The sequence below is a fragment of the Lynx canadensis genome, chromosome X, assembly GCF_007474595.2.
Source record: "Lynx canadensis isolate LIC74 chromosome X, mLynCan4.pri.v2, whole genome shotgun sequence".
NCBI lineage: Eukaryota > Metazoa > Chordata > Mammalia > Carnivora > Felidae > Lynx > Lynx canadensis.
Window position 1 is genome coordinate 13,922,133 of NC_044321.2, and position 72,089 is coordinate 13,994,221.

A 72,089-nucleotide genomic window follows, 5' to 3' on the forward strand; every position below is an offset into this window, starting at 1 on the left:
AGGTAAGGATGCTCTTACATGGTGGCAGGGGGTGGGGCCAGGGAGGAATATACATGAAACCCAGATGATATGCTTGGGCACCTCATGGTACTCCCTTGTCCAGAGGAGACTGCGAATAGATGAGTGCGTCAACCTCAGTCTGGAAGGGAATAGTTACCAGGGCTTAGACTCCTCAGGAATAAGGGTTTAGGTCATATCACTGGGCAAGCCACGGAGCCAGCAGAGATAGGAGCTGCAGGTGAAGAGAATTTAGAGAGGACAGAGGAAGAGGAAGAAAACAAGGACCATTTGCAGTCCCAAGTCCCACTGCAGAAACAGGGGCTGTAGTTCATCACATTAGTGCTCCCTCAAGAGGGAAGACCCACTAGAACCCTTGACTAACTGCTCCCTGAACCTGTATGGAGAAGTGAATTTGTGTCAACCATGGAGGGAAAGTCCTTGACTACTTAGAACCATTTCTCCATAAACCCTGCCCAAGTCCCTTCAATCAGGATTACAGAGATTTAACTCTGACCTGAGGTCTTAATGGTCAAGCACATGGAGAACCTGCCTTCCATCCATCTCCACTACTACCACCATAGAAATGAAGTTTTTTTTTTTTAATTTTTTTTAACGTTTATTTATTTTTGAGACAGAGAGAGACAGAGCATGAACAGGGGAGGGACAGAGAGAGAGGGAGACACAGAATCCGAAGCAGGCTCCAGGCTCCGAGCCGTCAGCCCAGAGCCCGACGCGGGGCTTGAACTCACGGGCCGTGAGATCATGACCTGAGTCGAAGTCGGACGCCTAACCGACCAAGCCACCCAGGCGCCCCTAGAAATGAAGTTTTGACCTCCTAGTTTGCTTTGCCTCAGTCTCCTTAATATCATCCAGAGGCAGAGCATTGCTCTTGTGCCATTTACTTCAGCTCTCTTGTCTTTCTTTTCCAATGATTCTCTTCAACACTGACTCAGAGTTTCTGCATATTTTATCCTAAATTATTCTGATTGTGGAAAACATATATGGAGGTAAAGCTGCCTACATAGCCTTCAGAGTCAGGTGAGCTAAGTATTTAGTAGGCATCACTGTTTAGATAGATTCATATGGAACAGCAAGGGACTAGGGAGGGTCATACATATTTCCTAAAGCCTCAGTGGACATATACTTTCTCACACTATTCACAGGTTCACAATATCACAGCTAGGATCCACCTTTACTCCAGTTTATCTTTAGGTTTCAATGTAACAGCCACCCAGAGGCACTTGAAACCATGTGGCCGCTGCCACGTGCAGTTCATCTTGCATATGTGGCAGTGATATATGAGCTAAAGCCCAGGTTCTCCAGCCCACCCTCTCCACAGCCATTTGTGACTCCTGCCACCTGCTTCCAGACAGAAACTGTATCTATGCGTATAAGTGTATTTTTATCAAGGAAGGGGATATTTACTTGGATCACCCTCTATGGAAGTGAAGCGGTTTCTCATGGTATTGCTGCATTTCGAGGTCTGAATGCTAAGGCTAATTCTCCCTAGTACAGAGCAAGCACCTCTGATTGCCTCCTAAAAACTAGAGAAAAGGCAGTGGCTGTCCAAATTCGACGCAACTTACCTACACGTGAGTGAAGACGTATTTGGTAGCTTTAGTGTTGGATATCAGGGAGCACTCAGCAGGAAGTCACGTTACGGGATATGACGCTAGAGTCTGAAAAGAGGAAAAAGACAAAACGGTAATGAAATATGGAGAGAGGTTCAAAACGCGGGCAGTCCCAACAACCGAACACGCATTCTTTTTCAAATGCACAAGAACATTTACCAAAATTTCCCACATACTGGTTCGTCAAAGTTTCAACAAATTTCAAAGGGTGAAAATCATTCAGAGTGTGATCTCTGACTACAGTGATCTTAAGCGAGAAGTCAGTAACAAAAGGATTAGAAAGTTCACAACTGATTGAATATTAAGTAATACAATTCTAAATAATCCATGAGTCAAAGAAGAAATCACAATGGAAATGATAAAACATTTGAATTAATGATAAAGACACTGTATATCAAACTTGATGGGTGTAGCTAGAGCAGTGGATAGAGTGGAAACTATAGCTTTAAATACATGTAGTAGGAAAGACAGGCTGCAAATCAGTGATCTATATTTCCATTTCAAAGAGTTAAAGAAAAACAACAAATCAAATCCAGAGAAAGTAGAAGGAAGGAAAATACTAGAGCTCAGGACAAAAATCTGAGAATAAAACAGAGCATAATCAACGAAGCCAAAAGTTGGTTCTTTGACAAGATTCATGTAATTGATACGCTAGAGGATGTCACTCAGCTTTCCAAGCCCCGGGGGCCAGAGAAGAACATCTAAGTTTAGGTAATGCTAAGCTCACAAAAGGGAGTTGAATGGATAGTGAATAGGGCCCAAGCTAACCTATCAGTGCATGTTAGCTGCCAACTTGTGTAGTCAGAGTGTGGTCCACAAGTGGTCGGCCAAGCTCTATGCACTGAGGTGTGAATAGGAGATCAGCAGCCAGCAGGGAATCAGCTCCTGAGCTGAACAACCATCTCACAGTAGAAGCAGAATCTGTGAGGGTGTCTGTAGCAGACTCTTCCCTCATCTATGCTCGGGAAGTGTTTTACAGCCAGCATCAGAGGAAAACGCTCTTATTAATTCCAGGAGTAGTAGTCAGGTTTGTGTTGGTATTCTCTGTGTCTGGAACGGGTACAATTGCTGTACTTTCACCTCCCTTGCCAGGACTCAAAGACTGGAGTAAAAACTCCACAGCAACAGTCAACGTGTGCACCTCCCAACCAGCAGCTGTCCAAGCATGTACCAAGAGAAGATCATGAGCTACCCATGCTCAGACCACACAATGACAGTGTAATCATGTCCTGAGGTTTCAAACAGACACAATAAGAAGCCAAATACTCTTGGAGGTCATGGTGTAAATCAAAGAATGGGGCTTAAAGAAGGTAACTCCCCTTCCTGTGTTCATATCTACGTATCAGTAAGGATGCACTGGACTGCAAGTAACAGAAAATCGGTCTCAAGCTGATTTTAAAAATGAGAAAATATATTAGTCCAATTACAAGCGTCCAGAGGCGGGATGGACTCCAAGCACATGATGTCGCATCTCCAGCTCGATTTGGCTCTGTCCCCCCCTGTGAAATGGCCAGAACAACTCCAGGCGCAACATGCAGACACAACAAAGGGCAAACCAAGAGGGGATTCTCTCTCTATGTCGCCTTTGTAGTCCCCCTGGCAGAATTTCTTCCTACGTTTCATCAGCCCAGACTGGGCCCTATATCCTTTTTGAAATTAATTACTGATATGGGATTGCCGTGATTGGTTCAGGCCAATTTAAAACACATTTTATTGGGGTGCCTGGGTGGCTTAGTCGGTTAAACATCCGACTCTTGATTTCAGTTCAGCTCATGATCTCACAGTTGGTGGGACTGAGCCCCACGTCGGAATTAGCCATGACAGCACAGAGCCTGCTTGGGATTCTCTCTCTGCCCCTTCCCTGCTCATGTGTGCATGTGTGCTTGCTTGCTCGCTTGCTCGCTTGCTCTCTCTCCCTCTCTCAAAATAAACTTAAAAAAACATTTTATTGAAGTATAAGATACCTAAAAACGTGTATTTCTTTTTACAAACTCATTATTGAGTTATTGAGGATCCACATATCTAACTAGATATGTGTTCTATCTAACGAGAAGTAGATAAGGGCTTTTAACCTTGTTTGTACCATGGGCTCCCTTGGCAGTGTGGGCTCCTTGGCCTAAGGACCCCTTCTAGGACTATTTTTAAATGTATAAAATAACATGTGTAGGATTACCAAGGAGTCCAGTTACTTGGATATGACATCATTATAATTTTAATGCATTCATTCAGGTTAATTAAGATTAATCTGGTCATTCAATAAATTTATGACATAGTATGTGTGCTTCTTTATTAATAAATAACACAATCTAGTGGCAGGTATAATTACTACAATAATTCCGAATTGCTGACTAGCATAAAGGATTCAAATGATAACAAAATCATAGGTCCTGCTAATACACTACTGTGGTTTCTTACCTACATTTATTATTGAAGGAAAAGCTACATTTCAGTTAAAAGTCAGTGGCAATAAAGAGGTGTTTGTTTTTTTTTTCCATGCAGTCATAGTCTCCTTAAATTCTATCTAAGGACCAATTAAGTGTCAGTAGATCCAAGGTTAAGAACACCTGAACTATAGACTCATCAGTTGAAGTGGTCTGGATGTTGGATGGTTGAACACCATGATCCACACCAGTACATGAAAGAAACTGGAGCTCTGGGTTTTGCAGATTCATTTTTCATTCATTCAGCAATTATTTATCACATAGGCATTATGTGTTGGGCACCATGCTATGTACAGGTATGCAGTGGCAAATTAAGAGACATAATGTCTCCCATCGTATAGTTTTTAGGCCAGTGGACAGGAGAGAGAATAAAGAAGTAAAGAGAGATGAAGATTCAGAGAGAGGGCAAGTCGGCCATTTGAGCTGGAATCCAGAGGTCTGGTTCAAACCAAAGGATGGGCAAGTCTCCAGTTGAGTTTTTTTAAACAAGTAATTGCTAAGAATTTCTCCTGAGCAATACAGACTTTCCAGTGGGGATACTATGGACCCCTGGTGAACCCACCCCTGGAGTAGTCCCGATTGTCTTCAGTGTGGTGGCTCATCCCATCTAATATCGTCCAATAAAGATCCCTATGACTTGCCTTGCCGTGTTAGTGTTCTCCACCAAAGCTTTCTGCCAAAGCCAGAGGTTCATCTTTCAGTGAATACATAAGAATACATTATGTCTCCAACCTGCACCTTACGGTATCAGTGACGGCATTTCAGGAGACACCACACTGCCCCCAAAACACAAAGCTTCATTTTTTCCTTTTTCTTTCATTATAAAATATTTCTTGAGCACCTGCTGGATAATAAGCATGATGCTGGGAGCAAGGGCCACAGAGACTAATAAGACATGGCCCTACTGCCAAACAAACAACACTCTAGTGGAGGGAGACAGGCATATAAACCAGTAAATGCCAGTTGGCGCTTCAGCTGCTAGAGCAAAAGTCTCTGAGAGTTGCAGGGGGATACAAAGCCTGAATGGGGCAGTTCTACCAGGTCTGGAGTGAGGAGCAGGGCAGGCAGGAAGAGTTTCATTTAAGAAGTCAATTCTTAAGCTTTTTGTTGGAAGAGGGGTAAGTAGAATGTTGCCAGATGATCAAGGAAGAAGGGACTTTCTCGGCTAGGCATTCAACGGCTACCATGACCTGGATCTACCCACAGGAGCCATGAATTCCCAGTCGAAGCCCCAAGGAGGTGGTCCTAAAATTAGAAGCAACCAACATTTAACCTTGCTTTCCTTACTTTTCTTCAATGGTGTTTGGAAACGTGTGGTAGAAAGACGTTCAGATAGGGAAAAGACATGAAATCAGAACTAGGCAAGCAAGCAAGAATCAGAAACAGCTTGATAGAGAAAGGAAAGGAAAGGAAGTTAGTATTTCCATGTTACGTAAGGGAGTATCTTTTTAGGTCCTCAAATCGTCATGAGTGAATCAAGTTTTACATCTCCTTATACTGGGTCATGTGGTTCTAAACCTTGGCTGCAAAGCAGAATCACCTAGAGTTTTTAAAATGATCAATTTCTAGGATACATCCCAAACAATTAAATCAGTACCTTTAGGGGTGGGACACACGCACCTGTCATTTTTAAAGCTCCCCAAGATGCAGCCCAAGTTGAGAACTAGTGCCTTATGATCAAGGGTCAGTCAAAAAAGCCTGTAGAGGGGCAGAGAGTAAATATTTGGGGCTTTGCAGGCCAGACCATCTGTCATGACCACTCAACTCTGCCAATGCAGTGGGAAAGTAGCCACAGACAATACATAAATGAACGGTGCAGCCGTGTGCCAAGAAAACTTGATTTATGGACACTGAAATTTTGAATTTCATATCCTTTTTAGGTGTCATGAAATATTTGTCTTTTGACTTTTTTGCATCCATTTAAAAATGTAAAAACCATTCTTAGCTTTACTGGCCGTACAAAAACAGTAGGCTGGTGGATTTGGCTCACCAGAATAGCTGGCCGTTTCCTGCTATCAGCAACAGGAGATACCAGAACAAGGAGAGCAAAATGGGAAGCTTCCATCACCCCCTTGGTGAAATGTCAATTTGAAAATAAAGCACCTTCCCACAGGCTGAGCATTTCTGTCTTCATCCCAATTGTGTCTCTGAAAATTCAAGCTTAATACTACACACACACTGCTAAAATTACATCTCGCTGCTCTCTAAAAACATACAGGTGGACAAAATATACAAAAACAAGTTTTCAAAATATGACTCTGTAATCCTATGCGATATCCACTTTCAAATTGCCAATATTGCAACCCGCCCTGCAATTTCATCAAACTGGCAGAAACAATTGGATGGGGCTGGAAAGCGATGGCTTGCCAAATGTCTCTTGAGCCAGCGGGGGCCGGAAACAGCCTTGCTGACGAGGCTTCAGCTGGGTGAATGCGCACACGGCTATAACCAACCTGTTCTCAACCAAGTAATTACCTTCTCCTGGGGAGAGAGTGGTATTAAAAAACTGCAGAAAGATTGCACACTCTGTTAGGGGAGGAAGAAGGGGACAGAGAAAGAGAATGGGAGAGAAAGAAGAGAGGGCTACAGAGGAAATAAATTCCTGCAAGATAAAAAAGAAGAGGGATGTGGAGAGAATCACTAAAATCCCATCTGGGAAAAATCGTCCAGGAGATGGGAAAGGAAACTAAAGGGCTGGCAGGTGAACAAGCCTGGCTTTTAATGGCTTAATAATAGGGATGTTTGGCAACCAATGAGGTGAATGCACAAGTGACATAAACCAGCAGGGGGTCTTGCAGGGGACCCAGCACATACTAATTGAAGGACATTTCATACAGGGTAATGGCAGAAAGATAGGGCTGCGGCTGAATCCACTTCCCTTCATTCACAAAGGATGAGCTGGCAGAATTTAATAGCTTGGCACTGTCATTTGACTGAAGCAGCAGATGGAAAAAGTCTTCTTTTTAATGTGGGAACCAGTTGAGGGAAGGAAGCAAGAAAGGAAGGAAGGAAATGAGGAAGGGAGAGAGGGAAAAGAGAAAGAGGGAAGCAAACAAATGAAGTGTTAATGAGAGACCCCATGGTTGTGATTCAGGGAGCTGTTATCTGCCATTCATTACAAAATACCCTCTCGATGCAGCTGATCACTAGGTCCCCTTCTCAAACTTTGATATGCAAACAAATCACCCCAGGAGCTCTTTAAAAGGCAGACTTTGACTCAGTAGGGCTGGGATGGGGCCTGAGATTGTGAGATTTCCAGCAAACTTCTGGTAATGTTGCCGCATTCCAAGGAGCACACTTTGAGAAGTAAGGCTCAAGGTACAGTAGCCTCTGGTCACAGGTGGCTGTTGAGCACTTCAATATGCCTCATCCAGGGCGCCTGGCTCAGTTGATGAAGCGTGCAACTCTTGATATTAGGGTTGTGGTTCCAGCCCTGTGTTGGGTGTAGCGATTACTTAAAGATAAAATCTTTGGGGTGCCTGGGTGGCTCAGTCGGTTAAGCGCTGACTTCGGCTGAGGTCATGATCTCATGGTTCGTGGGTTCCAGCTCCGCATCGGCCTCTGTGCTGACAGCTCAGAGCCTGGAGCTTGTTTGGATTCTGTGTCTCCCTCTCTCTCTCTGCCCCTTCCCTGCTCGCTTGCGCTTTTGTTCTCGCTCTCTCCCTCTCTCTCTCAAAAATAAACATTAAAAAAATTAAAGATAAAATCTTTAATAAAAAATATGCCTGATCCAAGTTAAGCTGTGTAGATTCCAAAGACCAAGTAAAAAGATTCTAAAATACGTCATCAGTAATTCTTACGCTGATCACATTTTGAAATGATACTGTTTTGGATATACTGGATTAAATAAAATGTGTAATTATAATTAATTTCACCTGCTTCTTTTTCACTTTGGTAAATGTGGTTTCTTGAAAATTTAAAAACCACGCCCGGGGCTCACCCTATATTTCTACCGGACAGCACGGCTTTAGGCTCTTTCTATTCACTCTCTCCTCCGGTTTACGTGATAAAAACTGTTTTTGAGCAGTTTGCATGGTTAAGGTACAAGCGATTTACAATACACCTCATCTCTTTTTCTCTTTTCTTTTCTCCTTCCTATCTGCTCGCAGATCCTGTTCCCTCAGTTCTCACCAGGAAAATATAAGGAAATCTCAGGCACCTTAAGAAAGGGTGCCCGTGAGCTCATTGCCCCACACTAACTCACTCCTCATGCAAGCATTTACTTCAGCAAAGCCCCTGGCTCATTCACTGAACCAACACTGGCAAGGATAAGACACAGATGCTGCACTCAAGTTCACAGTCTAGAGGAGCAGAAAGGCAGGTAAATACAGACATATACTGCAGTTTCTGGGGGCTATAATAGAAGTATATACAAGAGGCACGGTCGAGAACATGATCTAAGCTAGTTCCATTGGCCAGAACTTTCTTCTTTTCTGGATATTAGCTATGTGACCTTAGGCAACTCCCCTGAGCTCTTGCATCTGTTTAATGGGAGTAATACTAGTGACCTACCTCCACATGTTGGTTTGAAAGTTAAATGAGTTCATAATTATAAAGTACTTAGGTCAGTGTTTGACACATGGTAAGCTCCATATACACGTTAACTAAATAAATAGGCTTGAGTGACCATTGTCAATCAGTTGACGTACGTTTTGAGACATAAATAATCTATAATTATGATCCCATCCCATCCCAACGGCCTTCTGAAATTCAGTACTAAGATGCTGCAAAGGACCCAAATGGACAGATAACTTGCAGGTGATTCATACGACTGAATACTATCAACAACAAAAAAGGAAATACATTACTGCTACTCACGACACTGTAGATAAGCCTCACAGACCTAACTTGAGCAAAAGAAGCCAGACACAAGAGTACATGCTGTGTGCTTCCATTTATATAAAGTTTAAAAATATGCAAAACTAACCTATGGTAACAGATTATGTTTATTTTGAGAATGCTGGTAAAGACTGGGAAGAGCAACAAAGCAAAAGGAAGAAGCATTTAAGAAGCATTTTGCTGGGTGCTAGTTGCATGGCTGTGCTCACTTTGTTAAAAGTTAGTGTGCTATACACCTGAAAGTTTTAGGCTTTACCTTATGCATATTATCTTACCATTTAAGCAAAAGGAAGAAGCTGCAGAAGAGTCTTCTAAAGAGTTTCATTTGGAAAATCCAGCCATGAACCTCTGGGTACAAATATATCAAACCTACTTAACAGTGAGAGGTGAATCCAAACACTTTTATAAAATTATGCCATTCACTTTCCTTCTGCTCCAATTCTTTTGATCTCTGACCCAGAATTAAGTCCTTCCTAGTGTAGGAGAAATGGGTAAGTTGGGTAAGAAGATTAGAGAAGAGATAGGAAAATCAGAAGACGGCAGAGACCCGGAAGGGCCCCAGGAGCCCCCAGAAGTGGTGAAGAGCAGCCTCCATGGGTCAGAGAATAGAGCATCCGGAGAACAACTGGCCAAGCGGTTCACTTCAGGACTCCTTGTGAAGCTGAGCCTTCTTTGTCCTTAAGGTTTTCCTAAACACTCTCCTACTGAGAGCTTTACCTGAAAGTTTTCTCCAGTTCCCTGTGGGACTTTGCAAATTCTTTCCTCATTGCATTTTTAAGAAGCACTAGAAGTGTTACAAGAGGATGGGGCTGGCTACATCACATGGTGTCTTGTATTTAAATAGTCTTACACAGAAGAGCTCAGAGATTATCCAAAGGGCAAAGCAGAACCCAGAACTGAGAACAGCCTTGTTCACAGCTGCAGGAAGATCATCTAATGCCCAGGAGGAATATGTGCAGAGAAAAGAGTGTTTGTGATTTTTTTTTTTTTTTGAGAGAGAGAGAGAGCACAAGCAGGGGAGAGGGATCAGGAGAGGGAGAGAGAGGGCGAGAGAGGGAGGGAGAGAGAGAGGAAGAGAGACAGGGAGAGAGGGAGAGGGGGAGGGAGAGGGAGAGAGAGGGAGGAAGGGAGGGAGAGAGGGAGAGAGGGAGGGAGGGAGGGAGAGAGAAGGAGAGAGAGAGGGAGAGAGAGAGGGAAAGAGGGGGAGAGGAAAGAGAGGGGGGAGGGGGAGAGAGGGGGGAGGGGGAGAGAGGGGGGAGGGGGAGAGAGAGAGAGGGAGGGAGGGAGGGAGGGAGAGGGGGAGAGAGGGAGAGAGAGAATCTTAAGCAGGCTCCACACAGAGCCCGAAGAGGGGCTTGATCTCACAACAGTGAGGTCATGACCTGAGCTGAAATCACAAGCTAAATGCTCAACCGACTGAGCCACCCAGGTGCCCCTCCTGTCTGGTAGTTCTTTTTTTTTTTTTTTTTTTTTTTTAATGTTTGTTTGTTTAGAGAGGGAGGGAGGGAATCCCAAATAGCTCTGCGGTGTTAGCAAACTGTGAGATCATGACCTGAGTCAAAATCAAGAGTCAAACCCTTAACCGACTGAGCCAGCCAGGCACCCCCTGTCTGATAGTGCTTAACTGGAATCTGGAACCCGCCACCCTTGGTGCAGCATACAACATGAGCATAAATGGGCATATGTGTGGTTTTACTGAGGAGAGGATCGAGAGTTTTCATCAGATTCTGAGAGGAACCCATAACCCACAAAAGGTTCAAACTACTTACTAAGTTCATCTACCCGACATTCTATCTGTGGCCCAGAGAGAGGCCATCTGAATTGTCACATTTAACTTTATTTACATGTCCCTAGAAGAAAAATTAGGTCAATGAAAATGTTTTTCTACTCCAAAATCCTAGAATAATTCCAATGTAAGGAACTTAGTCACTTTCAAATAGAATCCTGCTCCATTTACAGGTGAGAAATCCAAGTCGTACTGAGGTTACTATGACCTATTCGGCATCCCAGAGAGAAACAGAGCTGCAGTTGACCGGTTGTCTTGGCTCAGAATTGAATTTCCCCCCACAGAAATACTTTGGTGACAAAAACCCCCACCAGCTCATTTCATGGGCTGGCCCTGGTCACAGTTGTTAAATGCTCCACACTGGAGCCCTTTAAGTGTGGTTGCTAAGGGCAGCCAGGACCAAGGGGATTCAAACATTCTATCCCTTTCATTGCTATAAGCTTTGGAGTGATCATAATTAGCTCCACATCTCATGTGTATCATAGGGAAAAACGGGAAAATAAAGCTGATTTTTCTACCAACCCAATTTATCATCTTCCTGGGAAGCTGTTTTACCATTTTCTTTGTGCTCCTTCCTCTGCTGTGATAAATCTTTAAGAACTCCTCTCTCAGTGCCATCCATGTGTGTCCCCAATTATGAGTATAAGAGGCACAGAAATACCAAACGCAAATATATGAAATGGAAGTTATATATAATCTGTACAAACTAAACAGTTTCGAAAGACAGATTGCTCTTTCTAGGGTGGGGGTGGTCGGGGGTGGTGAGTGACACTGATGCCAAACACGAGTTAATATATTTACCCATGAGAACCTGCCTGGCTCTGGTATTAGGTTCTGATTAAACAAGGTTTTTTTTGTGGGTTTTAAGTAAGTTGAGAGGCAAACTTGGATGTCCTGGCTCACAGCTCTAAGACTTGCCTGCTGCTGGAATGATTTTCTCATTTCTACTGGGTTTTTGATTAATGTCATACCTGAATTGGCAGCAGATCTGGACCATTTTATTTCTGCGGGAAGGAAGGGGGGACAAGATGAAAAGGAGAACAGACTTGTATAACTGGGGCCACATTAGCCTGGCTGCAATTTAAGATTCAAAGGTCACTCAGACTTTTTGTGAAATATAATGCCACAAAAAAATGTATTTTTCCCAGCAGTGATTGACAATCACATTTTTATTACCAGAGGAGGAAGGTTTTAGCTGTGGTTGCTGATTGTAGGACATAAAAATAACAAATCTAAGTATAGTCTTTATTCCGTATTAATTTTTATTTTTACTTTTTGGTTGTATCACTTTTCACCCTAAAGCCTCATCTTACCCCTACCCCTTTTCCTACCCAAAGGCCAGAACACACAGCTTTCTTAATCAGCTTCAGGCTTACAGTGATGTCTTTGGGTCATGAAACACACGGCCAGTGCAAAGCCGGGGAACCCAGCCCAAAGGAAGAGCCAAGGGCCCACTCACAGGGAGACGTCTCGGGGAGGCTGGGTGGGTGACCTTTCCACCTGAGGCGGAGAACACACAACATGACTAAACTGAAAGGGGGTCACTCTCGAGTGGGTAGGCCAGAGGAGGGACACTTAGTGCTGAGAAATCAACTGTCTTCTTGAAGCTTCCAGGCCCCGTGGGGAAGACCGCTTCTTCTCCCCACTGCCTCTCTCACCCACCACTCCGTCCACCTGCACTTTTCTCATTTAGGGCTTAGGCTAGTCCATTTCCAGCAGATTTAGATAAATAGAAAGGGCTGAGAAGAGGGAGGGAGGGAAGAGAACAGTGAGGGAGTCAGTGAAGAAAAATACACTTAACAGCAGTGCCTCCTTATCCACGGTTTCACTGCCCAGGGTTTCGGTTACCCACAGTCAACTGCAATCAGAAAGCAGCTAACCCTCCTTCTGACCTATGCTCAGAAGGTCAGCAGTAGCCTAACGCTGTGTCACAGTATCTATGCCATTCACCTTTCTTCTTGTCATCACGTAGGCATTTTATCATGTCACACCATCACAAGAAGGGTGAGTGCAGATATTTTGAGAGAGAGAGAGAGAGAGGCCACATTCACATAACTTTTGTTTCAGTAACTGTCATCATTGTTCTATTTTATTAGTTATTACTGTTAATCTCTTACTGGGTCTAATTTATAAATCGAACTCATCACGGGTATGTATGGCTAGAAAAACCCATAGTATACATACGTTTCGGTGCTACCCATGGTTTCAGGTACCCACTGGGGGTCTTGGAACATATCCTCTGCAGATAAGGGGGGCTACTGTCAATTTTTCTCTGGGAAAAGGAATCGTATATTTTGGAATCCCCCAAAGAGCAGTATAGGTAGCTAGATCCAGGCTACTATCATTTCCCTCCTCCAAGTTGGCCAGGGAGGCAATTTTAGGCTATTTCCACATAAACATTTGCCTTAACTCATAGGAGTTTTTATAAAGGCATATTCTATTAAAGGCGGCAGAAACTCCAAATACGTTAATTAAATTACTTAATCACTGAAACTAATACCAACAGCAGCCAAGCCGGATTCCCAGAGGATCTACTAGCTTCCTCAAAATGAGGGGCGGTTTACGCTGTACTACCAGGTATGGAAGGAAGCAATTGGTGACTGAGCCCACGAGCCTCAGAGTGCACAGTAGAATCATGTCACGGTAAGATATGGTGAGCCTTCTCATCCTGTCGATCTTCCCCTTTGGGTATACTTGTTTCTCAGGGCCTGAACACCCATAAGCAGCTTTTAAAAATACCCAAGTGCGGGACAAAATCAACTCTGAATCTTGCAAATGCCTCCTTGCATCTCCCTTAAATACTGTTCCTGTCTGACCACTTCGAGTCCACAAGTGTTTGATCCAAAGGCTATTTGCTGGATGCCTCTCCAAAGGGCTGTTCTTCTCTCCCGGACTGTTTCCAGAGCCCTGAAGCGAGCTCTTGGGAATCCTGAGCCTGTCGCCAGCAGACCTAGCACACTAAATGTTTCTGGAGCCCATTAGTGCTGCATGAGGTGGACTGGCGGGACGTGCAAATGCAGGTTCCGCAGGTCCAGATCCAGGAAGTAAACACGCCCAACATTAGTGTAGCAAGTGTGTCCTGGCCTCTGCAGAAGACCTCTTCCTTCAGGAAGCCTCCACACATGCATGGAACAAAGGTTTTCTTTCCCTGCTTCTCAGCCCAGCGGTACAGGCTTTAGTTGTGACCAAACCCTGACCTCTAATGATGGCCATTAGGTCTCCCCACCCCCTGCCCTGGTTTTTGAGCACCAAAAGGCAAAGTGGGAACAAAAGACATTTTTCTTTCTATTTTTAATGCAGTGTATATTAGCAATAAATTAACACTCCCCTTCCAGCACCTTTTAAGCACCAGCAGGGGCCAATTCTTTTTACTATATCGTCTTCCAAAGAGCAGCCAATGGATCATGCTGTCACAGAACACAGCCCAGTAAAATAGCCCTTGCAGGGGGCCTTCTCCCAGCCCCACAGAGCACATCTTCTGGAAGTTGCTTTACAGTGGGGAAGCCAGAAGTCAGTGGCCGTGATGTGTGGTGTGATCCTAGGGTAATGGGGAATGGACGTCACTGCTCCCCCTTGTTTGGGAAAGAGCGAGGACGTGAGATGAACACAAATGACGGTGACTGGCACGAGAAAATTGCTACCTTTGTCTGGATTTGTTGGTATTTAGAAGGAAGGCAAAAGAAGAGATATGACAGACTACTTGGAAAAACCCGAATTAACTCTTCATTTGCTACATCGTTTAGCTGAAGTCATGCTCCAGGCCCTATCAGGTAGCAGACATTCCTTGGGTCTCACATCCATTTTGAATACTGGAAATCAAAATAAAAACTGCCCTATCTTTTTCTCATACGTCTGAACACTTAGGCCAGTTCGAATAAGAGCATTTCCATGTTGGCATCAACTTTGCTGATGGAAGAGATGAAAGTCTTCTCCCCAAATATCTGCAATTAAACCATGAGAGAAATGGAAATGTGATGAGATTTCAAAGTCAGATGTCTTGAGAATTTCCTAAACTAGCAGAATAATTCCACATTAACGACCAAGAATACCCTAGGGGTTCCAGACCTGTCCAGACCATTTTGATGCCAATTCAGTTCATTATTTGGACAGGTCTGGAACCCTTAGAATAGTCTTGATCATTATTATGGACTTAACCTGTCTCTTCAGGGAGTGCTCAAGGCGTCAGATTTTGAAATCTCACCAATTTTCCATCATTCTCATGTTGAGAAACACATGCATTATGAAGCCAGACCCCTGGATTTAAATTCCAACTCCACCAATTACTAAGCTGTGTGACTTTGAGAAAGTGAACTGACCTCTCTGCTTCTTGTTATCTTCATTTGTAAAATGGGGATATTAATAGCAACTACCTAATAGGGTTGTTAGTAAGATTAAATGAATTAATAAGGTGCATAAAGCAGTGCCGTCTCACAATAAGTGCCATAAGAAGTTGTGAGGCAAATAAATAGAAATCCAAGTTTATATGGTGTCTCAGAAGCTGTTTTTCACCAACTACTTGAATTTCAAAATCAGCTTCTACCCCTTCCCCAAGCACTTGCAGGGTACTCTCAGACCACAACTTCAGGAAGTTGAACCCCACATGAGCAAGAGTGTACTTGTCACAGCAGCTCCCATGCCCGAGGTGTGTGCAAAAACTCAGATGCTTTGGTGAAAAGGACCAAGTGACAGCCTGAGCAGAAACCAACTCTACTCCACAACGAAATTCGCAACTGTTGGACTTGGGGCTTATGTCTGTTTCTCTGCTAAACTGTGGGACTAATAATGGCCTTGACCTTCTTAGATAAGGGGCACCTATCCCAGATGGATTTTTGGTCCTGGGTTAGCTGTCCTGAGGAAAAACCCATGAGAGGCAGTGAATTGAAGCATGGAGAATTTCTGAAAGGCAGGACAGAAGACACTGAGGACAAATATATTGCTGCCTCCCCAAAGGTACTGGAAGTGATAAGGGTGTGTTTGGCCTGGAGGCATTTGCCCCTCTTGCCTTTGTTGTGAAAAAGTAGGAAGACACTCATGGCTTACCCCTTGGAAACTTTCAGGAAGTGAAACATGGTCTCATTTTTATCTCCAAATTTACCGAGAAAATTGTAGATCACAATTCCCACTGCCTCCCTCCCTGGCTCTAGTTAGGTAGCTTTTTAGTCTGTGGTGGGGAGGAGTTTTTCTTTTTATTAATATTTCTTTTTTAAATAATGAATGCACATGATCCAACTTTTTTAAAGTATAAAAGGCTATACTTTTCCTTCCACTTCTGTCCCCAGCCATACAGTTTCTTTCCCTGTAGGCAATTAATATTACCCATTCCTTATGTTTCCTTTCAGGGAGATTTTCTTTATATACAAACAATACAAACGCGCGCACACACACACACACACACACACACTCGTAAGCACGTTCCCTCTGAAAGTGTTTTGCCAACTTACACAATACAAATTCCACTCTACATTTTTTCTACACTTCACAATATGTCTTGGAGGGTTGTTCCCATTCATGCAAGAGTTTCTTAATCCTTTTTCCATGGCCATATAGAATTCTACTATATAGAGGTAGTACAGTTTACCTCTATTCTCTCTGGAAGATCCTTTAAGTTGTTTCAAATATTTTGCTACTATCAACAGTGCTACAGTGAATAACCCTGTCCACACACCACTTTGCACAAATGTGGAAGAGTGTGTCTGTAGAAGGGCAATCGTTGGTTCAAAGGGGATCCCCATTTCTAATTTTGATAGATCTCGTCAAGTTGCCTGGTGAAAGAGTTTTACCAATTTTATGCTTCCACCATCTATGAAAGGGCCTATTTCTGAGGTGGGGGGTTTGACGTGAAAAACTACACACTCAAGGTATCCAAGATGCTGCCCTCTGCTCAGGGATGAAATTCAGCAAACCCCGTTTTCAGATTCTTGGTGTGAAGGGCAGATAAAATTCAGATGATCTCAGATTATCCACTTACATCTTAATGGGAGTGCTGGAGACCAGGGGTGCCTGACGGGGTGGTGGGTAGAAAATGTCTTCTTTCCAACCAGACACAAGAAGAGGTGTGCCAACTGGATGGTTCTATAGGACTCCACAACTGATCCTTGAAAAGATTCTCCCAGCAGCTGGAGGTCAAGTCAAACCCTCTTTTTCAGATTCAGATCCAAACAATCCAGCTTTTTTAAAAATTTTTTTAATATTTATTTATTTTTGAGAGAGAGAGACAGCGTGAGCAGGGGTAGGGCAGAAAGAGAGGGATACACCAAATCCAAAGCAGGCTCCAAGCTCCAAGCTTTCAGCACAGAGCCTGACACGGGGCTTGAACCCAAGAACCATGAGATCACGACCTGAGCTGAAGTTGGACACTCAACTCACTGAGCCACCCAGCTTTTAAACCTCCAAAAGCTGGTGCCTCCAAACCATCCAGCTTTTAATGGGGCCAAGGCAGAAAGTTCTTGCTTGTGACCAGGCATCTTTGTTTTAGAGCAGCCATGACTGGTCATCATGTAGCCCAATCACAGTCCCATTACCTCATTTGAAGTGGGTTCACCAGACTAGCTCTTCCTTCAACAGTCATCTCAAACAGCAAGCCACTGTGATTTCTGGACAGAAACTTCTCCCAGAACCACTGCAAGGAATACATGTCCCTTGTGTTTCAAGTATGTAACTTTCATCTTTCTGAGAAAGGTGGCTAAGGGCAAGGACTGCAGAGCCAGACTTTCTGGGTTTGAATCCTGGCTCTGCTACTTGCCAGCTGTGTGATATTGGGCAAGCTGCTTCACCTGTGTAGGCTGCCAGATTAAATACAGGATGCCCAGTTAAATTTGAATTTCAGATAAATGACAAATAACTTTTTAGCATAAGTATGTTCCAAATGTTGCATGGGACATATTAAATAAACAACTGAAAATATTTGTTGTTTGTCTGAAATTCAAATTTAACTGGGCATCCTGTAGTTTTACTTGCTAAATCTTGCAACCCTACTCTGTTCCTTAGTCTCCTCACCTATAACCACCTCATAGGGTTGTTACAAGGATTAAATGAAAGAGTGTTTTAAAGTGTAATAGAACAGTCCCCGAACATCATAAATGCTACCTAAGATTTCTTTAAAATAAAGACATGTCATCTTGATTCAACATACATGAGGACTCTATTATTTCCATTTTTTTCACCAAGATGAGGAGGGTGGGAATTATTAAATATATGGTGAGTGTTAAGGAGACTGGGGGTTAAAAAAACAATTTGACAAAGGATGTTCTGGAACAGGTAGAAGATCTGGAGTTCACTGATGCTTTGGTCCAAGAACAGAGGCCTTGTTGTTCTGTATGATTAGGGGCAAGGATGAAACAATGCTCTGTGGGGCAGCAGGCCAAACTGGGGATTGAGCATCAGGGGCAATGACAGCAGTGGGGAGGGGCAAAGGGACCCTGGCGGATGGTGTGAGACCTTCGGGGGAGCAGCTCATTTCACATCAAACATCAGGCCGGCACAAAAGAGCAGCAATGGCAGGAATGGGGCTGCCAAGGGCCGTGTCCATGACCATGAGGAAGGGAGAGGAAGGGCATTTGCAGGGAGAGAAGCCAGAGCTAGAATCCTCTAGGAGAGGTGGACAGGGTGTTCTCAAGAGGCAAACTCCTAGCCTCAGGAAGCCTTGTGCAGACTTTAAAGTTTTGCACCGTTCAGGCAGAGCTCAGAATTTGGCTCACCTTCCTCTGACGGGGAAGCACAATGAAAAGTGCGGACAATGTTATTTACACAGGCCACTGAGGAAGGCCTGGATGGCAGAAGCCTGAGGAAGAGGCACACAGGTGCCCTCAGAGGTGAAGGTTTCTTTTTTTAAAAAAAATTTTTTTAATGTTTATTCATTTTTGAGAGACAGAGACAGAACACGAGCAGATGAGGGGCAGAGAGAGAGGGAGACACAGAATGTGAAGCAGGCTCCAGGCTCTGAACTGTCAGCACAGAGTCTGGTGTGGGGCTTGAACCCACGAACTGTGAGATCATGACCTGAGCCAAAGTCAGACGCTTAATGGACTGAGCCACCCAGGCACCCTAGAGGTGAGGGTTTCTAATCTGGGTCCACAGATCCCCAAAGGGTCTGTGAACTTCACTGGGGAAAAAAGCACAACTTTATCTTCACTCACCTCTAGACAACATTGAGTGTTTCCTTCAGTTAGGAATATAGGTCACACATCTCAGTAGTATTAACCACACCTAGGATTTTGTCACTAATAGAAATCACAGATTTTTTTCACATCACATTACACTTGTTGTAGATATTCTAAAGTATCGTTTCTTATGCTCATCACCATTTAGAAATGATAGTAGTTATTGCTGCTAGGTCTTCTTATTTGAAGCATTAACAATGATGCAGGGATAATACATCACAAATTTGTTTTTTTTTAACACTTTGACAAGTGTATTCAATATACAGTAAAACCTTGGATTGCGAGTAACTTATTCTGTGAGTATTCCACAAGACAAGCAAACATTTCTAATAAATTTTAACTTGATAAGCGAATGATGTCTCACAATGCAAGCAGGACATGACACTGAACGTCACATAATTACAACAGAGCCAATGGTTCTCTCTCTCTCTCTCTCTCTCTCTCTCTCTCTCTCACTGCAAGATTGTGGGTGATCATCTCCCATGCTCAGGTGCTCAGTCTCAGGCCACGGTGTTTGGCAGAAATCAGTGATTTTTCAGAACACTGGAAGGTGCCCACAACTGGCACTGGTGTATTTTCTGTCCCTTCAAAGCACCTATGGACAGTCCTTTGCTTTTCCAGACAAGAGTAAGCTTAGGAATGCTCTGCTTCATTCTAGGTCAGGCTGCCTGCAGATACAGACCCTTTCCTCTGCTGCCTTCCTGTCAATTACATTAACTACAGTCTATGACAAGAGTTGATTAATACTGTACTGTAGTCAACATCCGTGTGAGCATATACAATGGCCCCCATGCAGAAAAAGATTTCATTGAGCCAAAAGATAGCAGTGATTCCATTAGTGATAGTGAAAGTCGTCCTACACAATAACCCTCCTCTCTCTTGTCTCCCTCACACCAGCCACGAAGGTTTTCAAAGGTAAGTGCAGGTTAATTTATTTTTTTTTTCTATTTTGTATTTTCTTTATTATTTTGTATTATATTACAATATTGTAATCATTTTTATATGAATATTTTTTGGGGTTGTAGAATGAATCCTCTGAGTTTCCATTATTTCTTAGGGGGAAATTTGCTTTGATATACAAATATTTTGGATTACAAGCATGTTTTGCGAACGAATTATGCTTGCGGACCGAGGTTTTACTGCGATTAGTTTCCTTTGTAAGCTTTTGCACTGTTTAATGTATTTTATTAAGTTTATTTTTATTAATTTATTGTGAGAGAACCAGCGGGGGAGCGGCAGAGAGAGAGGGGGACAGAGGATCGAAAGCAGGCTCTGTGCTGACACCAGAGAGACAGATGTGGGACTTGAACTCACGAACTGTGAGATCACGACCTGAGCTGAAGCCAATGCTTAACCGATTGAGCCACCCAGGCGCCCCTGTTTAATGCATTTTAAAACATCTTCCTGAGAAGGCATTTACAGTCTTCCCCAGGCTGCCATAGGGGTCTCTATCCCAAAACAAGGTTAGATACTCCTGACTTAGGGCAACCTTTGTCAGTCGTATGGGGCACAGCCAAAAATCTCAGGAGGCCTCAAATTGATTTTCAGGAGTGTAGGCTCTTAGGTATGGCTTTTGTTTTCTTTTGTTTGTTTAGGCTAATATCATAAAAGTGTCTGCATTTCGAGCATACCTAAGGGGGAAAACACCTGTGTGGTGGGTGTGAGAGCTGGGGTTAAGGTCTCTATCTTGAATGGCTATGTTAATACGGGAGAAATGTCACACAGTGCATATTGCCCACCCCCAAAAGAGAATGAATGAAGGAGACTATTTTATTTTGCATCTTATTTAAAAGTAAATTATACCATTATCCAGGAAACACCCTTTCACCTCTAAGCATGGAGAGAAAAGGAACCTCTGTCTCTTTGTCTATGTGTCAAACTCCATCCTGTCAGCTTGTTTAGCTACAAATGGGACAGAGGGAGCCTGGGTGGCTCAGTCAGTTAAGCGTCTAGCTCTTGGCTCATGTCATGATCCCAGAGTTTGTGAGTTTGAGCCACGTGTTGGGCTCTGAGCTGACAGTGTGCACCCTGCTTGGGATGCTCTCTCTTTCCCTCTCTCTCCGCCACTCCCCTGCTTTCTGTCTCTCTCTCTCAAAATAAACAAACAGGCTTTAAAAAGTAAAAACAAAGGCAAATGGGACAGGTAGTTAGTTGAAGGGCTTCAGGGTAAAAAGTGGGTTTGACGTCAGAGTAAGTAACAGAGAAGGACTGGCAGGGCTCCTGAAAGAGAGAGAGGATTCTGACCAAGAAGGCTTCTTCAGCAGCCCTGGTCACAGTGGGGAGCTCCGCCTTTTTGTCTCCCCATGGTGGGTGAGCTCGGCAGACAGGAGACCTCAGAGTATTTAGGGGGTTGCTGCAGCCAGCCAGGAGAGTGAGGATGAGAGATGACCGGTAGAGAAATGGCAGCAAAGTAACTAGAATTCTTCTGCCTTTTGGGCCAGTGGAATTGGGTTGAAGAAGGACAGACAGATATAAATGAAGGAGGTTCCAAAGCTCTCTCCTAATCCTGCTGCCAATCAGACATCCATGTTACATATACACTGCATTAAGTCTCAAGTGACACAGTTACAATAACGTTACAGGCCTGGTTAGAACTCCAGGAGCACCTGGGTGGCTCAGTCAGTTAAGCGTCTGACTCTTGGTTTTGGCTCAGGTCATGATCTCATGGTCTGAGAGACTGAGCCCCGCATCGGGCTCTGCGCTGACAGCACGGAGCCTGCTTGGGATTCTCTACCTGTCTCTAGGTAAATAAATGAACATTAAAAAAAAAAAAAAACTCTAGGAATCACGAAATTTTGAGTTAAGACTACTGAACTAGAAGACTGTCCTAAGCTCCCTTGCATTTGTGGCCTGGGCAAGAATTTCAACCAAGGTGCAGCTTGTGAATTGTAGTCCAGGCCTGGACCGGCAGGCTGTTTCCTCTGGCTCACCCGTTTCCTAGCCACCGTCTGCACCGAGGCGGTGAGCGTGTGTTAAGAGTGGAGTATGTTCATTGGAAAAAAATCTCCTTTCCTTCAGTGGTGTTACAGGTTGAATGGTGTCCTTCTGAAAGATATGTTGAAGCCCTAACCTCAGGTAGCTCAGAATGTGACCTGATTTGGAAAGAGTCACTGCAGATATAATTGGAAGGTAAGATGAGGCCACACTACAGTAGAGTGGACTCTAATCCAGTATGGCTGGTGCCCTTACTAGAAGAGGAAATCTGGGCATAGGCAGAGGGAAGGCAGCCATATGAAGCTGGAGGCAGAAGCTGGAGTTATGTTGCCACAAGCCAAGGAACACATGGGGCTACCAGAAGTTGAAAGAGGTGAGGAAAGACCCTCTAAGCCACCCAGTTGGTGGTACTTTGTGACTGCAGCCCAAGCCAAAGAATACAGTTGGCTTTAACCTTTTCCTTGGCTTACTTGCCACCTGCCTCCATTTCCAATGACCCCCAAACATCAGAGATGCAGAGCCTAAGGATAAGAATCCCAGAGAGCAAGCTTGACCTATTAAAGCATAAGCAGCATGAGAGGGGAAAATACAATGCCTACCACCCTGATGCCAAATTTAGCCAAAACAAGACCAATCCGCCTTTCTGGTAAAATTGCCCAGGGACCAAAGCAACATCCCTGCATGTCACACTGACTGCACAATCAGAACCAAGGGTTCCATGCAGCCAATCTCTCCTTCTGTCCCCCACAGGCCCTGACTAAGTCAGCTCAACATTTTAAGGGAGGACTTGATCCTTCAGGGCTTAGCAGCCCAGCCTTGCATTTGAGGCCCAGAAGCCAGAGTGGGGGAAGGGGAACCAGGAGGCCAGAAGTTGGCCTCTAGAGCTCCTGTTTTCTCTCACACTGGCCACAAGGCCACTGCAGTGTAAAGATTAAAACTAAGATTGTTGCACTTGGTGGATTAAATACTACAAAAATTTTAAACAATCCAACTGGACCTTGTAATTGTGTGGCAAAGGCTGCAAAATGTAAAGTGGGGAGTCTTGGCTCAAATGAAAGGCTCTCTCTGAATAACAATTTATTTTAATTTGAGATTTCTCATACTGTCCATATGGCAGGTCTTCATGGGAAAGCAACTGTCTCACAGTTGATGGGGACATCTGAAGTATGCTTTTTTGGCATTCGGAGGATTTTTTTTGTGTGGTGTTTTTTTTTTGTTTTGTTTTTTTTTTTGTGTGTGTGTGTTTTTGTTTTGTTTTTTGTTTTTATTGTTGTTGTTGTTTTCATTTAAATCAGTGCCTTCGTTGAAGGGAGTTTGAAAACATTTCCCTAATGTTTCCAGCTTTTTCACTCCTGGAAATTTATCATCAACCCTGGGAAGTGACAAACTGAAACCCATTTCCCAACCAAATTACTCCTCTTTTGGGCCAACACCAGTTTGTGGAGTTCTGTGGGCATTCCTCTGCAAATGGAACATCCTATTTGCATGCACTTTTTTTTTTTTAATTTTTTTTTTTAACGTTTATTTATTTTTGGGACAGAGAGAGACAGCGCATGAACGGGGGAGGGGCAGAGAGAGAGGGAGACACAGAATCGGAAACAGTCTCCAGGCTCTGAGCCATCAGCCCAGAGCCTGACGCGGGGCTCGAACTCACGGACCGCGAGATCGTGACCTGGCTGAAGTCGGACGCTTAACCGACTGCGCCACCCAGGCGCCCCATGCATGCACTTTTTAAAAACAACAAGCTAGAAAGCATGTGGAGAATGTTATGACCGGAAGTAGGACAGTCTCACCAAGTATCGCGGGCTCATGTCGTGGAGTGGCTCCTAGAATAATCAAAAATCTATTCCTGGGAGAGACACAAGATCCCCGGCCAGCTCCGGGTAGGACCCTGGTACCGCCACAGATATGGTGATAGTTTTTACTGTTACGGGGCTTCCCAGCCGCATGTGGGGTTCCAGGGCTGTGATGTGGGAAAGGGAGCTCGTTTGTTCTCTCTTCAACTTGTTCCTCTGAGGCGCCTCTTCAGCTGTTCCCGCAAGGGAGAGAAAAGAAAGCCGGCAGAACCTCAGCTTCCCCCACACATACAGCTGTACAGGGAGAAGGGGAGCTAGGTGAGGGATCCTGAAGTCACTAAACATTCTGAAGAAACCAAGCCACACCTTTCTACAGAAACCTCACTACGCAAATGGCACATCCTCAGGGAGAGTTCTTCTGACCAAAGCCTCAAAAATAGCACCCCCACCATCCTCAGTCTCCTAAACCTGCTTTGCATTTTCTCCACAGCACTGCATGCATCTACTCGCAGCTCCGTGTTCAGGGATCTCATGCTCAGACCCGTGGTCTGAGTCTTTACACCATGGAAAGCGGCAAATGTATATCTGGGCTCTCCCCACCCCCCAAAGCCAGCAGTTAACCCCTTCTTAGCACAGCACTCCTTCTCACTATCTGCTATTACGTTAGGTATGCATTTTTACAGTCTGTAAGGTATATGCAGGTATGATGTATAGCATGCATAGATAATATACTACCTTATATCACTAGTTTATCAATGATCTATCCTTCTCTCCACCAGAACGTCAGCCTCCACACCCCGTTTGGTTTGCTGCCACTTCGCCATACCTAAAACAGTACCCATACTTAGAGGATACTCTGTAAGTATTTGGTGAGTGGATGAATGATGAATGAAATCTTCAGAGACTCCCTTTATCTACCTGTTCTAGCATTAACTTCTCTGTGGGCTTCCAAATTGCCCTCCATTTTGCTTCCACTCTCTACCCCATGTCTTTCTGCCTTTTACCACCGTCTTTGTGACCGCCCTCATACCAGCTAAAAAAATCCAACTTTATTTACTAGTGATTCCCGGTTTTTTGTTTAAGCAGCAACTCCGGGCATCTGAGACATTTTTCGAAACTCTTCCCTTTCACATCTTCCCCAGAAAAGTATTTCCTATGTGTTTAGCCAAGGTTAGGTACTTAAGAGGCACCCAGAACAAGTTTATTTATTAAAAACCCTCTCTTTTATAATCTAGTTGAGTGGCTAAGACTAGCTTGGCTTGAAAAATTATGATCAAGACAATTATTCAACTGCTAAATTGGGGGAGTAGAAACCATAAAACATCAGAGCAAAATGAGTTGGAGTTCAAGAAAACATCAGAGAGAGGAGCAGTGGGCCTTGAGCTGGTCCTGACTGATAAGTAGAGTTTAACTAGATCAGGGTTTCTGACCCCAGCACGACTGACAGGTTGGGTGGATACTTCTTTGTCTTGGAGGCCAACCTGTGCACTACATGATGTCTAGCAGCAGCCCTGGCCTCCACCCCACTAGATGCCAGTAGTACCCCCTCCCTAGCTGTCACAACCAAAAATGTCCTCGGGTATTGCCAAATGTCTCCTGGGGGGCAAAATCCCCAGTTGGGAACCAGTGAGCCAGATGGAAGAGAAAGATGACAGCAGAAATTAGAGCAATGTGAAAAGACTTGCTCACTTAATTCAGAATCCTGACTTTATCCGCAAATGCACCTAGTCACAAACTTGACTTCTTTTGGCATGTTAGTTAACTTTGGATGCACGCTTTATACATGTTCTCTTTTTCTAAATTTTTTTTCATTGTTTATTTATGTTTGAGACAGAGAGAGACAGAACGCAAGCAGGGAAGGGACAGAGAGAGGGAGAGACAGAACCAGAAGCAGGCTCCAGGCTCTGAGCTGTCAGCACAGAGCCTGACGCGGCACTTGAACTCATGAACTGCAAGATCATGACCTGAGTTGAAGTTGGACACTTAACTGACTGAGCCACCCAGACGCCCCTATACATGTTCTCTTAAACCTATACCCTGCATCAAATTTGGGTTGAACTACTGACGTGCTTTCCAACTGCTTTTGTTGTGGAACCCTTTATTCCAACAAAATCTTAGCCAGAAGCACAAACAATACTAAGGACATAAGCAGTATGGTTTTTGTTGACTCTTGAATCAAGAACCATCCCCTCCCCACATGCACCCCAGTCCTGTCCAATGGCCCAATTGCACGACAGTTCCCAGGGTGTCTTACTACACTGTGAACGTGCTGAAGGCAAAAGTGGCATGGAGCCCTACAATAACAGCTATCATACTGTGATATAAGCAAAGCAGCAGTGGATTAGAAGTTGCAAAATCTGAGACTTTTTATTAACTGGAACTTTTTACTAAGTGCCTGTGAGAATGCATGTCATTTGACCTCTCTGAACTTGTGATTCTTCATCATAATCTCTAAGTCCCCTTTCAACTTCAAAATGTTATGAATACATAGCACGACTGTGTCACATAATCCGTGAGCCCAGAATAATGATGTTGGTGATTATAGAGAAGCTGATTATTTATAGCATCCCCCCAAATTCCCCTCTAGAGTCAAGGGGGAGTGAAGAAGTGAACTTGACCTCTAAAATCCTCTATGAATAGCACTTTGGCCCTTGTTTGATTTATTCATGCTTGAAATTCACTAGTGCTCAGTCTGGCTGGCCTTTATTCAAAGGATCATGCTAAATGAGGTCACAAATGGAGGTGCGAATGGCTATTTTAAAAATTAAGAGTGAAAGTGACAAATCTGGGACACTTGCTGCCAAATCTGTAAAGTTTAGAATAAGACTTTAAAAAAAGGAAATGGAATAGATTCTGTTATGGACAAGCATGTGCCCAGAATGAAAATCTAAACATTGTAAAAACAAGAGACATATAAGCTGTAGAGCCTGGAATCATGTCTTTCTTACCTCAGTGGTACCACTAGCCTGCCCTTAGGATGAAAGAGTCTCACACTAAGAGCAGACACAACATTCCCATCCCCCACCTTGGAATGACTTTATGGTTTTCCATAAAAAGCTTGTGCTGGGCATGATAGGTGGGAATTTGTGCCTTTACTTTCTGTTTTGCTCCTTCTTTATAAGATAATTGGAACCTCCCTGCAACCATCCAATACCACAGAGAAACAGCACAAAACCACAGCTACCAAACAATGATGTTGAAATCCACAGCTATGAGTCTATCAAAATATGATGCTGTGTTTACAGATTCCCGATTTGGAGGAGTCATTCTGCTCTTCTATTTCAGACGCAAATGAGATGTTATGCTAGTCACAGATAAATGATGATTTTTAATTGCAATGGAAAAAATGTTTTTCAAATATCCAATAACCCGATTCTTAGAACATGACAGACACATGAACTATTTGGTGGTTGAAAAATACCACACCAGTGTGTGTGTGTGTGTGTGTGTGTGTGTGTGTGTGTGTGCGCGCGCGCGTGCGCGCTGAGGGAGACCTCTCTGGTCAATAAAGATCAATTCAAAGTTATCCACAGCTATTCAGTAGTGATAACTGGCAGGGGAATAAAAGGTTTGTCTCATGGAGTTGGCTCTTTCCAGGTATAATTTCTCCTTGTACTATGAACTGCTGAAGCCTTAATATTGTTGCTAATTTGTTACATTTTTATTTATTCATTTTGAATAATATGGACATAGTGAAAAGCAAACTATGCAGTTTACATACAGTGAAAATTAAGTCAACCTCCCAGCTTAGTCTCTCAGTCCTTCTGTTACATTTCTTAAAGAGATTTATTCCACACACATGCGTGTTCATATACACACACGTGTATGTTGCAGACATATGTCGTTTTAGGTACGTTATTTTATATATATGCATGTACACATATACCTATAAAAACTCCCTTGTTGGGGTACCCGGGTGGCTCATTCAGTTGAGCGTCCGACTTTGGCTCAGGTCATGATCTCACAGTTTGTGGGTTTGAGCCCACGTCAGGCTTTGTGCTGAAAGCACGGAGCCTGCTTCAGATTCTGTGTCTCCCTCTCTCTCTGCCCCTCCCCTGCTCACACACACTCTCTCTCTCTCAAAAACAAACATTTAAAAAATATTTAAAAGCTCCCTTGCAACATAAATGGGAACATATCCATACTCCCTGCACGTTTTCCCTTCTACTTAACAATATGTGATGGATTAAAGATGCTTGTGAATCTTTGCCATTCTTCCCATTGAGAGTTGCAGTTTTTTCCAGATTCTCCCTTTGAATCTGGGCCTGCATGTGACTTGTTTTGACCAGTAAAATGTGGCAGAAGTGAATCTGTAACTTCCAAAGCTGAATCTTATGAGCTTTGCAGCTTCTAACTTAACACACTTGGAACACTCCCCTTTGGAACCCATGCTATAAGAATCCCAAGCCATATAAAGAGGCTATCTGAGGTGTTCTAGACACTAATCCCAACCAGTAGCATTAGCTAACCAGGTAAGCAAGTCATTTTGGATGTTCCAGTCCCAGCTGAGCCCTCAGATGACTGCACTCCCAGCTGACACTAAATTGGGCAGAAGAATAGCCCCGCTGAGCCCAGTCAATCCTCAGAATCACAAGAAATAAGGAATGGTGGTTGTTTTAAGCCCCTACGTTTTGGGGTGATGATTCTTTTTCAGTAGAGTATATAAAACTAAAACTATAAAGCAGATTTATATAGCTATATAAACTATATAGCTAACATATATTCATATGCTTACTATGTGTCAAGCACTGTTCTAAGTGCCCTTCTGTATATTGGCTCCTTTAATTCCCACTAACTCGAACTCAAAACATTTTTTTAAAAGATTTCATTTTGGGGGCGCCCGGGTGGCTCAGTCAGTTGAGTATCCGACTCTTGGTTCCAGCTCAGGTCATGGTCTTACAGTTCATGGGTTCGAGCCCCGCATCGGGCTCTGAGCTGTCAGTGGGGAGCCTGCTTGGATTCTCTCTCTCTCCCTCTCTGCCCCTCCCCTGCTCGCTCTTTCAAAATAAATAAATAAACTTTAAAACTTTTTAAAAGATATTTTATTTTTAAGTAATTTCTACAGCCAGTGTGGGGCTTGAACCTGCAACCCTGAGATCAAGAGTCTCATGCTCTACCAACTGAGCCAGCCAGGTGCCCCTAAACATTTTTTATAGAGGTATACCATCCCCATTTTACAGATAAAGAACTGAACTATACAGAAGTTACGTGACTTGTCCAGTACCCCAAGTGAGTAACCTATAGTACTGGGATTTAAACTCAGGTCTTTCACCTCAGATACTTTGAAATTAAGCACTATCCTAGACAACAACCTCATTGGTTACTTTAGTCCTCTCCTGATGGACATTCCAGTCATTTCTAATCTTTTGCTTGTGAAAATAAGGTTACAATGTCTTTGTGTGTACTTTGAAGTCTATGTGTAAGAAGAAAACATTCTTTTTATTCTTACTGGTGTAATTATTATTTTTATTTATTGAGGTATAATTGACATACCTTAGTTTCAGGGGTACAATGTCAAGACTCGACATTCGTATACATTGTGCAATGGTCACTACAGTAAGTCTAGTTACCGTCTGTCACCAAAGTTAATACAAATTGACTATATTCCCCATGCTGTACATAACATACAACCCCATGACTTCTGTATTGTAGAGCTGGGAGTCTGTACTTCTCAATCCCCTTCACCCATTTCACCCCCCTTCTGGCAACCACCAATCTATTCTATCTGTGAGTCTGGGTTTTGTTTTGTTTTTTAGATTCCACATGTAAGTAAAATCATTTAATCATGTGTGCAAAAAGAAGCCATTATTTTTATTTTTATTTTATTTATTTATTTATTTTTTTCAACGTTTATTTATTTTTGGGACAGAGAGAGACAGAGCATGAACAGGGGAGGGGCAGAGAGAGAGGGAGACACAGAATCGGAAACAGGCTCCAGGCTCTGAGCTGTCAGCACAGAGCCCGATGCGGGGCTCGAACTCACGGACCGCGAGATCGTGACCTGGCTGAAGTCGGACGCTTAACCGACTGTGCCACCCAGGCGCCCCAAGAAGCCATTATTTTTAATCAAATGGAAGGATGACTAGATTCAGTTTATTTTGCTGCTTAAGTAAGCGTCAAAGAAATACGCTGGGTAGACAATGTCAGGTGCATCCACTCCAGTCAGAATAGAGTTCCAGCCCATCTGGCCCTTGGCAGTTGGTGCCAGAAACCTTACCAGGAGACATGAGGATCTGGAGACCCCAAAGAGATTGTTTTTCTTGTTTTCATTTGGGCTCCAAGTCAAGCAAGTAATAAACTAACTTTCTTCAGAGTATGCTGTACCATAATGTATATTTTTATAGGAGTTCTCAGATACCTGAAAAGGGTATTTGGAAAGTAACCTATGAACCTTGACCTGTGGTCCATACAAGAAACCTGCTGCCATAATCACTGCCACTTCTAAGGAACCAATGACCATATGTATTAGGCACAGGTGTACATTCCACAGCTGTATATCTCCTTGGACTTCACTCCAATAATAAGCACATTTGGAAAGAGGGTGGACAGACAGAAGCTCTTTTCACAACTGCTTGGATGTCTCTTCCACCTCTGACGTTAGACTTCCAGCCCCACAAAGCTGGAGACTGAAAGCAAGTCACTTGCTATCACCTCAGCAGTCTCCAAGGCCTACCTTCTGAGTTGCCAGGACAGCCAAATGACCAGACCCTGCTGGCTGTGTGGAAGGGACTAGTAAAGAAAGGTTTTAGTATTTGAGAGCTAATGAAATATGCTTCTATTCATTAAAATATAGAAATGAGGGGCGCCTGGGTGGCGCAGTCGGTTAAGCGTCCGACTTCAGCCAGGTCACGATCTCGCGGTCCGGGAGTTCGAGCCCCGCGTCAGGCTCTGGGCTGATGGCTCAGAGCCTGGAGCCTGTTTCCGATTCTGTGTCTCCCTCTCTCTCTGCCCCTCGCCCGTTCATGCTCTGTCTCTCTCTGTCCCAAAAATAAATAAACGTTGAAAAAAATATATAGAAATGAACTAATACCATATAGTGCAAAATGATCATGAAATAGTTGCCTAATTATATTTAAAAGATACCCACTTGGGGCTCCTGGGTGGCTCAGTTGGTTAAGTGTCTCACTTTGGCTCAGGTCATGATCTTCTGATTCATGAGTTCAAGGCCCACATCGGGCTCTCTGCTGTCATCACAGAGCCTTTCAGATCTTCTGTCTCCCTCTCCCTCTCCCTCAAAAATAAATAAACATTTAAAAAAAAGATACCCACCTAAGAGCCTCTCTTCTGCTCCTGCATATGGATTCCTTTCCTAGGAACCCAAAACCTTGGGAAGAAAGCACAGTAATATAGCTTGCCTCTGTCTTCAGGACAGCTGGAAGGGGCTTTAAAGTATCTTGTTCAGTGCCTTCATTGTACAGAGAAGTAAACTGAGTTCCAGAAAGAGGTGATTTGTTGAAGGTACTAATGGTTGACACATCAGTCAGCTATTACCAAAATAATGCATGTAACAAACTACCCCAAACCCCAGTGTCTTAAAACATTCACTCTTCTCTTGCTAGGGATTGACTGACTGAGGCTGCACTGGGCTCCAAGCTGCGAGTTGAATTCAGGTCTCCACCTGTGTGATGACGATGATGATGATGATGATGATGGTGGTGGTGGTGGTGGTGGTGGTGGTGGTGATGATGGTGGTGGTGATGGTGGTGGTGGTGGTGGTGGTGGTGGTGGTGGTGGTGGTGGTTGTTGTTGTTGTTGTTGTTGTTGTTCTTCTTCTTCTTCTTCTTCTTCTTCTTCTTTTTAAAGTTTATTTACTTTGAGAAAGGGAGAGCAAGTGAGCAAGAATGGGGAAGGGGAAGAGAGAGAGGAGGAGAGGTCTTCTCCATCTGTCTCTCATCTCTTGGACCAATGGGCTAGCCACAGTTTGTTCTTGTTCTTTCTTGTTCTTTCTTCTTCTTCTCCTTCTCCTTCTCCTCCTCCTCTTCCAAGTTTATTTACTTTGAGAAAGGGAGAGCAAGTGAGCGAGAATGGGGAAGAGGAAGAGAGAGAGAAGGAGAGGTCTTCTCCATCTGTCTCTCATCCCTTGGAGCAATGGGTTAGCCACAGTTTGTTCTTGTTCTTTCTTGTTCTTCTTCTCCTTCTCCTCCTCCTCCTCCAAGTTTATTTGAGAAAGGGAGAGCAAGTGAGCGAGAATGGGGAAGAGGAAGAGAGAGAGAAGGAGAGGTCTTCTCCATCTGTCTCTCATTCCTTGGACCAACGGGCTAGCCACAGTTTGTTCTTGTTCTTTCTTGTTGTTGTTGTTGTTGTTGTTCTTCTTCTTCTTCTTCAAGTTTATTTACTTTGAGAAAGGGAGGGCAAGTGAGCAAGAATGGGGAAGGGGAAGAGAGAGAGGAGACAGAGAGTCCTAAGCAGGTTCCATGCTGTCAGCACAGAGCCCGACGTGGGGCTCGAACCCACAAACCATGAGATCGTAACCTGAGCTGAAATCAAGAGTCAGATGCTTAATCAACTTAGCCACGCAGGCGCTCCCAGGGTTTGTTCTTCTAATGGACAATGTAAGGCACACAGGAGAACAAATGTAATGATGTAAGCATACTTCAAGTCTCTGCTTGCAATATATCTGCTAACAGCTCACTAGCCAAGGCCAGTCACGTGGCCAAGTTCAACACTGACAGGACAGGCAGGGATATATTCTCTGCTTCCAGTGAAGAACTATAAAGACCCATGGCAAAGGGCATGGATACATGGAGGGGTGAAGAATTGGAACTATGAAGAAATCTACTACAGTTGGCAAGTGACTGAGAATTAGAACCAAGGCCTTTGACTCCCAGCTCATTTCCACTTCTGTGTTTGTAAACAGTTTATCTGTCTTAGAAGCTGTTTTTTTCAAGTTCATGAAGGGTTTGTTAAATTCTGAAAGGAAGTGAAGGCAGGCAGTGAAGAAAGGAGACTATAGTGATGATGGCAGTGTGGTGATGCCCGGGAGGGCCAGCAACGCTGTCCAACATCTACTCCCTTGTGTGGTGTACATTCTCCAGTTCACCCTGTCGGGTGAAGCCAGCATAGCTGCTGGTCAGATCCTTCTCTATCTTCTCATAGAGTCCAAGGCAGGTGGCCAACTGTGTATCCATTTCTGGAGGTAGTGCAGTACTGTGCACAATGAACTGAGGTCCCTAACACTGAGCTTATAATATGCACAGACAATATGGGCTCCAGAACCAGACAGGGCTGAGTGTGAACCTTGGAGCCTAGCTCCATGACCAAAGGCAAGTCACTTTGCCTCTCTGAGCCTCAGGTTCCTTCCATACATCATCTTCTATGCTCTTTTCTCTTCCAGCTTGATGTAGACAACCTCAGTGACTTTGAAAGTCATTGTAAGGAGACATAAAGAAGCTCGCATTCCTGAATCCCCGCTTGGAATAGCTAATTTTTGCTTTACATGTGTAAGTACTCCATTATATGTGAGCCATAATGCCCACATGACTCTGCTTATTATAACAGCTAGCATTACCTTAACTAATGCACTCTTATGATTTTCCCCATCATATCGATGAGGAACCTACAGCTTAAAGAGGTTAAGCTGCTTGCACAACCTGACACAGCTATTAAGTGGTGGCTGTCAGTTATGTATCCAAAGAGTCTGGCTCCAGAGCCTCTGATCTTAAACATCACACTGCTCTGGTGCTCATTAGCAGTAGTGTCAATCTTATAGGGTGGTTGGTTGTGTGGATTAAATGAACTAATGTTTATTGTCCTTGGCACAATGCCTGCCATAGAGGACACAGTAAACACAAGCTGCAGATGTACGATTCTGTTCCCATGTAATATGTAATAGAATATGATGTCCTCTGAGGTCTGGAATAGTGGGGAAAAAGACACGCAGCCTCAGAAAGACTTCCAATGACAATTTTGTGTTGAGATCATTTTAGATCATACCAACAGCCCTAAGAAGTGTGCCAAGTGCTTCTTTCTCATACATGATTTCACTTTATCTTCACAGCCAACCTGTGGGGTGTGGAGAGTAGGTCATGTCATCCCGAACTATTAATGTGGATTCTGAGGGAAGATTCTGAGGGGAGACTGATGTGCTTAGGTTCAGAGCCTGGATTTGGACCAGTGTTTCCCATTTCTCACTTGCAGCTTCTTAGTCCTAAAAGGACTTGAAACAGGGAACCAGACCAGTGTGAGCCAACCTTCTTATGTCCTAGATCCATCTGTCTGATAGAAATATTATGCAGGCAACAAGTGTAATTGTAAATTTCCAGATGCCTCATTTAAAAGGCGGGAAGTAACTAGGTGAAGTTAATTAAAACAATATACTTTATTTGGGGCACCTGGCTGGCTCAGTTGGTGCAGCAAGCGACCCTTGAGCCCCACGCTGGGCATAGAGATTACTTAAAAGCAAACAAACAAAAAATAATATACATTATTTGGCCAAAAATATTTTAATTTCCACATGTAATTAATATTAAAATATTAATAAGATCTTTTACCTTTTTTATGAAGTCTTCAAAGTTTGGATATATATTTTACGGTTACAGCACATCTCAATCTAGACTGGCCACATTTCAAGGGCTCAGTAAGCTACTGTGGCTAGTGTCACAGGTCTAGAACTAATGCCTTCCCTGCAGCTGTCTTAGGATAAAGCCTTGGACAGCCTCCCAAGGAAAATGGCAAAACTTACTCTTTACTCATTGAAAGTCTAATTATATGCCTTTAAATAGGAAATACTGTGTGAAACAGAGCAGTGTATTTTAGAAGATTACAGACATGCTTAAGTTCCAAAGCTAAGAAATATATTCAGCATTAGGGAACCTCGTGCATGGGGTGCTCTTCCCAACTAACAAGACTATTTGCAGAACTCACAATGGAGAATGACCCAAGTATCAGCTTAGGTGATTTTAATGAATAACACAGATGATAGAAGCAGAGAAATGTGCTAAAGCTGAACCATATAGGGCTTTCACTTTTTAATTAGCATTTCTTCATATTCTATCCACCCACTTTTTCTTGGCTGCTTTTGGGAATGCACAATTACACACGAGTTTCCTACACGCCAATAATGGCAGGCAGGAATCACTGTTTTTTGGATTTAGTAAGTCACCTTAGGAGGAGTGCCCATTATGGAACTCTGCTTCTCACATTTTCATTTTAAGTATTTGCAAGAACTGGTAGCTAAAACAGTCCTGGTTTACTGTGTTTATATGCATATCAAGAAAACAGAAGACCTAATTTCAAAGTCCTTTTTGGGCTACATGACTTACAACTTACAGTGGTTTGTATCTGAGTCATAGCAGTAAATTCCCCCAAAGCCTGACCTTGTGATCTTAGAATATGTTTTTACCACCATGCTTCATTTATCCAGCATTGTTGAAGATGAAGTTTTCCTTATATGTGAATTATCCAGGTAACTGAAATGTGTTGATAAATTCCAATATATACAAGTATTTTTGAGGGAAGTCTTTCTAAAATGTGGCCTACAGCACCCCCTCCATACTTTCTTTTAAATTTGAGATAGAGCAAGCACATGAGCGAGGGAGAGAGGGGGAGGGGGAAGGGGAGAGGGAGGGGGAGGAGACTGGGGAGGAGAGGGGGGAAAGAGAGAGAGAGAGAGGAAGAGAGAGAATCTTAAGCAGGCTCCACGCTCAGCATGGAGCCTGATGCAGGGCTCTATCCCACAACCCTGGAATCATGACCTGAGCCTAAATCAAGAGTCGGACACTCAATTGACTGAGCCACCTAGGCGTTCCTCCCACCCGTAAACAGACTATTCAAAGCATATTTAATTCTTATTTCATGACTTAGGGTCATTGTTTATATCTGCTGGGGCATGCACATTTAGAGATTACTGAGTCATACGGTGTTCTTAGAATGTATAATTATTTCAATATGATAAGATTTTAGCGTACGTATTTTGAAAGCATTTTAATGACTCCAGTCACCTCATGATGTAAGTGTATCCCATTTTACAGACAATTGAGCCTTAGAGAAGTGAAAACACTCACCCATCAAGTCTCTAGCTACCAGATTTCTACATAGCTCTAGATAAAGTTGTATTAACTTTGGTAGCTCTTTCTTTTTTCCTTTCCATAGCTCAGACTCCTGCTTTTTGCTAACTCATGTATATTATTGCTACAAAGCTCCTGATTTATTTTGCACCTAATTATCTGAGAGAAGGCTTGAGGATCTGTCCTCCTTTTCTAAAACCCTACGACAGCTTTTTACCACTTGAGGGACATTTTTGCACACTCCAAGGTTTGGAGTTCTCTTCTAGATAACTGAGGCTGTGAAAAGCTGAACACTAGAAGATGACCCTGAACATTCTCTCCTCCCAGAAGACTCTTTTGGCATGAGTGGCATATTCCAAGTAAAAAAGCTTGACCAGAGAGAGGGAAATACCTGACAAAAGTGTCAAATAAATGTGTGTAGAGCTGGTGGGGTCTGCACCACACATTCAATGGCTCAGGAACCCACAGTGCAATGACAAACCCACAGAAGGCAAGTCCTGTTGGCGACTGAGCCACAGAATGAACTATGCCAGGAGTAACCACAGGCTGGATTCAGCATCAAACTCACATCTGTAAGTGCCAGATTTCCCTGGCTGGGCACTCCTCATCAGGGGAACATTGCATCACAGCAAATCTAAGATGCCAATGATTGTAAGATACACTATTATTTAATGACCATCAAGAAATAAAAACACTCCCAACTACACTATGCCACAATACTTCTTGAGCACTTACAATTTGTAGTTTATGTTTATTGAATGACCCATTTTTACTTAATTGACATGGAATTTTTTAATGTGCTACTCTAGAACATACATTAAAAAGTCAGAGCCTGAGGATTCTGAACCAATTGTCAACTCAAAATCAAAGATACCCATGCCTTTCCACAGAGGAGGACAAAGGAGGGCAGATCCTCTGTGTCATGAAAAGAGTTGTTGACACAGTTGGTCATAACAATGTGCTCCACTGTCATCTCTGGGGTTTTTCTTCCAAGCTGCTGATGCCCATTCTACAAGTTCAGATGTTTGTGTGCTTTCTAGATTTTTACTTGGGGGAAGCACAGAAGGTTTTCAGTCCAAGTTTGCATATGGGGAGACAGTGCCCATGGCTTGGCTGACAAGAAAGATAGGCCTCATCGACTAGATGTGTCTGGATTTCAGAGATGCTAAAATGTGAAGAAAGTATCTGCTAGAATTGATGAATTCAGTAGGTCTGGAATATGTAGATCTCTATATGCTTGTTATTAAAATCTCATTAGAAGAATCAGAGGTCTTTTTTTTTTTGCCTTTTATAAATAGTAAATAGGTATAACTGGACATGTCCTCATAAGGTCTAAGTTGTTTTTTATTTTGTTTTGATCTCGTTGAAAACATGTGGATGCAAGCTTGAGAAACATGCTTTCTCTTGAGTGGAATGAGAAAGATGGTTAAAAGTTAGCAGTTTTCCCCTAAATCGCTCAGTAATTTCCCCAGCCTGTGACATACAGTTGAGCCTTGAACAACACAGGTTTCAAATGCTCGGGTCCATGTACTATGCAGATTTTTTTTTTCAATAAATACGGGCCAGTACTGTAAATGTATTTTCTTCCTTTTTTTTTTTTTTTTTAATTTTTTTTTCAACGTTTATTTATTTTGGGACAGAGAGAGACAGAGCATGAACGGGGGAGGGGCAGAGAGAGAGGGAGACACAGAATCAGAAACAGGCTCCAGGCTCTGAGCCATCAGCCCAGAGCCCGACGCGGGGCTCGAACTCACAGACCGCGAGATCGTGACCTGGCTGAAGTCGGACGCTTAACCGACTGCGCCACCCAGGCGCCCCTCCTTTTTTTTTTTTAAGTTTATTTATTTTGAGAGACAGAAAGAGCATGAGTGGGGGAGGGGCAGAGAGAATCCCAAGCAGGCTCCGTGCTGCCAACTGTGGAGCCCAATATGGGGCTCAAACTCATGAACTGTGAGATCATGACCTGAGTTGAACCAAGAGTCAGTTGCTTAACCAACTGAGCACCCAGGCACCTTGATTCCTTATGATTTTTTAAATAACGTTTTCTTTTCTTTTGCTTACTTTCTTGTGAGAATACAGTCCATAACACATATCATATACAAAATATGTGTTGATCGACTTCATGTCATTGGCAATGTTTCTGGTCAATAGTAGGTTATTAGTACTTAAGTTTTAGGGTACTCAAAAGTTTTGCGTGGATTTTCAACCCTGCAGAGGGCTCCTGTGCCCTTACCCCTGTGTTGTTCAAGCTTTACTGTATGTGACACAGTATTTCAGTCTAATATTACCCTGCTCAATAACTATTAGTCTCTCATTTTGCCAGGATTCAGTAACACTCTCCACATTTCTGAGATATAGTGAAAGAAGAAATTGATATTTTTAAATAGCCTATTTAAAAAAATAGTCTGTGCATTTTTACAAAATGTTTTCTAAGAACTCAAACTCGGAGATCTCAATATAAGGTTACAGTAACAATGAAAGGTTCAGAGGGGAAGGCTCTGTACACAAAGATAAATTTTTTTCCATTGAAATTTCACAAAAATGTATGTCACTTACCCTGTCACTGTGTGTCTGACCCCCAGCCTTAGGCTAAGAACAAACTATTTTTAAGTATTGGGAGCCAGGCACCCAATAAATCTCAACTTTAATTTTTATTTGCCATTAAACTTTAAAATGATCAGGTTTCTCTCATGGACATACATGCTTCATCTTCTGGAAAGAAATCAGAAGCCTGAGATGCGTAAGAGAAGGCACAAGGAAATGAAAGGATCAAATGGAAACCAAGAATGTGCTCTCTTCCTACTAAAAAAGAAGCCCATGTTAGTGGGCTGTCAAATTGAACAGCTGATTTAAAGGGATACGAAACACTCTAAGGCAAACTCAGAACAGATTTTCCCAGAGCACACATGGTTAATCTTCACCTAGGGATGGAAACCGGGGCAAGGTAGACACAAGCAGCCGCCTGGCCTTTGAAGTGCTGCGGAGGCCAGTATATTTCAGTCAGAAGCAAACACCCCTTCCTTCAGGTGCCGATTGGAGTTTATTAGCTGTGATTTTTATGAGATACTGAAAGAGGCTGAAATACTGCTGCATAGCCACAGAAATGTGTAGTGTGGGAGCCAAGAGTCATTACCAGTTGTTGAGAAGTTGACAATGGGGGCTTCCTGAAAGATTCTTGCAGTCTGTGTAGAAAGGTAACACAGAAGCCATTTTCCCTCTCGAAACTAAAAAGCTTTGCTTTTTTATAAGTCATGAATTATTTTTTGAGTGCAATTTTTTGATAATTGCACATTATCCCTCCTTAGCAGGTCCACAGCTCCCAAAATACCTTCAGGACCTCTTGGGGGAGAAGGTGACATCTAAAGAGGTTAGTTTTCTAGGGGCACATTGTGCCTACCGTGGAAAGAAGGCAGAAGGAGTTTCGTGATAAAGAAGTTTAATTAAAAAAAGAAAAGAAGAAGGGGTGCCTGGGTGGCTCAGTCAGTTAAGTGTCTGACTTTTGATTTTAGCTAAGGTCATGATCTCACCGTTCACGGGATCGAGCCCTGCGTCAGACTCTGTGCTGACAGCATGGAGCCTGCTTGGGATTCTCTCTCTGCCCCTCCTCTGCTTATGTTCTCTCACTCTCTCAAAATAAATAAAATAAACTTAAAAATAGTTTAATTTCATCCCATAAGCCTTGGACTGAATTCCTAACAAGGGAGATAAAGCATTTACGGTCTTGGAAGGTTTAGAGCACACAGACTGATTTCTTGTCCATTGCCTTTTCTCAATGAGGACATTTGTGTTACAGGTGACAAGACAAAGCAGGTCTTTGGCTCTCATTCTTAGGCAGGATCAGGAATGGCCAGAGTATAGTGCATAATGATTGTATTATGCCCATTATCACTAACACAAACCTTAAATTCACTTCCTCAGGAAAGGAAGGTGTGGCCTTTGGAGGAAAACAGATCCAAATTTAAATGTTGTCTCCACTTCATACTGGCCATAATATTATGATAGATTTTCATATGTTATAGAGCCATATCAGTTAGCCACTGCTGCATAACAAACCACATGAAAATTCAAGGGTTTAAAACAAAAGAGTTTATTATCACTCAGGCATCTACAGACTAAGATTTGCCATATCTAAGAGCATCTGCTTTGGGCCAGGGAGATCTGCTTCTCACTGCAGGTCTATGAGTTGCCTGAAGTGGTTTTGCTTCCTGTGTCCAGCACCCCCCCCCCACCACTCCCCTTAACCAGCTGGCTGGCCAAGGTGCATTTTCCCCAGCTCAGCAGGAGAGGGGCAAGAGAAAAAGTGGAAACCTGTGTGGCCTGATAAGGCCTAGGCTTAGAACTGATTTGGGGCACCTGGGTGACTCAGTCGGTTAGTCATCCAACTCCTGCTTTCTGCTCAGGTCATGATCTCATGGTTTGTGGGATCAAGCCCCACATCAGGCTCTGCACTAACAGTATGGAGCCTGCTTGGGATTCCCTCTATCCCTCTCTCTCTCTGCCCCTCCCCTGCTCGCTCTCTCTCTCTCTCTCTCTCTCTCTCTCTCAAAATAAATAAACCTAAAAATAAAAAAAAAAAAAAAAAAACTGATTCATACCACTGCTGCTGACAATCCACTGGCCAAAGCAAGTCCCATAGCTAAGCTCAAAGTTAAGAGACCTTTAGAAGAAGTGCAAAGTCACGTGACACAAGATGTAGCTACAAAGGGAAGGTGAAAGGTGAGCCCTCTACTTATTAGTCTTCTTTTTCAGAATTACCATGGTTTTTTTACTCATTTATATTTCACATAAAATTTAAAATAATTATGTTATCAATAATGTTCCATAGGAATTTTTTATTAAAAAAATTTTTTTTAATGTTTATTATTTATTTTTTGAGAGAGACAGAAACAGAGAGACAGAGCATGAAGGGGGAAGGGCAGAGAGAGAGACAGAGAGGGAGACACAGATTCAGAAGCAGGCTCCAGGCTCTGAGCTGTCAGCACAGAGCTCGATGCAGAACTCGAACCCACGAACCGTGAGATCGTGACCCAAGCTGAAGTCTGGACGCTTAACCGACTGACCAACCAGGTGCCCCTATAATGTCCCATAGGAATTTTGATTGGGATTGTGTTAAAGTTATCAATTAATTTGGGGGAAAATAATATTTCTATAATATTAAGTCTTCCCATTCAAGAACATAGAATGTCTCTATAATTCAGTCAGGCCTTATTTTATGTCTTGCAGTGAAAACTATGTATTATTTCAAATCAGTCCTCTACACTTATGAATAGGAATAATTCCAGGAATTATTGATGAGAGTGACCTTAAGTTCCTTTCTGACCACAGAGCATTAGTTTCTGGCTGCGGATATTTTAGTATTACCAACACAAACTGCTTAAAACTCATTCTCTCTCATGACCATCCTAGATGATGAACTTCAGGTCTCTTTGAAATATACACAAACAAATAAGCATTTTTTTTCATTATTCCACTGACAATTACCCACTTAAGAACCAAATATCATCCATTTTAAAAACAAAGAAAATATGAAAACATAATTTAATTTTAATATCTTATTTGCAGAGCATTTTGGAGTTTACAAAGCACTTTTCATACAGTATCTAATTTGGTCCTCATTACAACCCTATAAAGGAAGCAGAGGTAAATACCATCTTGATTTTTCACATAACGGCAGTGAGACCCAGAAAAATTAAATGACTTGCCTCAGGTCACAAGGCCAGTGCTAAAGAATTCAACATTTGGCTTATAGTCCTACACTCCCTCTTTCTTCTCTCCCAGTCTTCATTGAGTTCTTTGTCCTTTATCCTTGGCAACCAGAACTGCCACTCTGAGGAACTCTGAATTTAGAAGAGAACTGAACTCCTAGAGCAGACCCAAGCTTTCAGTTTACATGTAGAATTTTGTAGCTCTGGAACAATTCTTGCTCCATGTTTTAAAAGGAGGCAATGAGGGGCACCTGAGTGGCTGAGTTGGTTAAGTGTCCAACTTCGGTTCAGGTCATGATCTCACGGCTTGTGGGTTCGAGCCCCACATCAGGCTCTGTGCTGACAGCTCAGAGCCTGGAGTCTGCTTCGGATTCTGTGTCTCCCTCTCTCTGCCCCTCCCCCACTCGTGCTTTGTCTCTGTCTCAAAAATAAATAAACATTAAAAAATATTTTAAATGAATTTTTTTTTCAACGTTTATTTATTTTTGGGACAGAGAGAGACAGAGCATGAACGGGGGAGGGGCAGAGAGAGAGGGAGACACAGAATCGGAAACAGGCTCCAGGCTCTGAGCCATCAGGCCAGAGCCCGACGCGGGGCTCGAACTCACGGACCGCGAGATCGTGACCTGGCTGAAGTCGGACGCTTAACCGACTGCGCCACCCAGGCACCCCTAAAAAATATTTTAAAAAATAAAATAATAATAAAAGGAGGTAATGAGGTCTGGAGGAAATAACTCAGACTTTGGAGCTAGACAGACTTGTTTTCAACTCCCCACTCCATCCACTACTGAGTCGCTTTGAGGCCTCGGGTAAGTTGCATAAGCCTTTGAGCCTCAGTTTCTTCATTTTTAAAATGGGATGAAAATACCTACTTTGCAAAAATACGGCATGAAATAGAGTTTATGTAAATAACATACCTGCAGGAGGCATCTGGCATTTGCTAAAAATGTGGCACAATAAGTGGATCCAAATACACATGGGTGTCATTCAGGAATTTCAGCAGCAGGGTTGTTTTCTTTAACAAGAGATTTACACCTTATAAGCCCTAATAAAAGAAATCTGGACTCTTTCAGACAGTGTGGAAAGGAAAATGGATTTGCAATAAAGCATATCAACCAGGACTCTACCAAAAGTTTGCCACCTCTTCCAAATTCAGTTGATTCAGGTCCAAAATTTCCACATAAAAGAAAAATATCCATATTCATATTGCAGATGTTCCCATGTAATGACAAAATGGTGTCACAATTTTCTCAAATAGTTGAATATCTTAGATAATATGACTGTTTCATAGAGACTAACAAAACACATGGGGATGATCAGGCCCCCATGAGTGGAGGTTTCGGTAGAAGCAGTCAAGGGGGTTTCATTGCAATTTGCCTCAAGCCACCTAGAAAGTATGCCACTGCGAAACTTCCTTCGGAGTGCACGTGCCGTGCCCCCACCCCATCTCCACCATACCTTCTTCTCCGCCTGTGTCTATCTAGAGAAAACCAGACCAGCAGGTTAACTGGCCACCGAGCAGATAAAACATTCACAAGAATGGTGAGTTTCTGGTTGTCACAGCTGGTCAGACATTTAGGCCTCATGCTGGCATTGCTTACATCTACATCAGTCCAAAAAAATATAACGCAAGCCACATAGAGAACTTAGAATTTTCTAGTTCACTGCATTAAAAGAGGTAAAAGGGAACGGGTAAAAATAATCTTAATAACGTAACTTATTTAGGTCACTTCAACATGAAATCAATACTAATGAGTTATTAATGAGATATTTTATATTATGTTTTCACACTAAGTCTGTGAAGGGTATGTTTGGTCCTCACAGCATACCTCAGCTCAGACTGGTCACATTTCAAGCGCTCAACAGCCAGCTATGGCTGCTGCATTTGACATGATACCACCGAATTGACCACTCCTGTATGCAGCGAGGCGGCACATAGCACTCCTCCAGCCTTCTGGCACAAAAAGTCTGTATCAAGGTAAACACAAGTGTAGAGCTTCAACAAGATCTTTGGTTCGCAGGACTACCATCTTTTTTTATTTAAAAAGTGGCGGGGAGGGAACTAGCCTTTTCATATTGAAAGTGTGCCATTCCAACATGTTTTAGGATTTTTCGTACTTGCAATGGACTTCCTCCAACTGGAAAAATTTGAAAAGAAATTTAGGGGACAGAACGAGTGTAACACATCTACCTATTTTCAACCTACTTAGGGGCCTTCATATGTCTGAAAAATCCCAACTATTTCCATGACAACAGACATTATAATGACGTCTACTTCTTGACAGGAAGTGAATTTATAAAGCCTGGATTTATTATCTGTGTATCATTTTTCGAGAAATGCATCTGAATAAGACAGGCAGACCACACTTTTATGAAATAATTCACATAGTTGACTGTCAGTAGACTCGGGAACTTTGTAAAATACCGTGCTTTATATTCATAACACTATCATCCCACTAACTGTTCCTCACACCCAGTTAGATTCTGACAAATGAATAGCAGATATCTGTCACAAATCACATGCCATTTCTCACCTTTGCGTTTTACTGGCTTTACTGAATTACTTATGTTTGGGGGCAGGCGACATAAATTGCACAGGCCTCCCCTGCACTGTTGCAGGGCTTGTTAACCGCAGACGTGAGTGCTTGGTGGAAGAGGCACAAAGGGTCTGAAATCCAGCTCTGGTCTGCACACCAAGCCATGCACCCTGATATGGGCTGCTCTGTCTGGAGCAAGGCATGCCTTTTTCTAATTCATGGAGACAGCATACAGGCTAGGAGCAGTTTGGGCCACCCACATCTCAGTGGCCTGTTTGGGAAATATCAGGGGTAAGTCAGAGAAGTGAGCAAGAGTCCAGGTCACTTCTTGCAAAGAAAAACAAAAGAAATGCTTTTCATATAATATTTTGAAACATAAGTAAGGAATTGGTTCAAATGAAGGCAAAAGCGGCATTAAAATAATCCATAAGCTTTAAGATGGACCAAGTCCCCGTAAAGCAGAACTCTTCTCTATGGCATCTCTGCATCCCTGTTCACGCAGACTGACGCAGACACAGCCAGTGTTGGGAACTCTATCAGGAGAGAGCCCCCACCTCACCTTTCTGACTGTTGCCCCTTCCCACAAAACACTAGCTCCCAGAACCTTGACCGTATGGTTCACTTCGAAATTCACAGCTGGCATGTAGTAGGAGCTCAGTAAACATTCATCAACCAGTTCGGCAACCGACAAGGCTCTTGCTTTTTGCTGAAATAGTTTGTGCTATTCACAGACATCTCTAAGTGTTCATGTTGTACGATTGTAAGGTGTGATCATCATATTGTGGTTATTTTGTAAAAGAATCGTCATCTCTTAGAGATACATACTGAAGCATTTACTATTTGTAGATGAGGTGATGTGATCTCTTGGATGGCTTCAAAAGAATTCGGTGGGGGGCTGGCTGGGGATAGAGATGAGGCAAGATAGGCCATGAGTTGAAAACTGCTGAAGTTTGGTGATGGGGACATCAGAGTTCATTATACTATTCTCACTACTTTTGTATATCCTTGAAAAAAAAAGTACCATAAAAGAACTTATTATTCACTCAGTAACACTCACATATATTGAGCACCTAATATGCACGAGGTGCTAGAGATTTAGTGGTAAACGTGAGACAAGTTTTCTGCCCAGAGGGAACTTAGGTGTGGATGAAGGAGCCAGATGGCTGATAAACAAAGTAATTACACCATATGATTAATGCTAAGATGAAAATATGTGGGTGCCATGAGAGAAAATAAGCGGCAAGCAGTGGTTATTCATTTAGAGTGAATGGTCAAGGAAGGCTTCCAGATGAAGGCAACTATGAAGCTGAGTCCAGAAGGATGGGAAGGAACTAACTGCCCAACAGGTAAAGAAAGGGCCTTGCAGGCAAAGGGAAGAGGAAGAGCAAAGGCCCTAAGGCAGAAAGAGCCTGGCGGGTTTAGGCACTCTTAGAACCAAGCGAGGTAGGAAAGAATGGCATGAGGTTTGATTAGAGTAGCAAATAGGGACCAGATCTTAGAGAGTCTTGTGGCCCATTGTTAGGAGGGGGGCTTTATTCAAATTTTCAGAAAATTACTCTTCCTGTCCAGTGTAAAACTGCATCTCTGTACTGTGTGGCCATGTGACTTCCTTTGATTGACAGAACATGAACAGAAGGGAAGTGTATCATTTTGGGGGTAGAAGCTTAGGAGCAAGCACATGCTTTGCCATATTCTCTTTTCCCTCTACTGCCATCACTTGCATGGTGACTGCCTCTTCAGCCTCAAGCCAGTAATGACAAGAAACAGAGCCTCAACTGACCCCTGATGGCATAAATAAGAAATAAACTTTTGCTATTTTATGCCAATAACATTTGAGGGATTTTTGTTCTTATAGCATAACCTATCCTATCCTGATTGAGACACGGGATCAACTAAAGTTAATCAAGACTTTTTATCACATATCTCTCCTGAGCCTTTAACCATCTTAAACCCACTGCAAATCTCCAAGAGAGTACATAGTATTTTCCAAACTAATTTGACCACAAAAACCTTTTTGAAAGAACTTTTGTAAGATACTCTGGAAATGCTAAGATTGAGTTTGAGGGCAGCTTTTTAGCCCTGATGACTAATTTTGAACTGATCAACAAAAGTTTCTCAGAATTTTTATACAGACCACTATTAAGTCAAGTCTCCCCATTCTTTATTTCCACAAATGATTGTTTTAAACCTAAAAGCAGAATTTTACATTGATTTCTATTAAACATTTTAATGTTATAACATATTGGAATCTAAATGCTGTCATTTACCTTGGACATCCTTTCACTTGAGGGCTCTGATCTGGGGAGGGCTGGTTGCCCCGCAAAGGGACTTCCAAAGGGGCTTTCATATAATCAAGCCCCTTGACCCTTTGTTTCAGGCAGCAATCATGATTTGATCTCACCTTGGGATTTCTGATCTATATCAGGCATGCCCTTGACACTCTCATTCAACTAATCACCAAATGTCTTCCCTAGCCATATCTACTCTATTAGCCCTGGTTGGTGGCCCCCAGTCCCAGCTCTACCACACTTCCTGCTTTGATTGAGATCTTCTCCTGGATTCCACAGCAATCCCCCTGCCTAAACCCACTCCATCTGAAGAACATTTTCAGCAAAGCCCTTGTTATGCACGGTTTTTGACAGACAATTTGCTAGTGGAAGCCCCTGCCTACCTCCAACCATCATCTTGCAGCTGTAACCACAGACTCCCAGCTGATGCCTGTTGGTTGAACCTACATCCCTTGGGTACCTGGAATCTTTCCCAGTCTCAAGTCAGGTGCAGGAGAGGCCCCAGTGACCAGTCCTTTGGCTACACATTAGTGACTTCTCTGGGGGGTTGATATTTCTTGATGAAGCAACAGTCTTGGGCTATCTAATAGGGAAACAAGGATTTATGCTATCTAGTATGGAATTTCTATTCAAAAATATTTATATTGTACACATTTAAATAGGTTAAATTCAAGATACATTCAATTGCAAATAGTAAGAGAAAGAATTTTGAATTGATTTTTATAGATTTTGACTGGAAGATTCACTCAGAAATTTCAAAAATATACACAAAACATGAAATCCTAATGTTTCAGTCTTTCCAAAACTTACGCTAAAATTTATTGTCTAGGGGCACCTGGCTGGCTTAGTCAGTAGAGCATACGACTCTTGATCTCGGGGTTCTAAGAACCACATTGGGTATAGAGAATTACTTAAAAAATTAAATCTCTTAAAAAATGTATTGTCTATCCCCATTGAATATATAAGTACCAGGTGGCTAAAATATTAGAATCACTTTATTTCCCTTTATATTTTATAAGTATAGCTTTCTCCCTCAAGGGAAAAAAAATCAAGGAAATTGATAAATTAAGGATGATTCAACAAGTCCTTTAAAACATGATGATTGGAAAACATGAGTAAAGCAACAAGATCTTCAAGAAAATATTTAAAGTGAGCTTTGAATGAACTCTCAGCCTAAAGTACTAATGGCTTAAAGGAAACAGGACAAAATACCATTTTGAGAGTTGATAATGAGGAGATTACAGTTAGGAAGGAACACAATGGCAGATATATGATCTTGGAATTCAGAAGGGAATAAATAAGATGATTATCATATAGAAGTGCTGAAAAGCAAGAGTGAAAAGAACAGGCAAACAGTGCATCCTAAATATTTGTTTCCTGAGGAAATGTGCTAGGAAGATAGAGACAGGCTGACAGACTATTCACCTGTTCAGTAAATGTGGGAAAGGTAGCTGTTGATTGTTTTATATGGCCAATCGTGTTTAATAGGGCTTTATAATGTGATCTCAGGGAGGTCATTTTCAACTGAGTTGGAAAATGCTAATGCCTATCAGAAGACTAAAAGATGAGTGAGGATTTGCTGGCCTGTTGGGAGAGATTATGACTGAATTTGATGCTGAAAAGCATACTTAAATCCATTGGGAAAGTCAGACACGACAGAGAGAATTTTGCAAGAGAAAGACATCAAGGGATTGTCCACATTTTAACTCCTCCACAGTACTCAAGTGTCAATAATGTAGCCCTGTCACTTGTCTCATTTGCTGCGGTGACCTTAGGTGGATTGGGAGACAAGCTAGGGATTACAGAAATGCCAAATTCTTGACTAAGAAGCTATATTTCTATTAGATTACATTAGATGCCAACTAGAAATTTCCTGACCTTTTGTTTTTGATCAGAATTCAGCAAACTTTCTGTAAAGGTCTAGTGTGCTAAGCAGAATAATGACCTACAAAAATGTCCACATTCTAATTCTTAGACCCTATGAATATGATACCCTACATGGTAGAAGAGACTTTGAAGATGTGATTAAGGTAAGGATCTTTGCTGGCGGGGTGTGTGTGTGTGTGTGTGTGTGTGTGTGTGTGTGTGTAGTTATCCTATACTATCAGAATAGGCCCAATATAATCACATGGGTCCTTAAAATCAGAAATGTTTCCCCAGCAGTGGTCAGAGGGAGATATGACTATGGAAGAAAGGCACACAGAGATGCAACACTGCTGGTTTGGAAGATGGAGGAAGGGGCCAGGAGCCAAGGAATGCAAGCAGCTCTAGAAGCTGGAAGAGCTGGAAGAGGCAAGGAAACAGATTTTTCCCTAGAGCTGTCAGAAGAGAGTGTCATCCCTATCAATACCTTGATTTTAGCCCAAGTGACACCCTGCCAGACCTCTGACCTACAGAACTATAAAACAATAAATCTGTGTTGTTTTAAGCCACTATTTTAGTGGTAATTTGTCATGGCACCAGTAGCCAGCTAGTAAATGTTTTGGGCTTTGTAGGCCATGCAGTCTGTCACAGTAACTCAACTTTGCTGTTGTAGTACAAAAGCAGCCCATAGACAATGTGTAAATGAATGGGTATGGCTGTGCCAATGAAACTTTATTTACAAAAACAGAATGTGAGGCTTTAGTTTGCAGGCTCCTGTTCTAGATGTCTAGGAGACATTAGCAGTCATCTTTCTGTGTCCTACACAGAAACCTTATTTACAAATGTGGGGTCTACATGTACCCCAAAACAGAAGTTTGATACAAGACCTAAAAAAAAAGTTATCTTTTAAAAGGAGTTTTAAAATAAAATTCAAAAACTGTACCTGTTTAACTTAATAGGTTTTCTCATTATTTTGACAGTAACACAATCCAAGTTAACTAAGGCTGAAGGTACATATCCCTGAGTCAGCAATTCCAATCCTAGATGTATGCCAAACAGAAAGTGTGCAGCAGAGGCATGTGCCAAAATGTTCATAGTGGAACTGTTGGTAGTAGTAGCCCCAAATTGTAAACAACTCATAGATCCATCAAAATAGAACAGATATGTGCTCATGGTCGGCAGCACATATACAAAATAGATTGGATAAATTGTAGCATATTCCTACAATGGAAGAGACCTCAAAAATGAATGAACTATAGCTATATGCATCAACGTGGATATACTGCACCAACAAAATTTAGCTAAAACAAGTCAGACACAAAAGACTACAAACTATATTATTCTATTTATATGAAGCACATCATGCAGCAATTCTACCTCCGGGTATACACACCAAAAGAATTAAAAGCAGGACTCAACAGATACTTTTCTACTCATCTTTATAGCAGTCACAATCACCAAGAAGTGGAAACAGTCCAAGTGTCCATCAACAGATGAATGGATAAACAAGATGTGGTCCATCCATATAGGAGAATACTATTCAGCCTTTAAAAGGAAGGCAATACACTGCAACATGGATGAACCTCGAGGACATTAAGTGAAATGAGCCAATCACAAAAATGGATACTATATGATTCCACTTATATGAAGTACTTAGAGTAGTCAAAATCCTAAAGACAGAAGGTAGAATGGTGGTCACCAGGGGCTGGGAGGAGGGGAGAATGGGGAGTTATTGTCTCATGGGTATACAGCTTCAGTTTTACAAGATGAAAAGAGATCTGGGGATGGATGGTGGTGATGGTTGCATAACAATGAGAATGTATTTAACATCACTGAACTGTACACTTAAAAATGATTACTATGGTAAATTTTATATTATGTATAATTTACCACAATAAGAAAAGAATACAGACTATATTATTCTATCTGTATAAAGTTCAAAACCAGGCAAAATTAAGATAGAATGTTTAAGCTTACAATATATAAGAAGTCAAAGCATCAAGAATGCAAAGGACTGAATACTAGGAGGATGGTGACTTCCTTCTCGGGAGGGAGGGACACACCAAGGGCTTTCTGGAGCACTATAAATGTTCTATTTCTTCACCAGAGTTGTGGTTCATATGTGTTCATTTTACAATACTTTATTAAGCTATACATTCTTGCCTTGTGCCCTTTTCTATGTGGGTGTGTTGTATTTCACAATTTAAAAAAATAAAAGGATAAAGTTGTACTGAGCAGAAAGTTCAGTCAATGCTACTTGGAGTTATACCATTAGAGAAGATGGTCAAAGCAAGCAGAAATGTTACACAGTTTGAGTGTTGAGCACTTTAAGTACCAAGTTAGGTTTCTAAGTGTATATACTTCCTACTGTGCTGCAGGGACACAGGCCCTCGAACACACTGCTAGGGGGTGGATGATAAGGTAATACACAATGGTACAACTCTAATTGGAAGCAAATAGTATCTATCAAACTTTCAATGTATTTATCCATTGGCCAAATAATTTCACTTCTGGAATTTAGTCTATGGATACACTTTCACAGACATAAAATATATACAAGTCCTTCATTACAGTGTTGCTTATAACAGCAAAAAGTTGGAAGAACCCCATGTCAACCAGTAGGGAACTGGTTAAATAAACTCTGAGATAGCCATGCGAGGAATACTATGCAGATGTAAAAAAAAAAAAAAAAAAAAAAAAAAAAAAAGAAAGAAAAAGGAAAAGAATGAGTAAGACCTCCCAGGGCAGATCTGGTACTAACTCCTGATTGTATGCCTAACTGAAAAAATTGAGGTAGAGAGCCAAATATCTGCTATCTTTTGTGTAAGAAAGAAGAATATAAGAATACATTTTTATTTTCTTGTATTATATAAAAGGATATATAAGAAATTAATAAAAGTGATTACCTCTAAAGGATAAGAGAACAGGGAACAGGAGCATAGGGAAGGCATGGGAGCGAGACTTCTCAACATAGAGATTTTTACGTTGTTCTGATGTGAGGTTCATGTGGATGTATTACCTACTCAAAGAATTAAAGAATAACAAAAAAGAAAAACACATTTTCCACCAAGAAGGGCTCAAGATTAGTTTGCAATGTCATTCAAAAGACAACCCAAAGGGATGACAAAAAATTGGTGTGATGAACAAATAAATGTTGTCGTGTTGTGTTGGAGTTTCGTCTAGAGTTGAACAACTTTGAATCAGGTTGCCTAGGACAAAAGAGAAGACAAATGATATATAACATAGAGGTGAGAATAGAAGACTAGCTGGAAAAAGTCTTCTGTTTTGTGTATCCATATTTGGTACCAGTCTATTGAGGAAACCCTATCTAATTTGATGTTATTGAAAAATGCCCAGCAACTTCAAGAAAAATTTTTCCTGCTGGGAGATATGCTTAGAGTGTTAACATAAGTGGCTGAGAACTCAACATCTACAATGATAAGAGTCATCAAATAGGGAAATAGAAATAAACACATACATACATAAAGGATAAATAAATGAATAATAAACAATAAATAAATAACTGAATGAATGAATGAATAAGTAGAAGCCACCCTGCCATGCATGGTAATTGCTGGTTTGCAACATACCTCTAGGCTGTACGCATTATTTCAGTTCAGTTTCTAATTCAATCTGGATCCATTTCATTGAAAATCTGTACAATTTGCTTTAAAATCAGAAGAGTGTTGCTACATCTTTCCCCCCCTTTCTCTAATCGCATGTCCCCCAAAGAATAGGAACGAAATAAAAGCTTTTCAGCACCCACCTGAATTCTGATACTTGACATTCTTGAATTACATAAAAAAGAAGTAGATGTCTTTTGCAAATAGGGATCTTGCCATTATGTCTACACTCCCCCTTCATTAACTCACAGGTTTCAAGAGTAGAAAGCACAGTGAGCTTAAAAACAAGAGAAGAAACTTGGCCAAAAAATGGTTTAGAGGTCTGTGATAGTACAGTTCTGCTTCCTTTGCTTTTAAATGGTCACTATTGTCTTTGTATACTGGATCCATTAACACTAATTTCATTACTAGGAAATCCATTACTAGCCCCTAATCCACTCAAAGGAGAGTTTCTCTTTAAAATTAAGGAAGAAGCTATCATCTTTAAACCACACAGATTAAATCTCTTCTAAGTGAACAATAAAGCATATTACTAATTACATTAATGTGTCCATCCGTTTCTCCTCTGCTGGTTTTGGTAAAGTTTCTTATTGGTTTTATTAATTTAAATTATAAAGGGGCTTTTTTTGTTGCTGATGGTTTTGAATTTTGTTGTTTTACAAAGAATGAGGCCACCAAAGCTATCTGCTCAGGCTGGGGGCTTCCTAACCTTTCCACTAGGAATATTCAAGCGGTAGACTGGATTTTCCCCTCTCAAAATGACAAACCCTACCACCAGCAGTTAATTTTTGTAAGAGTGACCAAGACAAAAGTGACCAGAACACTAGGCCTGAATTGTATTGATTTTGAGGTGAGCAGGATTAAAATATGCAGACCCCTATTATGAAATGTAGATTGATTTCTCTATTATATTTCCTTTGACTTGTTTCAGTGATAAGTACCTCAGGTGGGCTCAGGCAGTGAGAAATCCCAGGCATCTGTCCCAAGAGAACTTTATTCCAATCTTTCTTCTATAGCTGCTTTCTCAGGTTGGTCTAATTCACCTAAGAGTTTTGTTTGGACTCCTCCCACTTCCCTTGTCCCTGAATTCTTCATCCTCTAATGACCAATTCAGTAAATTCCCCTATAAAGTGCTTTGAACTACTTAAAAGATAATTTCTGTTACAAGCTGAATTAAGTTGACCCAAAATTTACATGCTGAAATCCTAACCCCCAACAGTTCAGAATGTGACACAGGGCATTTAAAGAGGTGATTAAGTTAAAATAAGGCCATTAGGGTGAGTTCTAATCTAACATGACTTTTGTCCTTATAAGAAGAGATTAGGACACAAAGAGTAACACCACGGATGTGTGTGCACTGGGAAGAGACCATATGAGGATATGACAAGAAGGTGGCCATCTGCAAACCTCAGAAGAAACCCGTACCTTGATCTTGTTCTTCCAACCTCCAGAACTGTGAGACAATAAACTTCTGTTGTTTAAGCCACGCAGGTGGTGGTATTTTGTTATGGCAGCCCAAGAAGACTAATACAATTCCTTTGAGTCATTCTCTACCCACGGGTTATCTCTCTTCCAGTTAAAGCAGATTGTGTTAGTGCTTTGAATCCTCCACCCCTCCATGTACCCATAACCTTTGCCATCAATGTGGTTTTGTGGTTCTACAAGAGATGAAGTGCATGTTCCTACCCACTGATGTTGGTCTTGGCAATATGATTTGCTTTGCCAGTAGAATATAGGCAAAAGAGATGGTGTGACAATTTTGAGCCTAGTTCCTAAGGGATGTCACATGTTTCTGCTTGCCTGTTTTGTAAATCTGTCATAAAAAATGGAAAAACATGCTTCAGGTAGCCTACTGGTCCAAAGAGGAAAAGAGACACATGGACCAGTACTGGAGCCAATCTATATCAAGGACCCAAGCTAGTCTAGATATGCACTCCAAAGCAGAATTGTCCAACTGAGCCCAAGCTAGATAAGCTGGTCCTCACTCCACTTACACATCTGTGAGAATGAGAATAAACACTTATTGTAAGCAACTGAGAGTTGGAGAACATACATGAGGATATTATTGTGGTAATAGGTAATTAATACAAACTCCAAGGTCTTAACATAATAGGATCCTGCTTTAAGAAGTCCTGAGTATACAAAATCCAGATGAAAAAATCACACATGCAGGGGCACGTGGCTGGCTCAAGTCAGTAAAGCATGTGACTCTTGATCTTGGGGTCATGAGCTCAAACTCCATGTTAGGAGTGGAGTCTACCTAAAATTTTTTTAATTAAAAAAAATTACACATGCACATACATAATAAGGGAGGTTATTCATATGATATAAAGGGTCCTTCAAGTAGCAAACATTACTTGTTCATTTGCAATACTGTTTGATTTTCACATTGTATAGGGATCTTTGGCGGAGGGGGAGGGAGCGGGTATTGAGATAGCTACAGATGCAGTAACACAATTAGTTTTGTTTTATTTTGTTTAGTCCCAGATGGGATAAGGGCCATTCTGGAATCAAGAGATCTAACAAAAATAAGTGGAGGGGGGAAGTAGGTCAGGAATTGATATTGCAGTCTGACTTCAAAGACAAGTGTAAATAAGAACACAGCTGAGGCGCACGGTTCTGCCGAATTTGGAAGGCCAGCCACGTACATGGCCATGGCGGTTTCCATTCTAGCCTCACAGGCACACTCCTGCCTCAACAAAGGGCTCAGGGTCCTGCGCTCAGGGTCCTGGGGTCGGGGGAGTTTATTCTATCTCTTGCTCTCTCACCGCTCTGAGTGGTTGTGAACCAGCTCTGCTCTCTCTCTAGCTGTCTTCCCCAGGACATCCCATCTTCCTGACTTGACTGTCATCATCAAGGGGGACCCTTGGCTTACATCTCCCATAGAATCTACCTTAGTTCTCTTTAGGGAGGAGGCCTTCAGTAAGTGATGGCTAGCCACGATGATCTCCCCTCACGTTTGTGCTTTGGTCTCTTATTCCCAAGGAGCTTCAACACCCCTTACCTAGAGAGAGGAGGTGGACAGAGTGGGTTTGGGGTTGGAGCCATGCAACTGTCACCTGAGGCGAGCAGGGTTTGTCCTAATTAATGGAGAGCCCTGTACAAGGCAAGGGAGAAGCCAGATTGCATGAGACAGAGTTGAGAGCATGCTTATCAGCAAGAAAGGACCAGAAACCAAAATTAAAGCCGGGAGGGAGATTTGGAGTCATGGGGCACGAGATAATAGGCAGTGGATTTTGATTAAGTGGAAAATAGACGCAGATTCGGTTTTGGAGAGGTAAACTATTTTGCTGGATGGGAAAACGATGCCAACTATAACACGACTGTGGTTGAAATACTGGCACACAAAGGACCAAGAATAGACTAGCTCAGAGATGACCCCGCACAACCCAGTCTCCTGACGGGGAAAATCATGCTCAGTAGAGAAACACACACACACACCTTTACACAAGCCAAGTCCTCTTCTCTTTCCAGGTGTCAGACTTACCTTTTCCTTTCTTAGAAATTTATTCACAAATGAGCCAGACTGATCTCTCAGTGAGAAAGGGAAAATCATCAAAGTTGCCCTGGGGTGACAATTAGATTATCCAAAACAATCGTTAAAAATAGCTGCTGAGACACTCCAAGGCGGGAGTGTTAATGTTACAGGACACAACGAGCAGCGACCCCTAAATATCCCCGATCGCCGAAAACCACAGTCCCCTGTGCCTGGTGCTGTGGTGACAGTGAGGTTCTATCCCTGCCACTGTCTCTCGGAAGCAGAGCTACTGAGGGCTTTCTCGGCCATCAGACCCACGGGCTGTCGGAAGTGATTACCTCCCTCCCAGATGCAACCTGTCTGACCTAGCTAGCACGCAGCTTATAAACAAACGAGAATGTGCCCGTCAATTTCACAAATGGTCCATGCCTCCAAATGATCGTATGCTCCTGCAACCTCCAGTGTGTGGATGGCCTGTCAGGTCTGTCCCGATTCATGCATGGCGAGTCTCTCCAACATAACTGACAAGGTTTCTGTTGCTGTAAGTTCAAGAGGTGAAAGCAGCTGACAAGGTCATTCGTTTTGGAACAGGGCATCAATGTATAATACAGAATGGACTGCAGTCATGTTGTCTGTCTTCAGCTGGGAGAGTTTCTCAAATTATAGAATTTTATGAACAGAACAATTTCATGGAAGGGGGAAAAGAGAACAAGAGTAAAATCTCTCTTGCTAGGGATGGCTAGCAGTTTTGATTGCTGTTCTTTGCATTTGTGGCCTCTCTGTGCCAGGTCAACATCCAAGCACTCTCTCCAGATTGCTCAACGTCAGCCCCGGCCTACCTCGGCCCCTTGCAGGTGAATTTTCTGATGCTTTTCATCTCTGCGATTATGCCTGCCCAGTTTCTGAACCAGACCACCAGTGTGTTGGGTCTGACATGAAGCTGGCTTCTCCCGTCTGAGCTCCTTGTGGTCCCAAAGCATCGCTTGGCCACCGAGTCACGGAATTCTCCAGTCCGCCTCTCCAGGACCCTCTCCCGCATTGGCCTCAGCCCTAGGATTAGGCTCCTGGGTCCATTTCTCTGTAAAGCTCTCATGTCTTCCATTGGGGATGTAGCTCCACCACCTAATCCCACTCACTAAAGTATTTCCCATCAATCTGCGATGGCCACGTTGCTGTCTGTGTGGGACAGAGTTAGTTTCTCATTCACTGACCTCTTTCCTTAAAGAGAGTGCTCCAAAACTTGACAAGAGTATTTGTATAAATTGCAGACTACCACCATCTTGGATTATCTCTTTTACTCTATCAGTTAGTTCCTTGTTAGAGATTTAAAGTGAAAACTGGGTGTCCAATTGCTCTGGTACTATGTGCTGAATAGGATATCCTTCTTTCACTGAATTGTTTTTATGCCTTTATCAAAAACAGAGAAACCAGTTTAAAACTAAACCAGTTTTAAACTAAACTAGTTTAGTTTCTAAACTAAATGTTTAGAAAACATTTAGTTTCTCTAAATTTAACCCTCTGTCAGTTCCAAACTTTCTTGATTACCAGAGCTACATAGTAAGCCTTAATATTGATCATATTGATTCTTCCTGTTTCTTTCTCCTTTTTCAAAACTGTTTTAACAATTCTAGTTTCCTTTCTTTTCAACATACATTTTAGAACAGCCTTTCTAGGGCCATAAAAATTGCTGGAATTTTTATAAGAATTATATTGAACCTGTAGATCCATTGAGGAAGAACTGACATCTTTACTATGTTGAGTATTCTAATCCATGAACATAGTGTGTCTTTTGTTTTAAGGCTTCTTTGTAGACATATAATGAAGATTTAATTTTCTTGGGAACAATTATAAAGTGTTAATTTGTTTCATCAAGTTCACTGTTAGTATATAGAAATGCAACTGATTTTATGTTGATCTTGTATCCAACAACTTTGAACTCACTTATTAGTTCTAGGAGGTTTTTATAGATTCTTTGGGATTTTCTATGCAGACAATCATACCTCTGTAAATTGGGGCAGTTCATTTCCTCCTTTCCAACATGTGTGCCTTTTATTTTTCTTTTCTTATTGCAGTGGCTAGAGCTTCTGGTGCTTTGTTGAATAAGAATGGAGACAGCAGACATCATTGCCCTGTTCTCATGTTAGGGAGAAAGTATTCAGCCTTTCCCCATCAAGTATGATGTTAGCTGTGGTTTTTTTCATACATCCTCTTCATCAGGCTGAAGAAACTCCCTTCTATTCCTTTTACCCCCTTTCAGAGATCTTCGTTGGTTGCCTCTTATTCCAGAGTTTATAGTCCTACTTATTAGGAAGGTACAGGGAGAAATAGGTCTACATCATCTTGTCTGAACGAGAAGTGCTCCTTGTGTTTTACAACTATATATGTTGCATAACTTGAGACTCCCCACTGTTAAGGAATGGCCAGTGGAACAATTCTACTTTTCCTTGAATTGTGGGGATTTGTGGTGGTAGCCTGCAGGAGGGATAGCTAAAGAAGAGATATCACAATGGAGTCAGCAATTTTGTCAATATATTAAAGCTGCATGGCAGGCTAGTTACTGGATTTTGGTTCTAGGCAGAGATGATGGAAAAATGAATGGAAAAATAAACCTCTATGTTGTGGGAAAGGTGTCACGATTTCAAACCACCAGCTTATCAGTCTTGAGAATTTGGGCAATTAAATCAACGAAAGAGGAGTCAAAACCCCAGGATCACAACACTCACATTATTTTGTGCCATGATCCTGGCAGAATATAGCAAGAGTCATTTTTCCTTAAGTAGCTCAAGGAATATTCTCTAGAAAGTGGACTTAAATGGAATATGAGAAGCATTTGATTTTCTTTCAAGAAGCTCTCTTCATTTCTCAGCAAGCTTTGAAAACACTCTATTTAGAAACAACTATATTTGTGTGGTCGTTGACACATTTTGTTTTTCCTTCTTTTCTTACTATTAAGCAGTAGAGAAATAAGCACATTCATCTTGAGGTCTATAGCATGCTAGATAACTTTTCTTCATGGAGCAAGCTGTAGCCAACTCCCATCTCATGAGTGTCATCACTGCATACCTAGGTGTGGTGGGCATGGACATGCACTGGCCCATATTTCCCTTCAAGAGGGTCTGCTTGCTGGGAGTGTGTTTGCCTAACAGCCTCAAATTGCTGCCCTTCCAAACTCATCATAGCACTTAAGCCAAGGCCACATATCCTCTGGGCTGCACCCAGGCAAGACTGAACATGGCAAGAATACTAGGAAAGCACTATTTCTGCCCAGTGCAGTATTCCTTTACTGAGCAGTAGAGTACATCCCATCAAACTGGCCAAGATTTTCTTAGGACCATGCTATGGTCTCAAGTTCTTCTTCCTCAATCTTCTATCCTCCCCTCTCTCCTCACAAAGGTGTCAAATCTATATTTTGGCCTAAAAACTCTTTCCATGTTTCTTTTCCCTTTATCTTCCAAATGAATTGCTTCAGATCAATCTCCCTTATACACTTTAGCTTAGGTTTCTCAGAAAACCTAAACTGATGGGGCGCCTGGGTGGCTCAGTCGGTTGAGCGTCCAACTTCAGTTTAGGTCATGATCTCTCAGTCTGTGAGTTCAAGCCCCACATCAGGCTCTGTGCTGACAGCTCAGTGCCTGGAGCCTGCTTCGGATTCTGTGTCTCCCTCTCTGTCTCTGCTCCTCCCCAGCTCATGCTTTGTCTCTGTCAAAAATAAATAAACATTCAAAAAAATAAAAAAGAAAAAAAGAAAACCCAAATTAACATATTAGGATTATTCTGACCAGCATATAAAGTTGAAGGATTTGCAGTTCAGGAAAAGATAAAATTTTCAGGGGTGAAGCAATTAGAAATAAACTCTGAGGTTGGATATTTGAGGTTTCTCTTAAAAAAATAAAAGGGTCTCTGTTCATAGATAAAACCTTTATTTTATTAACTTTTTCTTGAAATATAACATATATACAGAAAAGTACTCAAATCATGAGTATACAATTTGATGGATATTCATAAACTGAACACACCCACATAACTAGCACCCAAATCAAGAAACTGAACATAACCAGCACCCCTGAAATCTCCCTGTGTCTCCTCCCAATTACTACACTCCAAAGTAACTATAATACTGGACTTTTAGCACATAGATTAATTTTACCTCTTCTGGACTTTTAAATGAATGAAATCATACTGTATGCATCTTTGTGTCTAGCTTTTTCACTTAACATTTTACTTAATGAGATTTCCATGTTTTCCATGAGTGAGATTTATCCATGTCTTCCAAGCAATAGCTTGTTCATTCTCATGGCTATAGTTCAAAATCTTTTTTAAATCTAAGTCTTGTCAAATGCATCTTCAAGAACTAGATTGGAGATGCCCAGCTGGAGTGTTTTATCATGTTCAATTTTCACTTGACTTTCCATGATTCAGTGAAGACAGTTTCTGCCTCTTCTCTTGGAACACTATTTCACAAGTCCTGACATGTAGAAAATGTTCCTGAGAGCCTGAATTTTCCTTCTCAAGAATCCTTTTTATGTTATCTAATTACTCTCCTTGGGACCATTATATTCTTCCTATGATGGAGGACTATTATTTTTCCTTCTTAGTCATCATTTGGCTGTAGTGCCTTTCTTCTTGCTTTTGTAGAAAAACTTCTAAATTTCTATCTTCCACTATCATTTTGAAATTCAGGGTCCAAACCCATCAGCAAAATTCCAAAGACCATGTCCAGTCAATGGACACAGTGGGTTATAAGCAACTTTCATCTCAGGGAAGAATTTGTTCTTCCCTGAGGTCTCTTTCCTTGGGTCCCTATATTAGAAGCAGCATCCTCTCATCTGAAAACCAAGGCTGCCTTTGAGAATAGGATGCTAAGAGGGGAGAAAATCAACTTATCCATTATGATCATCTTGGTACATGAAAGCACTTAAATCTTACTCTTCAGGACTTCATCAACCCCCTAGTTTTCCTATAACTCTTCATATGGGTCAAAAAGCAATTGTGCTTTATATTACTTTATTTTTTATCTAAAGATGCAATGTCTCCCAGGCAGTTTCTTTCCTTCCTTTCTTCCTTCCTCCCTCCCTCCCTCCCTCCCTTTTGAGAGACAGCATGAGCAGGGGAGAGGCAGAGAGAGGGAGAGAGAGAATCTTAAGCAGGTTCCACACCCAGCATAAATCCCTATGCAGAGCTCAATCCCACAACCCTGAAATCATGACCTGAATGGAAATCAAGAGTCAGATGCTTAACCAACTGAGCCACCCAGGCACCCCTCTCAGGTAGTTTTCTAAAAGAATTTTGTCCTGAGCCTTTTCTAGACACTTTGAGTTATGTCTTCAGTCATTATTTCTGATAATAAGTTTTTATTTGGGTTTAGGACATCAGTCCTTTGATGATTCTTGACCTTTTTCTTTGCAATATACTAATATCTAATAACGACTACCATAACTGAGGCTCTGTTCTGCACAGAGCAGTTTACAAACCTTATGTATAATCTACAAACCTGTGATTTGGGCAGGTTCCCTTATTGGTAGGGAAACCAAAGCCCTGGGAGGTTAAGTGCCCTGCCTAAAGCCATCGAGTTAACAAATGGCAGAGCTGGGATTCACGCTTTAGTCTTTGGTTCCAAAATTCATTCTTGTTTTGGTATCCCATCACACTCTTCTTCCCTCAGTCTCACCCATCTACCAGTTTCTTCAGTTCTCCATCTGCTCCCCACATTGCCAACACTCATTTGTGCAAGTACGCACAGGCATACACATATACACTGTGCTTCATTCTTTTCTGATACGTCCCTCCTCCACTCTCCACATCCTGGGGCCAAAACGATCTAAGAGAATACTCAGCATCCCAAAGTATTATTGCCTAGTAAGTAAGAACCTAGACTCAGAAGTCAGACCATTTGTACATATGAATCCTGGCTCCTTCACTTACAGGCTGTAAAATCTTAGGCAAGTTACTTAATTTCTCTGAACTTCAGCTTCCTCATCTTTCAACTGAGAATAATAATAGTACCTTTTTCATAGGGCTATTGTGAAGGCTAAATTATGCATGTAACATTCTTAGCACCATGCATATAGTGTGTAAAGACTTTAAGTTATTATTCTTATTACTTATCCTTGGTATCCCATAAAGTCAAGGGATAGTGATTGATTAGTAGTGGTCAAAAGCAGTGGTTCCCAAACCTGAATCTTCATCTAAGCTTCCTGCTGGGCTTTGAGGGGTGAGTTTTTCCTTGGCTCTTCTCCTAAAAGTTCTGTTTCAGTAAGATTCAGATGGAACCATGGAATCTGTATTTTTCAAAGCTTTTTCAGATGATTCACATGTTTAGCCAGACTTGGAAATCTATGACCTAGAGCATAAGTCTTCAAAGGCAATGGTTTCAGAAGTTACAATTGGATCAGCTCAAGAGGATGCCTGACGTCCCTCAATCTCTCTTCTAAGACTCTGTCCTCTCTCAAGCCAAATAATACCCTACCCCCACTCACAGACAAACACAGGATACCCACACATCTACTTACACACAACAGCCTGCATAAGCCATGGTCAGGATTCAACTTCAGAAAGGGAAGATTACTTTCTTATTGATGTACATTATAGAGTGGCCCCAAGGGAGCCCCATGTGGTTATTTTGGGGGTGGAGGTTGCTGGCCAGAAGGCTGATCTTGACTTCTGGCTATCATGTTATTGCTAATCCTCCTTTATGACCAAAGATTTACTTCTCCACCTCTAAGACAGGTCTCAAAATTGGCACCACTTCTGTAGTCAACAGGCCATTGGTCAACAGGGTGAAAACTGGACAAAGTATTGAAATCATGGGATTCCAGAGAATTATCATTTTCACAAATGCTCAAATGCTTTGTTTTCTCCCCACCAAGAAGAACTTGCTGTCCTGGCCTCTTGGTGACAGCTCTAGTTTTCAATGTGTACACTGCCATTTTCCATCTTAGCACATGTGGGATTCCAAGCCCATGAATTGCAGCTTTAGAAACCTGAGCAAAGTCTGTAAGTTCTGAGGTGGTATAATGAAAAAGGGGCTCTGGGCCCTGCATATTTTCTCAGGAGTGACCTTGAATGCTCACTCATTTGAGACCAAAGACAGTACTTGGATATGCAGGGGTTAACTTTCATTCAAAAGTGGTACAGTTCATTTCAATCAATCTGAGGAGCAACCAAAGCTGGAAAAAGAGCTGTTCGATCCCAGCTGATCCACAGCCCCAGGTGCTTTGATTCAGATTGCAGCTGGGATTTGTTTGCCTGTGAAGAGGCTGTAGCAACTGCTTTTATCATCTACTGTAAGTACAATAACAGCAGGAAATCAGGCAGTGCAGGCAAAATTAAGCTCTGTGACAAATGATTTGGTTTCTTTCCATTAACAATCATGATTTGACCTGAACTACCTCAATTAAGGGATTGGGGGGGTGCTCTTGGTTCATTTGTTATACATGCAAGAGAGAGAGAGAGATGAAGTGAGACAGAGAAATAGAGACGAGAGAGAGATGAAACAGAAAAGATGACAGGATGTTAATTTGGTGTGGCATATGTAAGTATGTTTTAGACTAAGTAGATGGGGGACTGTGTGATTTTACTCTTTCTACCCGCATCCCTCACTCTAATAATCCAAAAAAGATCACAAACACTGTATTTATGAGAGCTCATTATGCCAATGTGTCCATTTGATGAATGGTGTCACTGATTAATAAAGACTTGAAACAATTGGATTCTGACTCCAAAGAAGTACACAGCTTTTAAGCAAAAAAATCAAGTAATTGGCAGTTCTCATGCCTTAAAATCTCTCTTCCATGTTTCAGCCTTTAAAAACTATATCTTTTTACATCATTGGCATTTCCCTGTTCACAGACACATTTCTCACAAGTAATAAAGCTTGTGAAACCAAATTGGAGAGGCTTTCTCGATTTTATCCTTTTAGTCTTGAAACATGAAATATCATTTTCCTAGGCTACCCACGGGACTAAGATGAGCTGCACAAGTTACAACTTGTAGAAATTAAACACAGAATGTGGAGGAAGATAATTATGCACCCCCATCTGGTTCACTGAGGCACTGAGGTACTTGGAAGGGCAATATTATGCTACTAGGTGGTTGTTGGGGTTTTTTTCCAGGCAACTTCTCTTTTAACTTTTTACTTTGAAACAAGTTTAGGCTTATAGAAAAGTTGCAAAAATTGTACACAGAATTCATGTATGCCCTTCACCCAGTTTTCCCTAATGTTAGCATCTTCTATAACCACAGTACAATCACCAAAACCAGAAAATTAATACTAGCACAATACTATTAACTAAACTACAGACCTTATTCAGATTTTACCAGGCTTTCTTCTAATGTCCTTTTCCTGTTCTAGAATCTACTCCTCCTTGGGCTCTTTCAATCTGTGATAGCTCTTCAGTCTTTGTCTTTTCTGACCTTGACACTTTTTTTTTTAATGTTTATTTACTTTTTGGGGGGGAGAGGGAGAATGTGAGTGGGGGAAGGGCAGAGAGAGAAGGAAACACAAAATCTGAAGCAGACTCCAGGCTCTGAGCTGTCAGCACAGAGCCCGACGTGGGGCTCAAACTCACAGAGCGCAAGATCATGACCTGAGCTGAAGTCAGACGCTTACCGACTGAGCCACCCAGATGCCCCTGACCTTGACACTTTTTAAAAGTACTAGTCAGTTATCTTGTAGAATGTCCCTCAATTTGGGTTTCTCTGACATTTTCTCATAACTAGGATGAAGTTACGCACTTTAGGCAAGAATACTATAGAAGCAATAGTGTACCCTCCTTCTCAAGGCATATCAGAGGGTACCTTGACTGATTGGTTAAGGTGTTTCTGTTATGATGTTCCACATTAAGTTACTGTTTTTCCCTTTGTAATTAACAAATTCCTTCAGAAAGCGACTCGGTTTCTCCTCAAATGTTCACCCACTAATTTTAGCACCCATTGATGGATCTTGCTTTTCAGGCAGTTTCTCAAGAACCATACCAGTAGTTGTCCAAAAAGGCTGCACAAAGAAGTCTCTGGAAGAGCCAAACATGCTGCAGGAACATCAATTCACACAGTTGTGTGTAGGAGGCAATTATCTTGCTGGACAAATCCAAGGGCCCGGCCTTTAGATACCAGGAATGTGTGTTGTTCTATTTCCTGGCTTGGGATTGTTTGAAGAAGATACTTCTAAGCTTTTAGAGAATGTGGAGAGGCTTAGCTTTTACTGGAGAAAATCTTCTTGTCCATTTCTCCCCGAAAAAGAAATAAAATATCCCATACTGAGTTTCCCATTATGATTTTGACCTCAGCCACACCCCAAATGACTTCTCAATTGGCTTATGTCCTTTGGTTTGCAGGGGACAACCTAGTCATCTCTATTACCACCACCATCCCCATATGGGAAAACTTGAATATTCTTTTATTCTTCTAGGACTTTGAGCAATTCCAAGGTGCATTTCTTCATTTTTACACAAATTGCCAATCTCAATTATCAACTCGCTATCACCCATCCCATGAAAAATTCATAGTCAGCTTCTTCGAAAGGCTCTTGGCCTTTTTCTAGGCATACTAAAGCTACCTGCAACCCAGAGATGTTCTGAAAACTGTCACTTAATTGGGAAATAAAGTCCTCCATTAAAATACCCCTACAGAATTAAATTGGCACTGGAATGAAAAGGAAGTTCTGATAAGCCCCTAACATTGAATGAAAAACTCCCTCCAAAAAATTTTCCTCCAAGTGGAGAGAACACAATTTTGATTGTGTTCCAAAGGGCAGAAATAAAGAAGAATTTGAAATACAGAATAATTAGACTGAAGTCTTGGGCTTTCTTTTCTGATCTTCTGTTAAACGTGTCTGGGACCTAGGAGTATCTTCTACTGGGCAATGGCTGTATCTTTACAATGCATAATCCACTTACAAGCTGCCCCTTCAGTAACTCCTTCCTAAATGGCCCAAGTCACAATTGGCCTCTTACAACCCCAGACGCAAAGGTAGCTCAGTCAAAGCAGACTGTTCTAGAACAGCTGAGACATTCTAATGTTCTCACTCACCCTCAGACTTAGGTCTACCCGTGAATATCAGCAAAATATTCAGAACAGATTCTCACCAATGGGTACTTCCTACCACATGGACTGTTCTTGCCAAGCAAAGATAAAGTTGTTGTCCATTAATATGTGCTTCAAGTTGTGGTTTTAGGAATAGTGATAGAAAAAGACCCTCACCCAGCCTCTCACTTAGGCCCACTTGTAACCACACTCATTTGTGATGTGATTGGCTGAACTGGACTCAGCAGCACTACCTAGTATCAAACAACATTGCTTCTACTGGCCCATTTAGAAATCAAGGCTTTGACTGCCTAACTCCAACCGAGTTCATTGGCCCAAGTCACCTGTCACATTCCAACATCAGCATTTTATAAAGGATACTTTGTTGATCTGATCAGGGGATACCTGAAAGGGAGATTATTATGAATTACTATTTCCCTGGTGAGTTGTGTTTTGAAAACACCCAAGCCTCCAGAAGATATTAACCACCTTGGTCTATTTGTTTTGAGTGCCAGTCATTAAAGACCATGTGCATTCTGGAAAGTGAAGAGTGCAGACTTTCTATAAGAAAAAAGAGAAGAGGTGGGGAGGGTAAATAACATACACTGGGCACCCTGATCTGTGCTAGCTAATTTCACTTATTTAGCTGTTTAATCTTCATGGCAACTCTACAAGTTAAATAGTACTGGTCCATTTTATAAATGAGAACTGAGACTCAAAGAGGTTGAGAAATCTGAAAGTTAAGTGAAATTCAAATGCAGTTTGGTTTGACTCCAAAACCTATCCCTTTTAGATTACCACATCCCACTTTTATGGAGCCCCTCTGTATCTTCCCTATGACTTCAACAGTGGTGGACCAATAGTGAGTTTAGGAAACACTCTTTCCATACATGTTGACCTAGTTGGTCATCCTTGTGAACCATGATTCTGGTTGGAGGGCTCATTGTTGGAAATTGTCTCTGGTCCCTATGGGCTTCTTTGTCCCTATTCCAGGCAGGAGTATAAATGCAACTCCTGGTTGTATCCACACATTCTCTGAATAGTAAAATGACTTGTCCAGCAGCCATTCTGGCCTTGTGTGTGTCCCCTGACAGCTCTAGTTGGAGCTGAACACTCCATGAATTTTTCTGAGAGCCAATACATAAAATCAACACCCAGAGAATTTTCTTGAAATGGTTGAGAACTCAGCACACCCAAACTACTTAAAACCCCATTGAAAAGCTGAGAATTTGTGTTTTTCCTTCTCTCCTTTTACTGCTAATTTTCTTCCTCTCAAGTGGATAAACAAAATCTTTTATTTTCTCATCAAAACACACATCATTAACTGCTAATCAACTCAAGGCTTAGAAATCCCTGAGCAACCTCTCAGTTTTCAGAAACGCCAAGCAAGAAATAAAGTACCGTTGATCCAGCCTTGGCTAATGGGACCAGGTCAGTCTCGGGGGGCTCCAGGTGCCAGGGACAGTGTCATAAAGTTAGGTCAACAAGTAGGCCCTCTATCTGTGGGTCATGAAAGACAGACAGAACTCCCTGGATCTTGGGTGTTAATGCCTCCCGCTTGCCAGGGTCACGAGGGTTGGGGCTGCTAAGAAAACAGGTTGGGGAGACCAGAGCCCCATAGCCAAGGTCAGATGGAGGCCAGTGAGTCTGAAAAGTAGACACAGGTGGTCTGGGAAGAACAAATGAGGTCCCTGGAAGGAGTTGGAGGAGGATGACTGACAGCCTTCTGCAGGTATAACATAACTTCAGGTCTAGTTCTACCCTAAATAGAACTGGCTCCCCCAAACAGAGAACTGTGCTTTCCCTAAGACTGGGGAAGGCAGCAGGCTTGAGGGCTATTATGTAGGCCTCTCTGGGCTGAGTCAATCATGTACAAACTGATCATGCTATATACAAGTGTAGGGGACACAGGGGACTTGGCAGTCCTAGATTTATCATTCGTGGCTCTGATCCTAATGAGGACGCAGACAAACCCTGACACGTGGAAAGGTGTAATCTTGCTAAGGGCTGAAATTAAATTATGGCCACATGAGGCTGGTGTCGAGAGTGAGACATCTGACTAGTGACTAAGTCTAGCTGTCCTTCAGATGTGGCAGCATCTCTGCTGTCTCCTAGTGACTGCCAAGAGGCAGTGTGGCACAGTGGCTAAGAGTAGGAACAGTGGGATTACACCACCCGAGTTTATAATCCCAGTTTTGCCACTTAACTAGCTATGTAACATTAGGCAAACTAACTTCCCAGGGCCTTTGTCTTCCCATCCATGACATGGAGTGAGCACCTACATGAGCTACCTTACCTTACCTTACCTACCTTAAGGTTGTTAAAATTAGAGTTAACACAGGATGATCCAGAAGTGTTAGTGCCATTTTAAGCTTTAATAACTTCAGAAGTAGAAATGCTACAAACTCACAAAAACCATCCTTTAAAAGTGAAATTATTTAAATTTACTTTACACTTCTTTAGTTTTATGGTTTCATTTTGTGTCTGTGGCAAGCACATGGAACAGTGCTGGAAATACAGCAAATGTCTGTTACTAGCCTCATGTGTGCTAACGCCTCGGAGGCTCTGCTTTACGTCCTTCTGTGTAGAAAATGAAAGGCGTGGGGACACCTCCTTGGCAAATGTTAAAAATCTGTTACATTTCTGCTGAAGCTGGGATTCCATTCTATGAGAGTAAATCGGCACGAGAAACATTTCTGCATCTCTACTAGGCAGCAATCTATGGTTGGAGTCCATACAGTAGTTCAAAGAAGGGGCAGATAGATGGATGTGGCCCTGAACAAAACTTTCTTGAGACTAGGAGAGCACCAAGACCTCTTCCTAATCATTTGAAGCCTGGGAAGAAAGGCCTTAGACAACATATCATTTTATGATATCCTTTTATACCAGCTCCTTTAACATCTACAAGTGGTATGATTTGAGTGGTGTCAAAACACACCAAAAATTATATCCCCACCAGCCTGTTGCACCACCTGAAATTCCACCATTACAAGCTCCCAGTCAGAGCTGCAGACACCCCAGGGAGCATTAAGTGCTTCCAGTCATCAACACTGGAGTGTGACTTTGTTTAATCAGCTGCTTTCCCCTAACAGCCATCTGAGCGGCTTGGAGGAAGAAAAATCGCAATTCTGATGGTAGCAGAGGAAAGGTGAATTTGCCATCCTGGGGCACTGCTCTGGAGAGGGCAAGGGAGCCAGTCACAGCGGGCACTCCAAGGAAGGCTCAGGAAGGATTGGGTCTCTGTGAGAGGGGAGAGAAACTTTAAGAGAAGTTCCCTAGGAACCCAGAAAGGGAAGGGAAGCAGCCTTGAACAAGTATAAGCTTTCTGCCTTTTTATCTCCCACGATTTGCAGCAAAAATGCTTCATGAATGATTAAATTATTGATTACAATATTCTAGTATAAAGGCTTTTTAAAAGAGTTACAACCAGACAGAAATTTTAAACTTTACTATTGAATGTTGCTGAATTCTAATTTGCTTGTTTGTTTGCTTCCCAAAGGATTACTAGTCCCTCACCATAAAATTGCAAAGTAATTTATATTCTTCACAATTAGGTTCCCTTAAGAAGAATCACTCAGTAATGTAATTAAAAATGAAAACCTTAACTCCTCATCTTTAAAATGCAATAGTAACAACATTTCCTGGATAGAATATAACATTTCAAGCTTGTTTTTAATTTTGTCTTATGCGTAAGATGGTGCTTTAGTGGTAGACGTTAATTGCACTAAAATGGTAATGCAAAACCACCAGCAACTTGCAGCCATATATCTTATACTTGCTGAGATCAATGCTGTGATTATAATTAAGAATGCATGCTTGTGTCTGAGATAAATCTTCATATTGTGACATGTAAAATAAGATTTAAGATAATTATTTTCTTTCTAGTCTACCCCTAAATCAAAGGAGAATTGTGGAGAGAGATTTTGTGGAAATTAAGTATATAGTGACCTGCCCTTTACAAGAAGTCACTTATCTGGCTCATGTAAACTTGGGGGCGGGGGGGAACTGCCAAGAAGGTAGATCTGACGTGGCCAAAATGTACCTTCCACATTACATGTGTAAGAAGGAGGCTAGAAAAGTGCTTTGATATCTAGCTCTAGGAATTGGGGGTGTTCATGAGCACCCTCAAATGTGTGTGCAGTTAGATGGAGAGCATTGGGAAAGTGACAGAAGTGCTAGTGGTGGGGGGTGAGGAGCTGCTGTTAGGATGGAAGGCTCTGGCAGCACCTACATATGTCCCCCCTGGAGCTGGGATTAGGGTGGAGTTGACAGAGAAAATTAGAAGGTGGAAAGCCTACCCCTCACCTGAGGAGTCCCCATGAGAGCAGGAGCACATCTTTTCCTCACTGCGTCTCCGGGACCTAGAACGCAATAGGCACTCCACAAATATTCGTTGATGGATTGAATGACTCTCCCTTTACTCAGGTCCCAAGGCTCTAAGATTTGGGAGATGGGGAAGATGCTATCCTACCAAAGAAGCCCCCTAGGATCTGGAAAAATGAGTAGGAAACAGACTGGGGAGTGCATGACTCCCACATAAATATCCTCTGAGATGTTCAAGTCACCCAAGCAAAAGAGGAAAATGGAGCATTTTCTACCCTCAGAAACTGAGAGGAAAAGGGAAAAACTGGAGGGTCCCACTGGACTGGGATGAGAGGGACAGAGCGAGCAGTTTTTATTTTTTTATTTTTTTATTATTTTTTTAACATTTTATTTTTATTTTTGAGACAGTGAGATACAGAGCATGAACAGGGGAGGGTCAGAGAGAGGGAGACACAGAATCTGAAACAGGCTCCAGGCTCTGAGCTGTCAGCACAGAGCCCAACGCGGGGCTCGAACTCATGGACCGAGAGATCATGACCTGAGCCGAAGTCGGCCGCTTAACCGACTGAGCCACCCAGGCGCCCCAATAAGCAGTTTTTAAAGAAGGTATCACTTTAGGGGAACCTGGCTGTCTCAGTCAGTAGAGCATGCAAGTCTTGATCTCAGGGTTGTGAATCTGAGCCCCATGTTGGGTGTAGAGATGACTTAGAAATAAAATAAAATCTTTACTCCTGAAATCAATATTGCACCGTATGTTAACTAAAATTTAAATTAAAAAAAAAGGAAAATAAATAAAATAAAATAAAATAAAATAAAATAAAATAAAATAAAATAAAATAAAATAAAATAAAAATAAAAAAGGGTTTCATTTTCTGGTCTGTTCCCTGACCCTTGAAGCAGAAAGGAGATACTGTTAGAGGGTGGCCTGTACGAGGCAATTGTGTGGGCTGCAAAAGGCCAAGGCTGTGTTTCGCTGTAGGACTAAGATGGTGAAGGAAAAAACAGGAAACTCCCAAAACTCGTTTGGAACCTGGAGCCTGTGAGGTGGTGTCTGACCACCATATTGAATGTCTGAATCCTTAGTGAAGGCTTTGCTTTGCCTCTTCCCTATGTGGTTCAAGATTATGAAAGGTTGGGTCTTTCTTTCCTGCTTTCCTTTTAGAAGGAATTAATGAGCAAAGGAAGATGTGCACATGTGTAAAACCTCCCCAGGCTGGTCAGTGAACCAAGAATGGGGCATCTCATTCTAGTTTTTACAAGAAGGCATCCTTGCCAGTCCTCTATCCTCCACCCAGGCCAGGACTAAGTTGTATGCCATTTCAAACACGGCAGGCACAGTTTTTAAAATCTTCTACCCACCCTTCAGACTTAGAATTTTAAAACCAACCTTTGTTGCTCTGCTTTTAACCCTTTGTTCCATGGAAGTTTCCAGAAAAGCTCAGCAACAGAACCAAAAACTGAGAACGTCCGCAAGACTTCCAAACAACAGTAACAATAAATCGAATATATTAAAAATAAAACCTCACCCAAACATTTTAAAGTTAAAAATGCCAGTGTTTTCCTTAGCTTGAGGCAAAAATGACTTTTTTATTAAACGGGGAAAAGGAGCATGAAATCTCACAGGCCTTTGCCAAAGCTGAAATTCTCTGGGTACGTTTTAAGAAGGAGCAGGACGATGAGTGGGCCACAGAAGGCATGCTGTTTAATTGGATGTGCATGGGTCTCTTTGGCTTCATCCTCCTAATATTCACCAAGATCTCCTCTGCTTGGCCCTCTTTTTTCATTCCCTGGTGGAGAGGCCTCTGGCGTCAGCAGAGGTTCTTTTGTGGGGAATGCACACTGAAGAGGGCAGGCTCACTGCAGCTGACCAGAAAGGCTCTGACAAAGTATGCCTCCTGTTTCTTGTTTCCCAGTCTTCATGACAACTTCCTACGGATGTTCAGATTACAGGAAGTCCTTATTCGGGAAACAGATGTGTTCCAGAGAGGCCACTGGGTATGGGCCGTGAAGTCACGATTGTCGGGTTTCGAAACTAGATCTACCACTTGTTGGTCGTGCGTCTTGGGCCAGTTAATTAGGTCTGCTTGGCTTAGCTTCACCAGTCAGACAAAGGCCTACTCTGCAAAGCAGTTGGGAAATTAGAGGAGATATTTGTGAAGTACTGGCCAATCAAATACTGCTTTCCTTTTGACTTCAATGATGAATTCAGTGATACTGCCCCATGGGAATGGCCCCCTTGCTCATGAATTGAACTTTTGATGATAGCAAAGACGTCAAGATGAGATTCAGCCTCCAAATTTCAGAGGGACTGAAATATTATGAAATTTCAAGGGTTTAACTAAGAGCTAGCTTACTCCTGACTTTATACATTTTATAAGAGCAAATTGTCACATACTGCCTTTCCTTAACATAGTACATGTTTGCTTAGCAACCAGATTTTTCTGCTTCTGTGGGAGATGGGGCAAAAGCTGGAATCAGTATACAAAGATTCCATGGGATGCTGATTCAGTACAGAAAGACATACAATCTGGAATGTTAAGTCCCTGTCAGAATAACCCAATGACTTCACCTTTTATTTGTCCAGTCAGTCAACTAGCAGAGTAGGAAATGTCCTGGGCATCCCCTTCATGTACTGTGCTGACAAGCATTTGGAGATAAATT